The sequence below is a fragment of the Corvus moneduloides genome, chromosome 7 (genome assembly GCF_009650955.1).
Source record: "Corvus moneduloides isolate bCorMon1 chromosome 7, bCorMon1.pri, whole genome shotgun sequence".
Lineage (NCBI taxonomy): Eukaryota > Metazoa > Chordata > Aves > Passeriformes > Corvidae > Corvus > Corvus moneduloides.
Window position 1 is genome coordinate 36,951,594 of NC_045482.1, and position 72,089 is coordinate 37,023,682.

Below are 72,089 nucleotides of genomic sequence, written 5' to 3' on the forward strand. Positions count from 1 at the left end.
GGGATGGAATTAACCCCATACACATTTGGAATATCATCCAAGTTATACGAATAGGGGCTACTAAAAATAGCCTTGGATTTGCAGAATAGGAATGATGAAGCTGCACTGTAACCTGTAGCAGTTTGAACAATGCTCACCAGCATTCCCAAAAGCTGAGAGAAGCAAGCAGTGCAGACTGTCAACAGTCCCAATATCAAACCTGGCTGTGTCAGAAAGCAAATGTGAACTGAGTTGCAAAGTTTTATTATCCCAAATTACAGATTTTAGAGAAAAGGTTTTATTTACATAGATTATTTTTTTAATATGCTGTTATAGGTGGGTTATTCTGTTGCATTTTGAAAAAGGAAACAAAATTCTACTGCAACTTAGCTAAAACGTGAAGTTGTCCAGACTAAAGAAACACAAAACCTTGCTCCACAAGGTTGGAAGAAGTGATCTGCCAACTGGAAGACAGAAGGAAATATCCCTGGCACTGGCCCACGCTCTCAGGTGAGCGCCAGGGTCTCTGCCAAGGCAGTAATTATCTGCTCATCATTCAATCTCTGAAAGTGCCCGAATTCCCCAAAAGCCACCACATAAACCTATTTTTTGCTGGTAAATAAACATTTCCATTGGGGTAATTGCAGATGGCAGACGCAGAACTTTAAACAAGGATAAATTAAAACACGGAGCTGTGCTGGAGTTTTGCACAACTTAGCAGGAACTTTTCTTTCATACAGCATTTCTCAGCTAAAGTTTCAGTTCTGTTTTGCAGTTCACCTCTATGTTTAAATAATAATTATGGTTGTGACATACAGAGACAAAAGCCAGAAAATTCAAAATTAGCAGAGACATACTCCATCCATTGTTTGAATGTGCTCAGCTGGTTTTGCTTTACTAATACCACCAAGACAGAAATTTTCATTTCCCAAAAACACAAACTTCTGGCAAGGGGTTACAGAGTGAAATAAATCTTATTCTTGGAAGAGACTTTTGTTTGACACCTGAATCATTTCTGCTAGTTTCTCTCCTTTTTCCCCTTCTTCAAATGGAGTCTTAGAACTCAAAGCCAAAATACGGAGTCTTAGAGCTATCACAACAAAAGCTCAGCATCCAATTTCTCCTTCCAAACACACTCTCCTCCTAAAATGTATCAACAAATCCATCTCCTTACTAGCCTGCAAGGAGCTGGGAAGCCTTGTCGCAGCAAGGACATCTCAAACATTTCAATATGCAATTGCTTGCCGAGTGCTGGGGAAGCAAAGGTATGAAAGCACAAACTTTCAGAGCTTGCTATTTCTGTTTGGAAGTTTTAAGACAGATGCTCTTCATTTTCTCTTCTAATAGACTGGCAAATGCTAAATGCATCTGACATCAGCAATAGTACCACACATTCCGATGGCAAATAATGAGTTTATTCTGCTGTGTTCCATTTTTGCCCACCTGTTTCCTCTCACACATTACTCTTTGTTTTTCCTCCTCGTCTGTATATAAGTGAGAAATCTCATTTTTATATGTTTATATACACACATTATACATCTCCTGCTTTCTTGTACGTTGAGCAAATACAAGAATGCTTTATTATTCTCAATGCTGTGAGCTGTTAAGCAAACATTTTCTTCTCCTTCTGATATAAAAAGACTCCAGATCGTTTTCTTTGCAATCCTAGAATAACCACAAGGTTTTTTTCCAATCTCTTCATTAAGTCCCAATCCTATATTTACTGGAATTGACTGGAAATTTGCCATGGAGTTCTGCCTATGCAGGTTTACTCTTTTGGTTTAGGGGACTAATTCCAGTATAATGCAATTGTATCTGTTGGGCTCTATCCCACAGGAATTGGGCCCACAGCTTCACTAATTAGTATCTGCTCTGATAGGACACTGAATCCACCAAGGCTTTGAAGTGGATCTGCTGAAGCCATCACCTACAGTGAGATCCCCAAAGACCAAAAGTCTTTTAAACACAAGAAAGCCAGGCTTTATTTGAATAAAATTAGAAATTTCACTTTCAAATGGAGAAAGCTCAAAGTGACTGGGGGCAGGCAGGGCTGAAGTAGAAAGGTTTCTGCTCCACTGCCTCTCTCTGTCCTTGCTTGTGGGCTTTATTTCATCTGATTCAAGTCATTTGCAGAAAATTTTGCCCAATTCTCTCTCATGCCTACAATGATCCAGGCGGCTTTGGGACCTGGCTGGTGCTTGCTACTCCTGCTGTTCTCAGGAGCCTCCTGGTGTGAGTGGAGACGTTTGTACCCATGTCCCACGCCCTGCCAGTACTGCTCAGCTCCCTCTGCATCCAAGGAGCCCTCAGCGAAAGAATTTATCCCTGTGGCATCCAGGCCGCCTCCACTGATGCCATGAAGATTTTTTGCCTTTTCTTTTATACCCCTGTTATACTTTTTATAACTTCTGTATTCTCAGTGCTTTTTCCCTACATTCTTGAACTTGTTTGTCAAGCTAAGAGACTAAACATTTTAGAAGCTTTGTAGCTAGGGATCAGTGTGCCCCAGAGCCCAAGGTCCTCTCCAGAACACATTCTGTAAATTCTGATAGAACCATCCAGGGGAAGGCTCCTTGGGGAGGGGGGCTCACTTGAGCCTCTCATTGGGAAATCTTTGATAGATCTGCTAATTAGTAACACCTATAATGTGATACCGATCTTTTGGGGCAGACTCAGAGGGGTGCATTTCAATGCATTCGACCTGGACATGTGCATCTAAGGATCCTTAAAATAAATAGCAAGGTAAAATCCCTTTTCCCCTTCTAACCGTGTGTGACTCTTGATTTTAAGACCAGGAAAAGGCATCACCACCACACTGCCTCGCTCACAACTCCATGGGATCTTCAGGCCAAGGAATTTGTCCCCTCTCTAAAAACCATCTCCACTCTCTTGGCTCTTCCTGCCTCCACAGCTCTTAGGAAACAGCAAAGCCTATTGTACTTTTCCTATTCCCTGTGAAAAGTTATGCCTTTTCTCATTCCTTTTCCTCACAGGATTGTCCTCCTCATCCCATGGGAAGGCCAGAAGGAGCTCTTCAGATCTCCTGCCCCTTGTGCTGGTGACAGGTCCATATCTATGGATCCACAGCAATGTTTCTCTTACCCATGGAAATAACCTAATCTCCGCAGTCTGCTAAAAACATTCCTCCCCAAAATATCAAATTATTTCTTCCTGCCCCTTCTCTCTTCCTCGTTTCTCATCCTCCTGGCACCAGGGCCATTTACAAGAGCTGTAGCAACCGATCTTCTATAATTTACTATCAAACCCCCCAATTTCATATCTAATCCACAACTAAATCCAACTTCCACCAACTGTTTGCTACAATTTCAAATCCTTGGGATTTTTCTCCTCCCTTCCTGCCGCACACTCCTCTGATGTTCTTGCAAATGGGCTATTAATTGCCAGACCATCTAGAGGGAAAACAAGAAAGCTGGCTACTCTTTGATTGCTGGGTTGTTGGGATTTGTCTGTGTTAATACTTCTCCTGGCCTACAGGGATGTCTTTTTACCTTTGTTACATTATTAGTTTTAACAACTGTATTATTTATTTTTGCTGCTTTTCAATCTGTCATTGTTAAAAATCCATTAAACTATGGGAGCTGGGTAATTTTTTTCTTTCCTCTTCTTTGTCCCCAAGAATTAACAAATAGTTTAATTAAAACAGATAAACAGAGACATGTTGGTTCCCCTGAGAGGATTACATCCACATCTGATATTTTCAGAAGAATAAGGGTGTGGGGGGGAAATATTTATGAGATTTTAATTGTATGCAAAGTCATAGCCACAATTTTTCCTTTTTGACAGAATGGATTTGTCTTTCCACCTTGAGCACAGGCCCAGTCTCCAACCAGGGAGAGCAGCGAGGTCCCACAATGGAACCAGGATCAAGTTTTTCTAGAGACAGCTTTAGGTTTGTGTGGGTTGGCTTTAGGAAGAGGGAATGCAGTGATACAACAAGAGGGAATGGTTTTAAGCTGGAAAAGAGGAGGTTTAGATGGGATATTGGGGAGAAATCCTTCCCTGTGAGGGTGGTGAGGCCCTGGCACAGGTAGCCCAGTGAAGCCTTGACTTTTGCCTTAGTCCCTAGAGTGTTAAAATTTGAGGAAAACAGAAAACATTCATTTATTTCAGCTGATACTGTGAAAACCTCTGCAGCCAAAGGTGTAAAACTATGTGCTAAATATCCTCTAGTATGTTTTAATTTCCTTTTTTTAATTAAAAAAAATAAATAAACCTGGACATAATCAAATGCACATTTGGAAATAAGAACAAAATTTCCTTGAGTCCATTTTTAAGGCCTTGTATAATAATTTTGGTCATTCTCCAACATTAATACTTATAATAATAATAATTATAGTAATAGAAGGATTGAGGTAAGGCAGAAAAAGCTGAAATCAATGCTGAAAGCAACTCCTTAGATGAAGTCCCTCAAAATTTTCAGCTGCAGATGAAGCAACTTAGAAATAACCTCAGAAGTCTTCATCCATTCTTAGAAATTTATTAAATTAAACTGGATTACAGGAGATACACAGTTTTCTTTGCTGCAAATAGCAAAATCATGATACAGAATGCAGCTGAAAACTCAGGGAATTAAGATGTTCCAAACAGAAAAGCAAGTGTGAAATGAGAAGTCGAATGTTCACATAAAAATTTAAAGCCGTGAAAAACGCATTTTTGTGTTTTCTTTTGATATAATTATTGTATAAAAAGCTACAGGGTCATAATTAAAGCCCTTGATCTTAAAAAGTTATCCTTAATTTTTCACTCTGATAGAAAACATTCCATTATTTTAATAAGAAGAGCATGACGTTATTTCTATGTGGATTTTCTGAGTTCAGGATGTATTTGAAGGAAAGCCTGTGCACTCAGCTACAAAAAAATAGGAAAAAAAAAAACCCAAATAGTCCCAAACACACAAAAAAATGCAAAGTAGAAAAAACCTAAAAAACTACCAAAATACAGCCATAACCCCATCAAATAAACAAATTAAGAAATACCACCACAAAACGTTAAGACTTGAAAATTTTCAGACTATCTTCCATTTCTGCACTTAAAATAACTCCCACCTCTGACAGTCAATAATTTGGTCATGCCTTTTTTTTTTTTTAATTAAAAAAACCAGCAATTAATTTACAAGTGTGAAGCTGCAGAGACCCAAAAATAGAGATGCAAAAACTGAAGCCCAGTTAAGAAAACCCATTCTTTAAAGTTTCAGTACAAGGCACAGTAACAAGGATAGTTTTTGTTAATTCAGTAATCAGGCAAGAGAGAGTGGCAACGTGAACTTTACCGTGTGCTCTAAAAGCCCAAATCCAAACACCCAACGCAAATATTGTCAGGCTGCTTGTCCATTAAAAAAAAAAAATTAATTGGAATGAAATTTTAATACAACTTTGTGCAGAATAAGAACTTCTGCATATTTGGCAGGCAGCCCACTTGTGTATGCAATGCATAAAAACTGTAAGAATGGATTCTATACTGACTACGGGGTGCTTACTTTCCTTCAACGATAATTGTCTTAATGCCTGTTTTAATCAGTATTAACTACTAGCAATAACATGCTTTTAATTATGTTTTAAACGAGTCCTTTATTGGGCTGTTTTGGGAAGCAAATTAGTCAAAAGGAGCTGTTAATCAAAAACGTGTTACTGGCACAAAATAAATGTTCATTTAAGGAGCCATTTGAAATAAACCTGGCTCATTGACTCTGACAACCTACAAGGACACTGAGGCCTCCCGAGGATAACTCCTTCAGCTCTCTCCGAGCTACGCCTTGCTGCTCAGAAGTTATAAGTAGAAGCATTAAGCAGTTTAGGTCATTCATCAGCTAACTTTTACTACTGTACTCAAGAAAATGAGCCTCCTAGGAACTTCACAGCAGATCTATTCCTTCATTAGCTGAGTAATATTGAGAGAGATGTTCCTGTCATTATGAAGGGAGAAATCTATTGCAGGGAATTTTACTGGTGTCCCCTTTGTCTATGAGCTGTCTTTGTGGATTCCAAGGTATTTAGGCTGAAAAAGTGGCATAATTATCTGTGAACATTGCTCGTATGTGTTCATTCCCTTCAGCCGAGTATGTCCGTGCCTGAAAATTCAGCCACACAAAATGATATTTTCCACCGAACACAGAGGTGTCACTTGATGCCAGGTCATAATGTCACCCTCACAGCACAACTTTAAACAGAAATTTTGCTGAATCTCTTCCATTGCCAGGTCTTAAAACTTAATTTTGCTGTGGCCATTGAATTTGAAGCACTTCTGCTTTAAACAAACTGAGGAGAGTGGGAGTTAGGGCAACAGCCAAGAGCCTGGGTTTAAAGTCCACAGATCATGGCTCTTTGGCTGAAGCTTTGACTTGTAAATTTTAAGGCAATCTTGCTTCATGACAAAGAAAAAACTATAATAATTTAAAACCTGATCTGATTTTATTCACTTGGAGTGTCTTAGTCAACTCCTTCAAAGTCAACTTTCATCTCCAACACCTGTATCTTAAACTAAAAACTCACTGAGAGACCATTCCCCCACCCTGCCTATGACACAGAGTGCTGAAACAATATAAAATGAGTTATTATAATTTAAAAAATGTGTTTTCCTCAATCAGCAGCCCCTTTAGGATTGTACTGGAGTGAGCTCTTACTGGGGAGGCAGGTGGTTAATTAAGCATCAGTTCACAGTGTGTCCTTAAGAGGCTGAGCCTGGGGGTAGGAATGAACTTGCGAGAGAAGCGATTGCTGGATTAACACCATCACCAAACAACCCCAAAACCTGGGCAAAGGTGTCAAAAATCATACACACTGAAAGCTCAGGGAGTGCTGCATATCCATGTTTGGCTTTCCAAAGCCTGCTGTCACCCACTAAATCCAGTGTCCAACATTATCACAGGAATAATGACACGATCAGCTTCCAGAGTCCCATCCCCAAAGGTAACTGGGGACAGTAGCAAGGCAGATCCCAGGGGAGTTGTGACACACATTTTAAATGGCCTTCTAATAAGGGTTTACAGCATAAACCACCACCCTTCCTGCCAGCCCAGCCATACCTATAGCACCTTCAACCTGGATAATTCCCTGCTTATCCAAACCAGAAATTCCAGGGACAGCTCTACACCAGCACCTCATCAGCACATCAGCTTGGGAAGCAGCAGGAGGGGGCAAAGGGAGGTAGAGGTGCAAAAACCTGGTGGGCAGCCAATTACTGGGATGGAACTGCCTTCTCCTCCTGTTTGTTTTTTTATTTTGCCAGAGAAAACCCCAACTGGCAAGTCCAAGTATGCCAGAAACCGTGAGCAACACGACAAACCCAAGCTGCAGACAGACCTGGGGGAACTTCCAAAGCAGGAGGAAAAAAAAATTGGCAAATCCTGCACCATAATTGCAATTTTTGACTTGGTGTCCTGGGGTGGGGTGATTATGAAAGGTGAGTTTTTATGTCTGACTGATTGTGATTCCTTCTTCATTAGCAGCATTCCCTGGCATGTTTGAGATCGTCTCATGGTCTGATAAACACATCTTGATTTTATTGACTTATTTTTAATGCTTTCAGTATGTATCTAAGAGAACAAAATCTCCTTTAAACACTTAAATTGAGGGCTTTAATGTGCTTGAAAAAAATGAAATAAAAATTTTACTAAGGACAGCACAGTAAAACACCTTGAGACAATTACTCTTAATGAAATACAAAGATTACCAATAGCTACTGACATCTTCCATTACAAAAGCCATTATAAATCCTCTGTCTCACGGAGAAACTTTCCCCACTTTTTCAAGATTTTAACCAGACCATAATTGCAAACCTGATTTTTATTTTATTGCGTTCAAAGCTGATTGCGCTTTTTGATGGACTTCATTATGCTCCAAAAATAGCATAAATGCTTTCCAAGATGTGGGTTTAAGAAAGTTATTGGGACTGGCAACTTCTTTTTCAAATTATCATTCATGGATCTATTTTCAACACCCTCTTTCTCAGCCCATTAAGTGTATTTCTGCAGCCTTCATCCGCAAGCCACAGTAAAAGGTTCTGTCTGACCCTGCTCCAGAGAAGTGATACTCTCCTGCTTCCAGTTAGCAGCAAAACCACAAACGTGGTTTTGATTTCTTATTTAAGTTTCTGGAAAGGCAGAAATGTGGTCTTTTCAATATACTGTAATTGCTGCTCTTTTATTTATTTTTTTTTTTCTTCATCTTCTTCCTCACACACAATTATTCCAGTCAATACTCCCTGTATTTTGGTGCGTTTGGGCTTTCATGTTTCTTGATGCAGAGTGTCCTTTGGGGATCCAGTTCCTGCATTTTCATTTTTTATATTAAAAATGAACAGGGAGTAAGAAGATAACTCTCTTGGACCTGGTGAGAACCTGCAGAGATTTACGCTCTAAGCATAAATCATCTGTCTGTAACTACGAGATGACACCTAAAAGTTACAAAACCTAAGACAAGCCATCAATTCATTTTCTTGGCCCCACAACAGAAAGCAAAATTCTAACTGGGTTTTGCTTAGAAACCTGGCAGAAGCTGAGATCCAGAGACAGAAGATGATGTCTTTAACAACCAAAAAAAATAATCTGGAAGTCAAAAGAAGATTTGACTGTTTTACTAGTCAGTCCAACACTTAAAAACCCTGAACATGAATACAAAATCAAGGATGTGAAGTGATGAGAGCCAGCCCTGTCCTTCCATCACCTTCTTTCAGCATTAAGTTCACCAAGTAAACCCGGAATTGCTAAAGAAAGATAATGCTCAAATCCAAGCAACCAGGACAGGTGGTACAGAATAAGGATGCAAAAAAGCCATTACAATATATAAGATTTTAATCTCTTATTTATGATTCTTCCATAAAGTTTATTATAAGTCATTATATACATCTCCAAGTATCTCATCACAAAATGACATTTACAATGTAACCATAGCAAAATAATTCTGCACAGAACAATTTGCAAAATATCACATCAAAGGTAATGTGGGAGTACAACATAATTGTAGCAATTTCACCATATTAATACTATACTGCTCATACTTTAGGCCCCCAAGCAAAATAACTTTACAGACAGAATAGGTAGGCAAAAATACTTATCTCTGTTTATATCCTTTTATCTCAGATCTGCATGGAGCAGAGTGTGAAATATATAAAGTACATTCAACATGACTAATAGGTCACACTACTTCTTCCAGTGAAATCCAGGGATTTTTGGCACAGAATTACGTAAGTGGTCCAAATCCTTCTGTACATCTAAAAATCAACCCATCATTAAAAAAAGTCTGAATACAAATACCTCCAAAAGCACCACTGGGGGGAAAAAAAAAAAAATTATTACTGAAATGTCTCTTATTCCTATTCCGTCCTAACAAATCCTTCAGCGCCATGAGAGAGACTGAAAGCAGCCCTGAAAATAATTTATTTAATGACGGGATGAAAAAAGAGAGCGAGGGGAAGATAAAAATAGCTCCGGACCAAATTTGCACGAAGCATAACATGAAAGTTTTCTCGGAGACTGGCGGAGCTGTCGGAGTTGGGCTGTTGCAGGGACATTCATCTAACCAAATATGAGGCCCTATGGGAACTCTGAGGAGATTAAAAAGAAATAATGAAGGCATAATTGTGGGTTAGCTGGGAATAGTTCTTTCTCCTCCTCAGCATATGGAGAAGTGTGTCAGTCAGATGGTGCACACTGGAAGGTATAATACCTAAGGGGTTTGAGCGGCTGGTGCTTCTTTATCTCTTTGTTTTGCTTTCAAATTTCTTTTTTCATCTGTTATTTTAAGAGATACTAGGGCTTGAGGTATTCTCTGTGGGTTTGTCTTGTGTCTATTTTTTTTTTTTTTTTTCCTTCCTCAGGGTGGGAAATTGGAGAACCACATTCGTTTATGCATTGAAAATTACTTCCTGTCCTTGCAGGTGGAGCATACCTGCTCAAACAGATCAGAATTATAAAGCTGAGTATCTAAAACAATTTTAAAAGGAATTTTTAGAAGGATTTTTTAAAACAACAAACCCAACACTGTAGACCAGCACTTTTGATAGCCTTCCTTCATTTGTTTTAACATCTATTAGTTCTATGGGCTCTGCTGCATAAATTACTCCTACTTTATTTAAACTCTTTCAAATCTCTTGTTTTCCAGCTGAAGAAAACAGCTCCATCAGAGAAGCTGGATGGAGAGAATAAACTGATTTTAATGCCATCAAAACCGAACCTCAATATTCATGCAGGCAGTGCCGGCAGCAGTTTGTCTTCAAACGAGCTCAGATTACAATACTGAACTTAGGCACCCAGTTATAGGTGTGTACCAGGTGAAAATTAGAATTATCAGTCTGGCTTTCATAAAATGCAGATTAAATTTTGGCCTACACCTGATATGTTAGGCTCAGCCCAGATAAAAACCTCCTGAACACGAACACCGGTGCCTACATATCACCTTTTTCCACTCCCAGCACAGCGAAACGCCCCTGTCTGTGAAACCCTCAGCTAATGCAAAAGACAGGTTTAGGTCCCAGTGCAAATGCAGAAACATAAAGCAGAGTGACACATCTTAGGGCAAATTGGTTTGGAGCTACTTTGTGTCCCCTTCTGTTCCTCTCCTTTCTCCACAGGGATCGAAGCCGGCTGCTCCTGCTCTTAGGAGACAGGGAACCTCCTACACCTCCTCACGTCAGCCAGCATCTCATCCCACCCCTGCTGCTGGAATCCAGCATCTCCTCAGCCTCAGGGACAATAATCTGCATTTTGGAACCACTTTTTAGCCCTCTCACTGCACAAATTATCAAAAATTACTCGCTCAGTTTCCCTGCGTAGTGCCTTGAGAATGTGGCTGTTATTAAGGAATACAAACGTTAAGAGCAGAGCCGACTCACCAAATTTTCTAGATTTAAAAAGACCAAGCAAACAACCCACCCTTCAACCTGGAATATGTAAGCGTAAGTGATCTCGTGATATTTCAGAAAGAAATTGTAGGATGTGCCTCAAATGAGGCCAAATGCAATGTAAAAACAGGTCACTATCTCCAGGTTGACTTCTCCAGACCCCAGGCACGAAGAGAAATAATTCACCAGCACATCACCACCTTGCTGCCACTCAGATAAAGGTTGAGAGAAAGGAAGATCACTTAGAAAAATCAGACAATGTAAAGAAAAGCTTTAGACTGAGAATATGTGAATTTTGAAGTTCCAAGTATGAGTACACAAGAAAGAGCTTGGAGAAAGCTCAGGGATTGAGCTATGGATTGAGGTGGTGGATGGGACATGGATTAAGAGGGATTCTGGGACTGAGTCATTGGCAGACTCATAACTGGCTCCCTTTGTGGGCACAGCCGTGGAGTGAGGCTACAGAGCACATGAATTTTACCCAGTTGGGAAGGATGGGGATTCATCTTGCCCAGGGCTGGGAGGCTGATGTTTGACCCCATTTTCATGTTGAACAGGCATTTAGCCCAAATCATAACCCGGGCCGTCATTAGCAGAGCTTCCAAAAATATATTTGAGCCCGCTTATGAAAATTAAGCGGAGCAACAAAATCATTAATAATTGCTAGGAAAAAAAAAAGGCAGGAAGTAGTGGAGATTAAAAGAAGATGATGTATTAGACTGGAAAGAGAGAGTCTCCAGAAATTATCCTCATTTTTTTTTAAGTTGAAATGGGTGAAAGTATTTTACAAAAGTTGTTTTTAATGAGACATTTTCTCTACATCATATCAGGACAGAACTGTGAACTTTTTTTAATGGAATTACTTGACAAACTGATCAGTGCCATATCACTGCCTCCAGACACAGTTCTTTTAATGATGTCCAAACTACTTAACTATTAAAATGAAATTGTGAGCCAGCACAGTAGGAAGTAGATTGAGCAAGCTGAAGATCAAAGAAGATACCATCACAGTGGCCTTTGTGTGCTCACTGTAGGTTTGCTCTGACTGAAGGGTAAAGTAGTGGTGAATTGAATTAGATTGGGTTGGTTCTGTACCAGAGCACTAAAGGAAACATAAAAGAAGGGTCAAATAAAATAGCACAAGCCTACCTTACCCTGGGCAAGATTAAAACTGGGTCTGTAATGCCACAAGCCATCTTTTCACTTCGTGTAAACAGTGTTGGTGTGCTGGGAACACAAACCTCTATTTGTGTACGTTATTTACACACACTTTACTCACAGGTAAATGAAATCACAGAATAATTTGGTTGGGAAGGGACCTTAAAGCTCATCCAGTGCCACCCCCTGCCATGGGCAGGGACACCTTCCACTGTCCCAGGTAGCTCCAAGCCCCAATGTCCAGCCTGGCCTTGGACACTTCCAGGGATGGGGTTTAACATCTACCATGAGATTTTTCCTAAAGGAAAATTAGGTAAAGAAAAAGATGCTACAAGATTCCCTCATTTCCAAATGAAATTTGGAAAGAAACACACAAAGCAGACACAGAGCTATAAAGTTTTCCCAGACACTTGAATACTGAAAAGGAACTCTAAAGGATAATGTTCTTCCCTCTGCTCCTCTTCTCTCCTGACCTTCATAGCACAGATTATTTTTGGTACAAAATAAAGATAAATCAATGAATTAAGAAATAAACTCTTTTGGAAACATCAGAGATGCCTTGAGCACTGCCCTTCCTTGAAGAGCTTGACTCACTTGACACTGGCAGTAAGATTAAACAATATGGAATACACAGCATCTCTACACATTCCTAATCTTGGGGAAGTCAAGCACAAAATGGAATCCAATGGGTAACAACACAAGAAACCCTCAAAAGTTCACTAAAAAGACCTGGATTTAAGGATTTTGTATTTGCACCTCCTAAAACAATACCAAACCCACTTATTTCTTGTTCCAGGTTTTTGCTCTTTGACTTACTTTAAACTTGCACTATTAGGACTATTTTCAGCTGCCTTTAGACTCTTGTTTTTAACAACCCCATGCTGAAACAGTGAGCAGACTGCAGGAAAGACCATCAACATTTCAAGACAAAAGTGATTTATTATTTACCTTTGCACTTTATTCCACAGCCACTCCTTCTCCAGGAGCAGTACGGACACGCAAGCACGCAGAGCCCGTGCTGCAATCTTAAAATTTATTTAAATGAAATGTAAATAAATTTTAAATATTAGCAAGAAGCTACAGGTGCTCAGGGAGAAGTTATTTGTGTTTTATGGGATTCATTTTCTGCACAGTATGTGGAGAGAATTAGCTGCAAAAGTTTCTGTTATTACCCAGAGAAGTTGCCTGTTTAATTCTCATTGTGTTGTTCAGAAGATTTACCTCTCTGGGCTGTTTTAATATTTAAAATATCAGAGTTTGAGTTTGAGCAGGAGAACAGGGAAGGGAGGAGGGTTTGGGGCTGATTTGGGTGTTTTCGATGTATCCAGGGGGTGTTCCAGGGATTTTGAGGGTCTGTCCATCCGTGCCAGGATCCCACCTTGCAGATGGTGAGCCTTGGCAGGTCCTTTCAGCCTAAATACATTCTTACTCTGAGTATTTGTGCTAAATTCCATGGAAAATCCTCATTCTGAATTAAATAAGAGTGAAACAATCCTCTGACACCATCCCTCCATCAAAACTCAAACCACTGCCACAAAGAACTTGCCACAAGAGGAGGCAAATTTAAATAAGACATAATAGGTAAAGAGAAATTACTGATACAGGAACTATTAATTTTCCTTAAAAGAAGGAAACAGCAAATTAGTCCCTGCAATAGAACAGCCACAGAACAAAACCTGCCCATGAGTTCTCTCCTTGTGTGACTTTCTCAAATTTTTTTGTCTCGGGTGCTTAATTTTGGCATTTTGCTTCTCTAAAGCTGAGGAGAACAGCTCGTTTTGGAGCCCTGATGAATCACTGGGTTAGATCTCCAATAACAACTGTGATCTGAGATAATACAACTCATGCACCAAGGAATCCTTGGATCTTCAGTGAAGGAACAGAGCCCCAAGGCACACACAATTTCACTAAAGTTTCTGTGTTCTCAGCCACTTCATAATTACACACGGAGAATTTTAATTTGCATTTTTGCAGAAGTTAAAAAAAAAAAAAAAAAAAGAAGCATCACACCACACTTTTTTCTCCCCCACAAACGTTGTAAACTTTGTCACATCATGAATTAAAATTGTTCCATTAACAAGGATTAATTGAACACCAGTTTGCTTGGCCAAGTGGGTTACGTTCTGAGCTTCAGTATCACAAGAAGAAATCAAGGAGCAGATTTGGGTGTGATCCTCCAAAGTAGAAAACTCTGCAACTTTGAACTGAGAGGACTGAAACTTGATTAGCATTGGATTTCACCTGTTAAAAATGCAGCAGTTCCAATTTCAGGAACATTTCCACCCTCCTCTAAAGTTTATTATCTCTCTTTCCCCTAACTCTATAATGTCATATACACTCTACATATCTTCTTTTAAAGTTTAAATCTTACTTTTCCACATAATTCTTGATCCAGAATTCTTTGATTTTGTGGCAATATAAGAAGGAAAAATAATAGAAAATATGCTGGGTTTAGACTAACTTTTCCTTTTTGTGTTCGTGTATCAATGAACAGTGACATTTCTCTGGTTTAAATTAGCTTTGGTGGCCTTGTCACAAAATCCAGATCTTTTCTATAGCACAAGATGGAGAAACAAGGATGAAACAAAATCCAAGATTAAACTGGGAAAAAAGGCAGTTTTCCACTCCCTAACCTGATCCCATCGTGCAGGTGATGGTTTTTTTTTGATGAGATGGGCACTTTTGTAAATTGCAGAATATTAAAAATACGATTACAGCTCAAGACATCGTAGTAGGCATCACAACAACATAAGTAAAACATTAATTATGCTGATAATAAGATTTTAACTACTATTAGAAGCCTGGTAATTCGCCAATGGTAAAAAGTACTCAGGAGGTACCTCAGTCTACATGGGGAAAGTGAACTGAAAAAAACCCCAAACCTTGTTCAATTTTAATTTATGCTCACTGGAGTTGTGGCACGAGGTGTATTTTCACTTTAACCTCCTTCAGCATATGCACCTCAGCAAAGTGTTCTCACTGGACATGAAATATTTCTCCTTCCCAAGTCTTTCATTGTGTTTATTAACACCCCAAACCAAAACCCAAAGATAACATTTGCCAAAACCCTTAATTTCATAAAAGCAGAGCCATGTTTCCACTCCAGACTACACCAGGTTAAAGGAGATCTTAATGCTCCCATTTTCTGATCTTAATTTCAGAAATAAAATCTTTTGCAGGAAAATACACCTTGAATTTCCTTCGCTACAACAGTTTTTAGTTCACAGGTATCTTCCAAGAGTGAAAGGCTTCAGTCTGGAACGACTCAGACAACCTTAAAAACCCTTCTGTATGAAGATGAGGTGAAGAGCAATGTGCAAAACCAAGGGAGAAGCGTTTTCCTTGTGGGCATTCTCAAAAGATCCTCCATTTATATTAAAAAAAAAAAAAAAAAAAAACAAGCCAACAAATCAAAGCACAACTTTTGAAGTAAAACAGCATTCTCGAGAAATAAACCAGATCATAAAAATTAAGAGAGCCCTTCTTTCTTTCTCTCCTTTTTCTGAGTAAAGCCAAATTCCCTACATTTATCCAAAGCCACCCCTTAGCACAAGACTTACCAAGGACACCAGGACCTTGCAGAGGAGCCACCTGCCTGTGGTAGTGGCAGGTCTGGAGAGCAGCAAGGACACCACAGACCCCGGGAAGTGACTTTGCAGAAAGGCTCCCTGAGCCCGGATGTTCAATTAGCAAAAGCACCTAAAGGAACAGCGTTAATGGCTTGCGCTAAATAAAGCCAAGAGTGGCTAAAGGCTCCTTTGCCTTGTGAGACTGCTCAATCTCTCTCTTAAGGAGAAAAACCTGGAAAAACTTTTTCCCACCTGTATGTCAGCTGCAATTTCTGTCTCCAAAATTCCCTGCATGGCTGAAATACCTTAATCATCTTCACCTGATAGCATTTTCCTCCATCCCCAGCAGCTGAGGGAAAGCACAACAACCTGGTTTTTACCCACCTCCCCTTCCTAAACTTCAGGGCAGGAGTTTTGTGCTCTTGCTTCCTGAAAAGTGTTGTGTGGGATGTTGCTCAGCATCTCCTGGAATTTGAGAGTGCAGCTCCCCAAGTCAGGGTTTTAATCCTCCACCCTCTCGGTCTGGCACACAAACCGCACGTGGTCGCATCTTATTGTTTCAAGGATAAAGATTGTTCCAAGCATCTGACACTACATTTAAATTATTCATCCCCAGGTATTATTTATTCATCAGCTTGAGTTATCTTGCTTTGCTGGTGTACCTGGTTTTTATTGCTCACAGGGGAAAAAAGCCAAAAACACAACAACATACCATTTTCTTTGTTTTAATTGAGATTTTGTGACTTTTTCAAGCAGCTGATTGGGTGGCACTGACAACACCCTGTGCTGGGTGTTGCTAAGCTTTGAGTAAGTGTCATTTCTGAGTATTGGAAGGTGCTGCCAAGTCCTGCACTCGATTTTCAGTGACCTGGCCAAGCTCTGAATTTCTGGGGGGCAATAGGGAACTCTGGGAGACTCTTCTGAGGGCCACAGATTACATTTGGTGTTGTATGTGAGAGTTTTGATCTCTGATGGGAGTGATACTTGGGAATGTGAGGGATGTCTCACCCAAACAGCCACCAGAGTACCAGTAATTAAAAACCTTCAGCGTGGAAGTGCAGCATGGAGCAGCCTCACCCCCCCCATCTGTAACTGTATAAAGCAAATACTGAATATCTTTTATCTCTTCAGACCATATTTTCTTCCTCTAGGCACCACCAGCCAGCAAAACCTGGGCTGACAGAGCCATGAAGTTGCGTTTGGGAGAGCACAAAGCTGGGAGAGACAAAACTTCACAAGTTTTGAGTCTCATGCTCTAGAATAGAAGTGTATTTTTGGGCCCACAGCTCTTTTGGTACGGTTTCTTTACTCTGTGATTGCACACGTCTTCTGGTATTTACAATGGTGACTCCCCAGCCATGAATGGAAATATTTCTGACCAGAACTGCCATAAGCTGAAAATGGCAATCACATGTTTGTTTGTGTTTGAAGTGGAAGCACAAAGGACAATCCCAAAATTTCTTCAAAGCACAAAAACATTGACATTTTCATGATGAACATAGAATCATTTAGGTTGGAAAAGTCCTCTAAGACCTTCAAATCCAACCCCCAGCCCTGCCAAGGCCACCACTAATCCATGTTTCCAAGTGCCACATGCACATGGCTTTTAAACCCCTCCTGGAATGGGGACTCCACCACTTCCCTGGTCATCTCTTTTGTGTCTGACAACCCTTTCAGTGAAGAATTTTTTCCTAATATCTGATCTAAACCTCCCTAAAACACTTCTAGGAGTGCAGAGTTAAAATTGAGACTTTCCTATTTATGGAGGTAACACATAAGGTCTGACGCCTTCCTGCAGTGAAACCCCCAATACTCCAAAACATATTTGAGAGGAAAGTTAAACTACAACAGAAATGATCCCACTTCCCAATTTTGCAGACACCACACTAACAAAGCTCCTGCTTGCCACGGTGGTTTTTGCACCATATGACTTCACAGCAACGTTTTCAACATCAAAAAAAAAAGGTCTGCAAGGCTTAACTCACCAGTTCAGACATTTCTCTCGCAGTTAAAAGTTGGCTTGTGATGAAGGCTTCAGTCTGGGAACAATCTTTACCCACTTGAAGGGGGAAAAATCCCAACATCTTATTCCTAGGCACTGTTGTTATGGTGGTATAAATTGCATTTTATCAGTTTCAGCTGTTTTTTTCCCTGGCCTGTACATAAAAATCTGTTTTTAAGCTGAAGTCCTTCAAGGTTTACCAACCAAATTTTGCTATCAGTTACACATGCAGCCCTATTAATGCTAATGAGCTGCTTGAATTCAAGCAAGGGTAGAATTTGATCTTTCCCCCATTATGTTGTAGGCTGTCTAGGTATTTGTCTGCTTTAACTTAAAATCTATTTAGCAATTTCTCCTCTATAATGAGGAAGTCTTGCAAAACCCTTTCACAAAATGCCAAGGGTACAACACCACCAGGTCAGAACTGCATCTCCTCTCTGCCAATGACCACTGCTGGGTGTTTCCTAGAGAGAACCCAAAGCCTTGAAATGAGCTATTACAGAATAGTTTGCCTAGAGAAAAATAGTCTTGACCTGCCTCTCTCCTGGCTTGTGCTCTGAACCATGAGTTTCCCACTCTTTATGGACTTTTTAAACCCAGGTTCCTATAATCAGGTCTGTGAATGACAGTCCAATTTTGCAGCTACAGAGGGGTCTGTGCAGTGTGTGCACAACAGCTTCCATTAATACCCAATTACTCGATGTATTTACAAGCCATTTACTTTGTTAAGATTGCAATTCATTCTGCAGTGGCTCCAAAGCAAAGCTTCCTCTTCGGATCAGCTCACATTACAACCCTGGCCACAGGTTTTTAATAATTTCTAATTTAAGAAAAATTAACACTTAATTACAATGAGTTTGAACTCGAGAAGGACTGCAGCAATTAGACCCTTTCTCTTTTCCCTTTCTGCCTGTCTCTGCCCTTCTCTCACCCACAGGCTGCCAAAAGAACATCAAAACTAAAAAACCCAGTGTTTTGATTTTAAGAGCTGTGGCCAGTTTTAACTTTGTACCCTGACACTTGTAATGATGCAGCATTTGTTTGTCTGACCACTTCTTTCCAGGCCTTTCCTTATGCAGTTCTGTGTACTCAAATGAGAGAGGAAAAAGGTAAATAAAAAGAATTACCTGTGTAAATTTATAATCGGTAGAATTGTATATGAATTTCTGTAATTGTATATAAATGTATTTATTATTTCTGGTATCTGCCAGCCTCAGTGCACAAGCTGGACAGCGTATAAAGAATGCAGAAGGAAAATGCATCATCCCTATCACAGATTCTGGTGGGACGTGAAGTTACCTAACCCCAACTATTCCCAGTAAGCTGTGATTTCTGTGTCCCTGATCTTCTGGATAGCAAGGACGAGCTCTTTCCCGGCAGCAGCTCAATCCAGGGATGTGTGCTCCAACCAGGGTGCCAGGATCCGTGTGTGTGTTACCTGGAGCCCTGGGGGAGCTGGTCTTGGCTGACATTCCCGTGCTGTGGCTCCTGATCTATTAGCACAGCAATCACTCTCCCCACCAGGGGGTGGTGGCAATGAACCACCATTCCTAAAGCACTCAGATATTTCACAGATAGCAAATGAACCAAATTAGGGACAACAACTTCAGAGCATCAGGTTTGAAGAGGGTTCGAGATGCCGGCACTCAGCTCTGGGGTGAGCCATGTGGGTGATGTATCAGAGAATCATGGAATGTCTTGAGCTGGAAGGGACCCACAGGGGTCATAGGCGTCCAACTCCTGGCCCTGCACAGGACAACCCCAAGAATCCCACGCTGTGCCTGAGATCCTTTTCCAAAAGCTTCTTGAGCTCGGCTGAAGAGCTCCTGCTCAGATCCAAGGGAAGACATGACAAGGTTGTGTGATTTCAGCCTGTGGCATAAAGCAGAAGCAGAAAATGCAAAATCTTCTTGAACTACTTAAGGAGTGGTTGACTTTCCAACCTTCATGTTTTCAATGCAAGACTGGGTTTAATAAACTGGAACAGTGGTACACAAGTGGTTCCAGGACAAGCAGGATTTGTGGAGCACAGTCTCCTCCTCTCTCCAGCATGGATTCCTCACTCTGTCACAGCTGAACTGAGGATGCAGCAGCTTTTTCCTCACTAATTCGAGTCTGTCCCATTCACCCAACTGCCCACTTTCATTATGTTTGGAGGGAATTATTGGCGTTATGATCCTTATTCTCAGTGGCTAAAATTGCCCAACAGTTGTGTGCAAACACAGACACATTCTACAGTTACATACTTCTGGTTTCCTTAGGAATGGCTTTGCAAATCCTGGATGCATGGAGATCTTTAAGTCTTCTGCAATAGTGTGAAGAGTGGTGAAAAATAGAGGAAAATTGTACCACAGGCATTAAGTGATGGATGAACACCCCACCATGCTGAAAACAATCAAAAGAAATTAAAGAGATGGGTTAGAAGAACACCGAAGCTGGATGGGCTGGTGGGAATTGAAACGCTCTGGAAATAGGGTGAAAAAAACCAGATAAATGTTTAAACAGCCTTTGAATCCACAGGTAGTGCAGGCCAGGGTAAAAGGGAAAAAAAAGTATTAAAGTCACTCAATTCAAAAAGTGATGTGAAGAACTTCATTTGTGTACGAGATTTCAGCTGGGAAAGACAAAGAGCACAAATACGAAACTGCTGCATAAAACTTGGCTGATTTGGGCACTTCACACAAATATGGAAACAGAATTGATAGCTTAAAATTTTAAAAGAATAAGTAGGGAGAATTTAAAGAAAACACCCCAAAGTGAGCAGGAATTCCACCTCAATGGAGAATCGCAGATTTAATTAATCCTCCAAAAAACAATTAGAAATTATCACCTGAATGAAGCTACTCTGTTTGAACAGTGATTTAGAAGGAACAGGCCAGCCCTGAAATGAGGGACCTGTTGTGTATCAAAAATACTGCAGAGGAAGAAATCTGAGAATACGAGGTTTAAGAAGCTCAAATTCTACCAGAAAAACAGCAAAATAGACCCGCCGTGGGTGCTATACCATGGATGTAAAAAACGGGCTGCCCTGGCTAATCCTACAAAAACTGGGAAAGCATTTTGGATAAAGAGGACAAACCAGCATTTTCCTTTTAAAAGAATTCTTCACCGGCCACTTCCAAATGGGAAAGTGGTGCAAAGGAAAGCTAAGTTGGGTCAGAGAGCTGACACTTCATCCAGCTGCCTGCTCCTGCCATCCAAGCAAGATTCTCTCTTCCTGGAGCAACAGAAAGCAAGTTTTAACACCTCGAGAGTTCAAAAGCTGTGTTAGAGATTGAGCTTTGAGAAGATATGACAATAAAATGAAATCTTCCATAAATGGTAGGTATGGGTGCCAATTCTTTAGAGCTCTCTGGTCAAACCTGCGTAATTTATGCATCTTGAGGATACTAAACCTGAGCTTCTACATGCCAAAAACAAAGAAGGAAACTTGGCTTCAGTCTATGAGCATAAACACTGCCATGTCTTCATTTCTTGGAAATTAACTTTATAAGCACTAACAAAAGGAGTTTGTCAAACAGGCCCCACAGTAACTTTATTTTTCAGTTTACAAATATGCGAGAGGTGAACTCAACCCAAATCTGAGAAAATCCTTGATGAGGGCAAGAGAACTCTCCTGAGCCTCTGGGAAAAGCGAAAGAAAGTTCAGTTAGATTCTGTACATATCTCTGTGTATATATACATGTCATAGATGTAAACACAGACTAAAAGAATTTATTCAATGCCTGGTAAGAGAAGCTTGAGCTTCACTGTATTTTGCTATAAAAGTTTAAAAAAACTTCCTGGTTGCCATTTCCCCAGACCAAACAGGGAAATGCCTCCTGTACATCATTCAGGTGGTGGACAGGGATTTCCTGGTGGTGCTCAGAGGCTGAGAACCTGGATTAGGATTTATGATCGAGTCCAGCCATTCCCCAGCACTGCCCCGTGTCCCCAAGTGCCACATCCACCTGGCTTTGAAATCCCTCCAGAAACGGGGACTCCACCACTGCCCTGAGCAGCTGTGCCAGGGCTGGACATGAGAAAATAGTGGTAAAAGAGTAAAAATCTGTCAGAGGTGAATGTGGACACCCTGGCCAGTATTGATCCCAAGCTCCTGTATCTCTGTGCTGCTGGGAATTGTCTGTCCGTGGAAACGCCCAACTTTAACAGCAGAAGTTATCACACCATCAGATGCTCCTCACATTTATATTCATTTTAGCAAATCCAGGATTGGCCACAGACTCCTTACATATTTTATGATTTACCAGAATCAGCTTTAGTCTAAGAGACCTAATTCTTCCATTACACGCATCACGCATCCTTCTGGCAGCATAATTTACATCTCAAACCGGAATAATTTTGCATACTTCCCATTTTAGCATTCTGACAACTTAAAAATAAAAAAAAAATCAAAACCACACTAATTCTATGGAATAAATTATAACCAACCTTGGAAAAAAGTCCAGGAAGTTATTAATGCTCTTTTTATGCATGTCTGTAGAGTTTTGGTGTCTCTCCCCTCTCAGCTTTATGTGGTGATACATTAACAAAAGTGTCACAGAGCATATGAAATTCGAACCAGCATCGTGAGGTTTACAGGAACATTTAACACATGGCATGGAGTTCAGTGTTTTCCCAAGGGAATCGTGCAACCTTTGTTTACTCTTGGACTTTCTTCCCCAGACCAGCTCCTAATCTTTCTGTACTCAAAGAACGTGGCTTTTACTGTTTGGTTCATTCCCTGGACTGACACACTCAGTGCTGGAATAACCTAAAAAGCTTTAGGAGTTAAAAAAAAAAAAGCACTGTTAAACAGTGAAAACCTGTGCTCCTGATTTTCTGTCCTTCTGACATCCCCAAAAGAGGGTCTTTATTTAAAATGAGCTCTGACCACATAAATACTGCTGGTTCTCTAAACCGTCAGTGAGGTCTTGTTTATTCCTCGTTAATACTGTCTGAGATGAGCACACTGGAAGCACTTAACCAACAACAGCAACAACCTTCTGGTATATTTATGCAGAAACAAACCTCTCAGCTTGTCAATATACACAAGACAGCAAATTTTCAACATTCTTGAAGGTGTTGGGGTTTGAATCATTTTAAAATAAATCCCACTTCTCCCAGGAAAAAAAAATTATCTTTATTATTAAACTTCTTGTGTGTTTTGTTATCATTTTAATAGTAATTATTTATATATAAACCAGGTAGAAATTAAGCAGATATAAAAAACAAAATCATCCTATACTTTTTCTCTAGTAAGATACAGCCAGTGAATATACAGAGGGTGGGCAAAATAAATCAAACTAGAACTGTATTTAATAGCAGAATTCAAATTCATGCTGGTGTGTTACCTGGTCATATCCAGCAGCAGAAAATTCCTGGAAAGATTCCCTGTTATTTAGGCACAGGAATGAGGAGAGACTCAGCTTTTAGTGGGGTCTAGACAGAGCTGAGTGCCCTTCAGTCCTGCCAGAGCCATCCTTTCCAACAAAATAGGGGCTGCTCAGCCTGGAGAAGGGAAGAGGAGGGTCTGGGGAGACCTCAGAGTCTCTTGCAGGGCGTAAAGGGGCTCCAGGAGAGCTGGAGAGGGATTTGAGACAAGGGATGGAGGGACAGGACACAGGGAATGGCTTCCCACTGCCAGAGAGCAGGAATGGATGGGAGATTGGGAAGGAATTCCTGGCTGGGAGGGTGGAGAGGCCCTGGCCCAGGGTGCCCAGAGCAGCTGTGGCTGTCCCTGGATCCCTGGCAGTGTCCAAGGCCAGGCTGGACGGGGCTTGGAGCAGCCTGGGACAGTGGCAGGTGTCCCTGGGCATGGCAGGGGTGGAATGGGATGGATTTTAAGGCCCCTTCCAACCCAAACTATTCCAGGGTTCTATGTTCTCTCTACCCTTGTGCTTGTGTAGAGAAAAGGTCTCCAAAAGAGCAGGAAAGGAACCTCCTGACAGGGTGATTCCCGTATCTCCCACATCCCTGCAATGCCATTTGCATCCAGCTCAAACCCAAGGATGCCCTGCATGAAATAAATTCTGCACCTGGGCTGCCCCTTGTGCTGGGCAGGAGAAGGCAGGAGAGAGCCCTTTCCCACAGGCTCCTCCACCCTCTGGAAGCACAGGCTCTCACAGAGCCTGCATGTGTGAAGGAAAGGGAAAAAAAGCCTTTCTCAATGCTAGGATTTCCTCCTGATGTAAATTTTCCCCACTGTGCCCGAGTGCAAGAGAAAGTATTTGCTGCACATCCTTTGGGTGTGAGGTCATTGAAATCCCCCAAAATCCCCCAGAGAGGCTTTGGGAAAAAACTCTGGGACTTTTGGAAGGTGCAACATAACCTCTCTATCAGTGCTGCGCTGCTTTGTGGGGTGCAGGGGACGAGGAATAAAGTTTTCCACCCCCTAATGCAGAGCCCATAGGAAGATCCCTCTAACTGTGCCCGCACAATGCATCCTGCCTTTTCTAATCCTTTTATTCCCGCTACAGCCAGCTCTGAAATTTCCTCAACGGCTGCAAACTTTTTAGGGTTTTATAATGGTAATCAGTGATTTTAGAGGAAATAAATCTCTCCCGGAGCCCATAGCTCTGGATAAAGCATCCCCAGGAATAAGTCAGGGAGAGCGTCGGCAGTGGAGAGTGCTACATTTCATGTGCTGCCACAGAAATGCTTTCTGGCTGAGGTCTAATATTAATCTATTTTGTCCCTGACATCCAGTAAAACTACAGTGTAGCAAATGCTTTTAAAACATACATATTCAATAGCAGAGGCAATAAAGTATTCGGGACTGTTGGTATGAAGAAGGTTCACACGCACACAAATATCTTTGAAACTCCAGTTAATCAAGGTGTCAAAGTAACTAAAGCAGTTTTACAGATTTTATTGAAAATAAATCACTTTATTATATACTGAAATATATATTATTGTTTCCCCGTAGAGTTTTACTGTCTGCTCGCCTGCATTTCTTTCTTTAAATAGAGTATCTCCTGCCCTCTTTAGTCCGGTTTTTATAACTACATTGAGCAGGGAATTCAGTGGTAAAGCCCATCTTTAGCCTGCCTTTTCCTCCTGCCCTATGCAAATAGCCCATTATTAGCCATTTTCTGGCAGAAGTAGCTGAGAGGAAACCGAGGAGGAAATGATATAATGGCTCCAGAGCCCCACGTTTCCTCCCTGCCCAGCTGGTTGTGGGATGACCTTACGGTTAACTGGGAAGCTGGAGGTGGCACTGAACCTCAAAAGATTTACACCTTTGTCTCCTCATTTCTCAGAGCAGAGCTTCCATGCAGGGATGGGTAAAAACTGCACAGAACTCAGCCTGGGGAAGGTTCAAATGAGTGAAAGGAAATATTTGATGCGATCTAATGGACATCCTAATTGATATTTATAGACTTCCCAGGGAAACTTTTCGCTGGAGGTTTTTTAACTCCCATTATGGAGGAACTGCTTTCTTTCTAAAGATGAGATCTGACTCAGATCAATTGTTGTTAGACAATGCAGTCCTTTAAAATTCAGTGTTACATGAAGCTTCTATTAAGTCATCCATTGGCTAATTATTTTTTCCCAGCCACAGTGCACATTTTCCAACAGCTTATTGCCATAAAATAATCACATTTCTATAAAGTTATCGCATCTACACCAAAAGCTCCTCCATCATTTTTCTTTTCAACATTTCTCCCTAAAGTTAAAAGATGTCTAATACAGTCCATGTATACAAAATAAATGCTTTCAGCATTTTGGACTGCTTTCTAAACTGATAAATTTCACCCTGATAAATGCAAATTCAGCAGCACTTCTTTTAAGATTACATTATTTTTTCACCCCAAAACCGGTTTGAAGTGGAAGCGCGGTATCTAAAATGGATTTAAAATATTAAAAAATTGCATCTGTACTCAGGAATTTTATATATCTACGTATATTTATACATTTCTTATTCTACATCAACAAAATTCAATTTACATTTGCTGCTCAAGAGAGTGCTGAGGACTCACCCAGGTCTCTCCATCTCTCCTGGTTCCTCAGCAGGACAAAAGGGGGACCCAGGTGGTGGAAGAGGGCCAACCTGCAGCATGTGCACGCAGGTGCTGAATTCAGACTCACTGGAGCTTTTATTCACCCCTGGGCACTTCTAGGGTGTATTTTATGTTTTAACACTGATCTTTACAGTTTTTCATCCATGCAGACCCCAGTAACTTTAAATATAAAGCTCAAACTCTGTGGTTTCTGTCGCAAAGGATTTTACCCTCATGTCTTAACCTTTAAGCCGTAGCCATGGCAAAAAAATACCAGTTTTCCAAATAAGTGTTTCATTGGGATTGTTATTCATCATCAGGAAGTTCCCAGGCAATTTCGATCACAGGGGAAAATAAAAAAGTACACGTTCTTAAGTAACCTGTACGTGGTTTCTTTCCAGCTGATCAGCCCTGATAGCACATCAAATTCAAAGGCTGGTGTCCAGCTATTAAAGGAGAATTTAATAGCAACAATGTGAGTGTGCCTTCCACACTTTAAAAACTGCCTGTAATCAAAATCTAATTAGTATTCTATTTTCCTAGTGGGAAAACTGAGAGAAATGCACACAGACAGACATGGTGTTAGATATTAAGCCAAAAGATGTCTCCAGAAACCAGCCATTCATCTCTTGCCTTTTTTTTCCCCTCTTCCTTTATCACCAACATCTTGTCTCTTGAAATATAGACATCACTAAATCAAAAACACTTACCTTTTCACATCATTATAGAATTGCTCAGATTAAATAAGAGCTCTGTACAGCTCCTCAAATCTCAGCTATGTTTTCAAACCACCAGGGAGGGCTAGTTCTTCCTGCTCACACAATTATCAAATTGTTGCTAATCTGAGCGTTCCCTGTATCAATCTCATTATTATTAAGTAGTTGGAATCACCTACGGATCTCATTAGCATCACTTGAAAAAAGGTCACAAGGTGACAGCTGCAATTTACTTTAAAATTATCACTGAAATAACCTTTGTGTTGTTAGACTATTTAGGTTGTTTCTGTGTATTTCTCACGTTAAAAAGCAGAACTTTAACGACCTTACAGCTCTACTCGATTTTGTTTGCTTGTTGTGGGATTTCGTTCTCTGTTTGCTTTGGAAGTAACAGGGACACGATCACCCACCCTTTGTTCTCCTGGTGGAACTCCTGAGGTTACTGGGTGGCTCACACTGTAAAAGAAAGCGAGGTCAAATCACTAAAGATGAAGTCCTTTTGAAAAGTTAATTAGTCACTGAAAATGCATGAGCATTAAGGAAAAAAAAAAGAAAGAAAGAAATGGCAGTTTTAGCAGGACTTTCTCTTACCAACTGCTCAGTTTTCATCATTTCATCTTTTAAAGGTGTCTGTCAGTTTTCCAGCCATAAAAATAGTCTTAAAGAGAAAAAAAGAAACAATTTTTCAATCTGAATAAAAAGCATGAAAAGTGCCTTCCTCATGCTTTCAGAAAAAAAAAAAAAAAAAAAAAAAAGACTGCCAGAACTTGTTTATAAATTACAAGTAAACACAAAAGAGAACAATCCTTGCTGGCCGTCTCCCACTCACTTTTAAATGGATCACTCTGCAAAATATTCTGCTGTTGGGTTGATATTTTTAGAGGGAAACATTTTTGCTCAGTAATGTGGAAATAAAATAACTGCAATCACTTCCTTCCTCTGAGAAAATGACACATAACATTTTATATTTAAAATTCAATTGAGAAAGAGACTGTATTTTTTACCCAAAGCCTTGGAGCTGTGCATTCTATTTTTATTTTTTTTTCTGGTCTGTGCAGACTTCTGCTGCATTTGGGATCTGAACTTAATAGAAGATGCTGCAAAAAGCAGCAGCTACAAGTAGTGGCAGAGACTTATCAAAAAAATATGCAAGGGCAGGACAGAAGAGATGAACAAAACAACACCCATAAGTTCAGAATACGATTGCTCTGGATGACTGTAAACGCCCAGAGATTTTCATTCCTGCCTTTCATTAATTCCTCTTACTCCTGAAATAGTATCAAGTGTGATTTCTTTTTAAAACAGCCTATAAGATCACCCATTTTTTAGGCACAAAGCTGCTGTGCAAATCAGTCATAAAAACACCAAACGATCCCCACCAACGTGTGCAGTTGTTGCCATTTATAATGGTATTTAAGGAGCGTTTTGCACCTCTTCCCTTGTTATTAAGAAGGGGAGGGTGCACATTTTTAAGCAGATATTGCAATCTCTGCTCTCTCACCTGAAGTATTACCTCAGTGTCTACACCCTGTAATGACTCAACACCTTCTTGCCACTAACAAATGCATGAAACAGCTCTGGCCAAAATACAAACCCCACAAATAATTACATGAAACAATGGATTTGTCTGTTTCAGAAGTAAATTCACCCAAAATGTGAAATGTCTCTGTCCAGACACAAACATCTCATTAGCAAACCCTTTGTATCACCCTCTATTTACACTTGCTCACACAACTCCACGTAACAGCTCCTAAATGTAGGTCTTGTAATACAAACAGCCATAAAAACACAACACACACGGGCTATATATGTATGGATATTAATGTTTGCAATAGAAATCATATTCCTCTCTCTTCCAAAGGTGTCCTTTGTAGCTTTCTTGCCTTTTAAATTCAGCTATTCTTGAGCACAGTTTGTCTTTGAAATATGTCAGGATAATGCATTATTGAAGTACTGTACTGAGACTGTACATAAAATCAGTCACGTTCAACAAATTTCCATTTTACTTAGGGGTTTTTCTTTCATAATTATTCCTCACTTCTATCACAGCCCCATCCTCAGGAGCTCTCTGGTTACGCCACTAAAATTTACCACATGCTACAGGTTATGTCTCCAGGGGACCTGCCATCAAGAGAAACTGAAGGTAAAGGAAGAAAGCAAAATAAAATACTTTTTCTGTCATTCCTGTGAATAATAAATGAACCAGGTTGCAAAATTAAGCACCAGACAGATGAGCTGGATTGGAAAAAAACTTTGTTAATTGACCAGATGCATCAGAATGGTTTATTTCTCAATGTACGGACTTTGAAAGCTGTGGGGAACGGCAAAACAAGGATTTAAAACCTGTCTTAAAACTTCTGGCATAAATTGGCAACGCTTGGTTCAAGAAAGGGTTAAATCTAACAAGCAGAAAAAAAGAAATTAACTAAAGTAAGGCCCTTGTGATACAGTGACACTTGCTCTATGCTCTTACAGAGAAAAACACGATGATAAAACACCACAAAGAGGAGTGTTATGAATTTTATTAATGACTAGAAGACAGTGTGCAAAACATCAAAGGTCTGTGGAAAAGATTAATGACCCCGTGTGAGACTGTTTAATTACCTCCAGCTAATTAGATTCTTGACCAAATTTTTAATATCTGCATTCCTTCTAAAGCCTAATTGAGATTCCACATTATTTATCAATCTTTCAAAAAGCCCTTAGTGTGCTGCTTTTTTTTAGGTTTTTTTTTTTTTTTCCCTTTGCACTTTGACTCCATTTATGGTCAATTATTAAATAAATAGCAAAGTAACCGTTCTCTCCAAACTGTGTATGTGGAACACTTTCTGCCTGTTTATTTTGACTGGGAGCCTATCGCTGGCATCTTTTATACATAATGAAGCACTCGGAGAAATAAACTGACCGGCTTCACTGTAAACAGCGGCGATAATATTTTTGTTATCTGGGCTGTGCTCAGGAACTCCTCATGTGGTTTCTGTAAATCAGCCTTTGCTGCTGTCAGTTAATCCTGACTCCCACGTACCTTGGGCCGGGCCCAGACCGGCGCGAGCGTTATCGTGCAAAGAGGAGAAGCCCGTCCTCGCTGCTGGATTATTTTCCCCCCATTCATGGAGGAATACTCCAGCCCTATAAACCACTGGTAAATGACTTGCTTTTCATAAGGAGATTCATGTCAGAAGGCAAGGGACACCTGCAATAATTATTTCTTTTTTAAACCCCTTTGGATCTCCCGTTACCCCCAGTTAGAGCGACCGCTGTCTGCATCACACATGAAGGCTGACCTTGGTTGAAGGTTTTCCTTGGCTTCCTTGACTTTGCTTTAAGGTTTTCCACACAACTTTTACCAATTCATTTTGGAGTGTACGAAATGGGAAAAAGTCAGGCATTTCAAGGTCTGTGATGGAGAACATATTTTTTGCATGACTTTGGATAATAAAACTCTTCCCAGTTACATGGAAGCAGAGAATCTCTGCCCTCTTCCTTGCTTTAGCTATAAACCCAAGTCTTTGATTTGAAACCATTTGCTTTGAAAATCTTTTTGTACATTTTATTATAAATTAGAAAAACAAAGTGTGCACATGCAAAGTTGTATCTTTATATTGCATGTATAAAACAAAACACTTTGGGAGAATTTCTTTGCCATTTCATGTAGAATTTTTTTCAAATTATCCACCAGAGTTCAGCTCATTAAATAATACCACATACATGGAAATATAGGGGATAGATTAGAAGAAATATATATATTCTCTATTACATTTTACATGTTTTGTTATTTGTATAAAACATTGCTGGCTGGCACAACTATTAAAGTATCGAGGATTTTTTCCTCTGATGTAGACATGAGTGTCTGTATGTACAGACAGACACTGAAAAAATTATACCACATTTTAATGTGTGCAACTCTAATAAATGTAGAGGGAACAGGACTCGGAGGGAGGGATCACATTTTTCATTATCACGTTTGCATCAAGCCCCATCCAATGGGACACAAACATCCAGGCATTATCACAAAAACACATCATTTAATAATATAAAAAAGTGTATTTCAAAATGGCAAAGAACGCAAATCAATACAAAAGGATAACGAAGCAGGCGTGGAAGAGACATGCAATACATCAATTTATTGGGAGTGACGAAATATCTCATTACACACTAAATCACTCACAAGAATTCTGCAGGAATAAACTTATTTGGGATGCAGTAGTCAAAGCTACTTGATCTCTCTGATGCAGTAAAAAGCTTAAAGTGCCTAAAATCTGTGTATCCAGGTATTTATTGTGTGCTCCAATTGGTAGAGAACTGCTTCAAACCCATTAAATGCTTTATCCTTATAGATACAGGTATTAATAATATAATTTGTTTTGTATCAATGCACCATAAATTAGGATCATGCTTTTATGTTCGTTACTGGGTAAAGAAAGGATTAGGGGAAAAAAAATGACCCCACAGAGCACCCACTTTTTGCAAAACTGAGGCATTTTTGCAAATTTTTACCCTTATTTCTTTCACCAGGCTAAGCAGGGTCAGTGTGTCTCTCTCCTAGACTGCACCCACCTGTCTGAGGGATTCTCTCTGTGCCTTTTACATCTGATCCACAGCTGCAGCCCCAAATGTGTGACAGGTGACGGATGCTGCTGTGTTTTGGGAGGACCGTAATGGATATTGGTACTGAAGCAACTGATCTGGACAGACAAGGTGGTGATGGGATTAATTCAAATGCAATTCAGGCCCAGTTTAATCAAATGCTGCATGGCTGCTTTAAACCAAGCATTTGATCTGGGTTTAGAACTGTCATCAACCCAGGGAGACCCTCTTTTAGTCTGGGTTGGCTTCCCCTGAGCTGCTCCCCAACCAGGCATCCTCCAGCTCCAGAGATTTCTCTTCTCCCCCCTGCCACAACACAGGCTGCTCCAGGGAAGTTTCACACAAATCACAGCACACTGACAAACTGAGCAATCCTGTATGGAATCATGGAATCACAGAACCATTAGGGTTGGGAAAACCCTCTAAGACCATCAAGTCCAACAGTTAACACAGCACAGCCAAACCCACCACTACCCCTTGTCCCTAAGCTCCACCTCTCCACATTTTTTGACATTCAAATCTCCACTTACTCCATTTCCAACTGTATATGTGCTGCTGGTGGTGCAAAAATCATTTCAAAACAAACAAACAAACAAACAAAAATCCACCCCCACAAAGCAAACGGCAAACTAAAAGCTCAGTCCAACTTGACCCAGTACAGAAAACATCTTTGCTGAGGAAAAAAAACCTGGGGATTTGTGCAGCATCCAAAAAAGGTAGTGAGAGGCTAAGGGGAGGGCATGAGGCAGCAGGAGCATTCACTTACTTTAAAAGAGAATTTATTAGCCCAGTCTTGCCCCTGCGGCCTTTGAGAGAGTCAATAATGAGCTTGTCTCCTTGTGCCTCACCCGGCTCTTCCACCTAGGAAAGGCAGGCGGACACCTCCACTGCTGCTCCATAATCTGCATCCCCATGGGAGGGACACTCACCCCACAGGATGACACCAAGGCCAGAGCAGAATTTCTGCATTTTCTGCTAATATTCATTCTCAGTATTCTTGTCAGAGTTTCTTCATTCCATCTCGTACTGGGTATTTGAAGTAACAGAACAATGGAAGCTGAGTAATTACACTGAAAGAACAGAGTAAGACAAATTTTGTTGTTTGGATTTTTGTTTTGCTGAATTTTAAATAATCTGTTTTGTCCTAACCTGCTGAATTAGTGTTTGCCTTTATGCCAGTATGTTCTTGTAGATCTGGAACTCTTGCATAATTTCACATCTTTCTACACCGAGCCTGCCCAAAACCAAGATCACTTCTAACTTAAAGTGCTCCTAAAAATTTGAAGTGCTCTATTAATTTTAAATTGCTCTACATCATGTCTGCTTAGAATCCCAACTGCTTTCTCACGCAAAAAATATTAAACTATAAAACACACATCTGCAACATAACAGCTACCCAGCTTTTTTTTTTTTATTATTTTAAAGATCAGCTTTCTCTCTTTTTGCTTTATCTTTGAAAGAAAAAAACGCTCTCGGAGAAAAATAATAGAACGACTCATCACATGTTTTATTGCGAGCCTCCGTCTATTGAAAACCTTTTAGGTTTGTCACAGGACTAAATATATTTTATGTCTACCAATTGGTAGCACATAGTCCAGCCCATTAACCCGCTGACCTCAATAAATTATGATTTCCTGGCAGGAGCAGTATCCCTGGAAGATTGACACATCCCCAAACGTGCTCCGAGGGTTAACGATACTCCCCAGGATTTTTACAAGACGGCTCCTGATCCGAGACTTCTGTCTCAGACAGCTCTTTCGAAAATGTTCTCAAAGCCTTTGGTGTTTTTAGAACCCTGACTTTATCCTCAGCAAGGGGAAGAAATGGCATCGTTTCCAGCTGAGCCCATCACGTTATCTGTGGAACAACAAAGCCCTGGTGCTCCACCGGCACAGCTTCCCCGCAGGGCACCTTCGCCAGCCAAGCCTTGGCCCCCGCTGCGAGGTCACAGAGATGTCCCTCTGCTTCCCTTTGCTCACATCAGTTTTCCATGGAGCAATCCTCTCACCTGACCCTTGGGGGTCTGTGCAATCCAGTCCTGGCTCTCTCCCACCACCTCTGTCTTCTCTTTGATGTTTATAAATGGATGTTGTTAAAAGGAACTTGTTGAGTGAAAGACAAAGGAACTCTATTTACTGGGAAGTTAAGGCTGACTCAGTATAAAACTGTACTTAACTCAGGGTAGTGGCAGGCATTGGTGGCCAGGCTAATTTTTAGGACAAATTTTTAAGCTGAAGGCCTCTCATTTCCTGTACTTGCACAGCAACTCCAGCACTAACAAGTGGATTCACTGTCAAAGTCATTTTCTTTGTGCCACTGTATCTGAAGTAGCTTATATTAATCTATCAAAAGGTCACTGCTCCTTTAGTGAGTGACCATAAATATACACAAATACAAAAACCATGCTCTGAGCATGCCACAGATCAAGCTCCTCCAGATCCATATAGATTTGCTACTTTGCCATGAAGATGTAAAACCAGCTGAGTGATGGGATGAAGCAATAACCCTTCCCAGCCATGGTGCTTTATCTTGGGAGTAGCCTGGGACGTGCTGGTTATTTACACACAGTCCATCACAAGAAGCTGCTCCTGGGATATTTTCCAAGATTCCAAGGTTCACACAAACTTTCTTGACTTTAAATTCAATTCAACTGAATTGAATTAAATTTAAATTCACACAAACTGTCTTGACTGGATCTCTATGTGCACTCTTCTCTTCAGAGCATCTCTGCTACTGGAGCAGCTGTTCTCATGCTGGGGACATGAATTTTTGTTGGGAGGGGCAGCTCATCTGTCACCTGAGATTAGAAGGTACATTCCCAGCTAACCAAGGAGCCACCTGCCTGCCTTGACCAAATTCCAGTTTCTTTTCTGGAATAATCCCAACTGCATCCACATGAACCTCTGCAGGAGAGCAGGATCAGTTAGTGACACAAACAAGGCTCCTACCTGGAATGGAATGTAATATCTCATAAAAAGGAGAGGGACTGGAAGAGCTTTAAGGTCCCTTCCAGCCCAAATCATTCTGGGATTCTGTGATGATTCTATGAAATAGGAATTAGACCAGAAACACTGCAACAAATCAACAGCAACAAAACTGGAGGGTAATCTCAGCTCTCCCTCTGGGAATTACATTTGCCCTGACTGAGGAGGAGTCCCACAGCCATCCCTGCTGCCCACAATGGTGGAGCTCCCTCCTGCAGCCCTGAACTGCCTTTCTGCAGGACAATGACTGCTCCTGCCTGGAAGTGTGACTGAAGCATCCTGTGTAACTTTTAGCTGTAACTTACAACCATGTTGAATATTTCTTCTTCCTTACCTCTCAAGGGAGTTATGGGGAAGTTATATTTTGGGAATATTATGGGAAAGCAGTGGGACATACCCGTGAATCCACCTTAGCTGTAAAACCTCCATCACTACTGGAGTTTTTCCACTCTGAAGCTCTGTATCAGGAAACACTGGACTCACATTTCCCCTTTACCTGACTGCAAGATATTTAAAATAAAGCAGCTACAGCTGCCATAAAAACCCATCCATCTCTATCCCATCCCCTGGGTCAGCCTTCTGCCACTTGAATCTTCTCAGAGTCCAAGTTTCCTGGAGAAGCCTTTGGTTCAATAAAATATTTGCTGGATGCAAAACCTGTGGTTATATTGGGTTTTGTTAAGCAGTTTCCTAATAAAGGGCAATGCATGTTGAGCCTTCATAGTAACTCAGATGTGACACAAATAATACAGCAGATAATTACAGTGCCCTTTCGCTCACCTCAAATTTAAACAAAGGTTAAGCTGCCCTTTAGAAAAGTAAATATTTTCTCTAGTCAAATAAGTGTAGACACCTTTAGAAACAAGGATATATTGCCAAACTAAACTGAATGGAAAATGGTTACAATAGAATAATTTCAAAATATAAAGGATGCAGAGCTGCTCAGCAGAAGCAGCAGCCAGACATCCTGGCATCATGGACAGCCCCTTACCTTACAAAATTCCCAGGCTGGTCTCCATATGTTTTCCAAAAACTGTTGCTTGAAATTTCTGTCTGGTCACAGCAGATAGGAGAGAGAAATATTAAAAATAAGAAAGTGCATAATCTCCTCATCCCCTTAAGTCTAGTAAACAATTTATATCAAATTTCATACAACAGAACGAATCCACGGACCTTTAAGTAATTAAGAAACAGACACTGAAGCTTAAAAAATAAACTTTAGGGGAAATCTCCCATAGTGGCCAGGAAATGGCTCGTAGGTTTTATTTAGCTCTCCTAGTCCAAGGTTTAGCTGTGAGGGAGATAAGAGCCAGGTGTGTTTTGCACATCTAATTTGTTTAGTCTGAAGCTCTTTCAAACAGCACTTTTCAACTCCGAGTCTGCACCCGACTTCTAAAATCTTGGTCTGGGATGAATTGGTGTCAGATATAGTCAGGGGCCCTAAATCAGAAGGATCACCTTTGGGGGAAGGAAATTGTCAATTATTTCTGGTGTGCCTGGTTTTGGGGGCTGGAGGGTGGTCAGGCATCCTTCTGTCAGCTGCGTTAAGATGGAATCATAGACCCATTAAGGTTGGAAAAAACCTCCAGGACCATCAAGTCCAACCTTTGTCTGGTCATCATCACTTGCACTAAACCAAAAATCCCCCCTCTACTCGTGTTTTGGACATTTTCAGAGATGGTGACCCCAGCAGATGCTCCAGATGACCACCAAAAAGTCAGCGTTGTCCAATAAATCCTCTCATACCAAAGGCAAAACCACCCTGAAGGTCCCTTCCAAGGATTTAGGCCCAAATCACCTCTCTGCTGAACTGCCCAGTGAGAAGCTGATAAATGCCCAAACATGTCTGATTTTCTACTTTGAGATGAGCAAGCCATGAGTCGCCTCTGGATGGGGGAGGCAGCTGAGTGTGTGTGGGAAGCTGAGAGGAGATTCATCCTCCAGGGATGCATGGGATGAGGCTCCACGGCTGCAGATCAGCAGCCACGCTTCACATTAGCAGAGCTAGGTAGAGGCTCTGTAAAGCTGACAGAGATTTTAAAAACTTTGGTTCTTAATATTTTGACCTTCAACCACCTCTGGCAATAAAGGAATTGCAAGATGTTTGAAAGAATCATTTTATCCCTGAAAAAAAAGGGTTAATTTGTGACAGTAACATTCACAATGCTGCAGGAGAGGGCGAACCAGAAGAAAACATGTAAAATATCCATCATGATCACTTCAGTGTTGACTAGCCTGACTTCCAGGCTCTGCCTGAGTCTCCCAATCCTATTGGGTGTAAGTCACATCCAACTTCAACCGTACGTGCATTTTAACGAGCATTAATCGTGCCCTTCTCTGTTTGATCCACTATAAAAAAATAGTCAATGAATTTACACCCTGTTACTTATTCATGAACAAGTTGTGCCCCTGAATTTTAACATGTTATGCCTTAAACCATCAGCTGTATATCTGCTTTATGTGATGCTCCTACATAAGCTGGCAGTCCATCAATTTCGTGTCCATACATTTCTTTGAAAGCTATATTATAATTAGAATTTAGGTTAATACTATTCTGTAACCATAAAACAGACGTAAAATAATTATAACTCATTTAGTGAAATTAGAAAAAGAGCAATTATTAGACTCCCATTGTGAGGCTTTGCTGTGAGGGACAGACAATCTATCTGCAAGATGTACTTTAAGAACACCATTTTGAAAGAAATAAAGTAGATAAATTACTGTTTTGTTTGGGTTTCAGAAAACTTAGGCCCATAAATACAAGTTCAACTGTTACAGCGGGAAACCCCGTGTCTGTCCCCTCAGGGCCCCTCTCCCAGGGCTCCATGGCAGGGGGAGGAGACCCCAACATCTCACCCGTTTTATTTTAATAAAAAGAAGTGAAAACAACTGGATAAACATAACAAGAACAGTTTTAAAATAATACAAGCCACCCTCCTGAGCCTTTAAATGTCCAAACAGATTCTGTGGAACATCTTAGGGCTCACAGAAAGGAGACAGGACTCTCCGGCCATGCTTTGTGGGAAAACTGAGGCAGGAGAGGGTTTAATTTCTTCCCTCCCCCTTTTCATCCCCCCCTCGGCATCGGAGAGGAGTTGTAGGGAAAGGGAATTGTATAGGGAAGCCATGGGGTGAAAAACGGATTAGGAATAAACTGGGGATGGGGTAAACTTAGGAAAGAGTTCATATTGGGTATAGGGTAAAAAGGGAAAGTATGCTGGGGGTAGGTAAGTTGCTGGGATGAATATTGTTTATAATTTTGTGCATAACGGCTGCCTTTGACAGGAATGCCTCCAGGCCCAGTAACATTCGCTGCTTGTAAACCCTTCTTTCCTTGCACTATATCAAACTGTACAACTTCTCCATCTCCTACACTTCGCAGGTAATTTTTAGGGTTATTCCTTTTAATAGGAATACCGGTATGAATAAATCTTCCCCTGTATCATCTCGCGTTATAAATCCATAGTTGTTTTTTACATTGTACCATTTCGCAGTTCCTGTGACTTTTGTTGCTGTAACTTCTCCTATCACATGCTTGCGTGTTCGTCTTGGCTGCTGGTCCCACGTGGCTGCTGGTCCCACGTGGTGGCTGCCGGTCCCACGTGGTGGCTGCCGGTCCCACGTGGCCGCCGCCTCGCGGACTCCAACGTCTCAGCCGGGCCCTCGCGTTGCGGCTGCTCCGCGCCCTGCGAGCGGCGCTGCTCCGGCGTCTGTCTGGGCTCTGCTCTGTTTAATCGCTGCTGCTGTGGGCAAAGCTGCCCCTGCTCCTTGAGGGGAGCGCTCGCTGCAGGCCCAGCAGGAAAAGAGCCCAGGAAAAGCTGCGCCCTTTGCAGGAGAAGCGCTGGGAGCAGAGGGGAGAGCGGGAAAAGGGAGCGAGAGCAGCTGGGCGGATTTGCATCACAAATACTACCTGCGGCAGATCCCTCCGCGGGCAGGACCACATCACAAATAGTCCCTCCTGGCAGATCACTCCGCGTGCGCATGTGCATCACCGGGCCGCATCACCGCTGATCCCTCCGCGCGCAGGACCGCATCACAAATAGTCCCTCGGGCGGATCACTCCGTGGCCGGCTGCATCACTGCTGATTCCTCCGCGGGCAGGACCACATCACAAATAGTCCCTCCGGTGGATCACTCCGCGGCCGGCTGCATCACTGCTGATTCCTCCGCGGGCAGGACCGCATCACAAATAGTCCCTCCTGGCGGATCACTCCGCGTGCGCATGCGCATCTCCACGTGCGCGTGCGTATCACCGCGGCGCATCACCGCTGAGTCCTCCGCAGGCAGGGCCGCATCACAAATAGTCCCTCCTGGCAGATCACTCCGCGTGTGCATGCGCATCACCGCTGAGTCCTCCGCGGACAGGGCCGCATCACAAATAGTCCCTCCGACAGATCACTCCACGGGCAGGACCGCGGCACCGCGGGTGCCTGCGGCGGATCCCTCTGTTATAAATGGTATTGTGATGTTGGCTTTTCGCATGTTACATCATTGTTATGAATGTGAGGTAAAGAAATACAGCCCAATTAAATTTAATAAAGAAATAGATTTTATTCCGCGGCCGAAAGATCGGTCACACAGAAAGCCACGATGGAGAAAAGCAGCCCCAGCCCGGGGTCGGAGCTGGGTGAACACGCGTAGGTCTGACCTCTATCGCATCGACCTCCCAAGTCAACAAACATAAAGGATATGTGCAAGGGAAGTGAAAGTCCTACTGCAAGAAGAGAGATTATTTAGACGAAGCTTTCCTGACAACGCCTCTCAGGATGTTGGGAAGTTTGACTTGTTAAGATTTGCAAGGCATTAAAATACTGAAAGGATGTGGACAAAGGCCTATAAACTTCCAACTAAACATGAGGATGTGCATGGCTGGAGCAGGAGGGAGCGGGATCAACGATGCTGACGTGAGCCTCAGCACACCGGGAGTGCAGCATTTCACAGAACCCCAGAATGGTCTGGGTTGGAAAAGAACTTAAAGCCCATCTCCTTCCTGCCATGGGCAGGGACACCTTCCTCCAGACCAGGCTTCTCCAAGCCCCATCCAACCTGGCCTTGGACAGTGCCAGGGATTTCTGACAACTTTAATTAGTTTTTTATATATCAGAATCTCTCAGTCTCCAAGCTCCTGCTATGCTGGGATATCCATTTATATGGGAAGAAATCACTTTTTGCTGGGAACACCCCTCCCAGGCTGAAACAGAGCTTAGGGCTCTACTGCGCCAACAATTTGCCCGCTTTCACCTTCTCTGATAGAAGATTAAGACAGCAACATTTCTGATGAATCAGCAACCAAAATGATGCCTTTTCCTGACAGACTCTTGTCCAGCTACTGCTCACACAGAGGAAAAATCCTGAATATTGTTCTTTCCAAGCCTTGAAGGACAGAACCTTCTTCGGACAAGAGGGATTTTTCCCCTCACCTCCAAATGCAGGACTTTTGCATGCCTGAACTGTGACTTAGATCTTTGGTCCTATGGATTTTTCTTTTTAAGCTGAAAGTCTGTTGTGAAGCTATGATATATCAGAGTATCCCATTGCCATTTCATGAAGATATGGGGGGTGGAGTGTTCAACTCATAAGCAAAAGCACCTGCGCTGAGATAGGCAGATGCTGACGCAGCTGTAATTTCATGAGAAGTTTGGACAGGGAGAGATGGACCAGATGAGGACTTTGGCTCCAAATGGGAAAGGAGAAAACCTCAGCTCCTAGAGATGCTCCCAGAGATAGTCCTAACGATGAAGATGAGGAAGACCCTTTGCTCCCAGGGAAGGAGAAGGGCCTCTGTTTTTGTTTCTGAACGGCTCAACCTTAAAATTGTACCCCAAAAAACTTCAAGAGTGGACCCTCGAAAGCAGTTGCGGGGAAGCCAGTTGCTATCTGTGTGTGACCTTGAAGAGCTGCAAGTCGGGGGAAGGGACTCATATGCGAGCAGAGATTCCTCTTCCTAAATGGACTGAACAATATTTGGAAGTGGGCGGCTGTCTCGTTGTGATAATGTTTTCATAGCACGAGCACGAAGAGACTTCTCTTTCTAAATGGACTGAACAAGGTTATTATGGAAGTGGTAAACAGACTGAACATCTTAAGGGTTGTCTTTTTACACTGTCAGTGGGAGAAGGGAGGAAGGTGGGGGGAGGAGGAGAGCTCTGAAGGTGGTATAATTTTTTTTTCCCTTCTTTTAGGTCTGTTAATAAACTTCTTTATATTCTTTCAAGTTTGGTGCCTGCTTTGCGTTTCTCCTAATTCTTATCTCACAGAAGATAAACAGTAATGAGTATTTTGGACCAAACCACTACAGTGCCCCATCTCTGGAACTGTCCAAGGCCAGGTTGGACAGGTTTTGGAACAGCAGCGGCAGGGGAGGGAACTGGATGATCTTTAATTTCCCTCCCAACCAAATAATTCCAGGATTCTGTTACTGATCAACCTATGCCATTTGTAAGGAAGTTTGACTCTGTCCACCTCGAAAGAACTCTATAAAAGCCAAATGTTCCCTCAAGAATTCCCACGAGAGGAAAAGAAGGATCTGAAAAGAAATCCTGCTCATGGTACTCAGAGCCCAACCCAAAAACCAGAGTGAGACCCAATCACAGGGAAATCCATGGGTTCATGAAAACGTGTAAAACACATTGTGGTAGCAGAGCTAAACACAACAGAGCACAGAAAGGCTCCTGCTACCTTCTAACAGTAAAAACCATCATGGATTAAACACCAAACAGCTTTAAGGTGCCTGTTATTTATTCAAAGCAACTCTACACTGATATTTCTCTTTCGTTTTGGGGTCAACGCATTTATGATTCATATTTTCAGTCTTATCTCTACAGTCGAGAGAGACAGAAGGAAGCCTCTACTATCAGGCCGATTTCAAAAGCTGGAGGTAAAAACATCAAATGTCACACAATATGGCAAAAATATATCCAACTCTATGAAATTCTTTTTTTCTTTAACATAATTTCTCTGGAATGCTTTTGAGCTTTCAAAGAATCCTATCAATTCCTCCCTGCTTAATTTATAGCAACGTTAGAAATCAATCAGAATTAAAATGGAGCTATTTTTTATAATATTAAAAAAAAAAGGGGGGAAGCACATACAAAACACTTTTTTTTTCACGCATGCGTTATTCCATGATTTCTGTGTCCAAGTAAAACCTTGTTTATTGGTTTGTGTTGTAACATAATTTCTCGTTAAATGAACCCTTGGAAACAGAAGTGTGGTGAGAGAAATTCGACACTCCCAACATTTGTAAAAGTGGAGAGGGTTGTGCTGGGCTTCCTGCTTAAATAGTGGGAATGTGCTGCTGGAACTGCTGGAATGGGGGAACAACCCCGCTTCATCACTAATTTTACTTTCCAAGTGACTGGAAAATTCTCCAAAGCTTCCTGTTAAACAACACAAAAGACAAGTTCAGAGACCTGGTACCTCTGACAGTTGTGAAAGACAGGAAAAAAAATGAATGACATTCTCCAGAGGATATTTTTCTGTCACTTAAGCAGTTTACATATTTCTCTATTTTTACCGTATTTTTCTTCTTCTGATCACCAGGGATCGTATGTGAGTTTAGGGTCATTAGGGCTCTGTCTAGTGCCAGACAGATTCTGCTACAGTCAGATTTTTATGATGACAGCATGAAATTTTTGGAATGCACTGGTGAGTTGTGGGACTATTGTTAGACTGTCATTAAAAAGAAAAAAAATAAACATAGCTTCGCTTTCTTGTACTACAAGCAAGTCTTTGGCTTTAAATTTTGCAAAATACAGATGATTTCTTAGAAGAGATGAAAAAAGTAGCGAGTAAGTTTAATAATTTGTATTCAAAAATATATTGAACCGATTATTCCATCCAGAGTGAGAGAATATAAATTTTTTTCAGGGTTAAGAGAACAATATTTGGGAAAACACAAAATAAACAAACAAACAAAAAAAGCCAATGAAGAATTTAACATTGTTATTTAATTATTTCTTTCCTTCTGTCTCCTTCCCCTTTCTTTTCAGTGTTTCAATCTGTTCTCCCCCATCCTTGGGGAACACTGCTTGAACCTGCGTTTGTGAGTTATAAGCTCTCTGTACTGTACATAGCAGTTGTTAAGGATCAACTGATTAACCATTTTATAGAAGATTTAGAGGACTCATTCCAATTTTTACAGCTCCATGTGGTTTTTAAATATTGTAATGTTTTCAACCAATATGTTTTCTGTCTCCCAGCTGTAAAACAATACCTATTGGCTTGGGGGGACGGAATTTATTTTTATACAATTTTGGTATAATACAATTTTTTGCGCACTGCTAACAGCATCTTCTGGGAAAGAATAAAAAAAGCCTCAAGATGAAATATTGTTCTCCTCATTCCTTGCTCATTCACTTGGGCTACTCAAATATTATGGCCCAAACATTTGTTATCACCCGGAACAAATTAGGAAGGGATACATGATGGGATTCATGAATTCACCCGTTTTGTTGGCTTAGCAAACCCTTTAAATTCTTTCATATATTTAATATCCTGTGCATTTCTTAATTTAGAAACAAGGGGCTCACATAAAACATGTCAAGCTCAAAAGATTTGCCTGTGTGAGCGCTTAAGACAGTTTTGTTGGATATGTGGGTTTGTATCAAGACTCTATGGACAAGGCATGGTTGAAATTCGTGCCCCTCTGCAGCTTTTAGTAACAGTATTTTCTTTTGGGGTTTTCTCTTTACTCAAAAAATTGCAAAACAAAAGGCGAGAATTGACCTAAACAAAATGGTGAGTAAATTTAACACCAAAGTATTGCCTCAGGGTGATGCACTGGGCACCTTAACCTTTGTTTTCTAATGGCCCTAAAAGAAAAGTCCTTCCTTCAGGAAGTTCAGGTGTGTTTTCCCGTGCATCTGAATTTCTAAGGGTTAGCTTTGAGTCACAAATTTTAGATCTTTACTTCTTCTGTTGATGTCAGGGCAAATATTAAAGCCTTTATCCCATCATAGTCCTACCATGGCTTCAGCTGAACAAAGAATTTACAGAATTGCCTGTTTATCACCACCACCATCACTGATAATGCTGTAATATTGGGATCATATTATCACAATATAGCAGCTAATACAATAACAACATAATGATTGTAATTATAATTTCAGCTAATGTTATTTAGTGTAATATAACAATGCTCTAACAAGTATAATAACAAAAATAATACTTAAGGTCCTGAGCAGGAACCCAAACACGACACTCTGTGGGCTAATGTACAATGTACACTTAACTGTTGATCTCACAATAAAATCTAAATACTATCAAGGAGCACCAATTTACCTCACAGGAGCTAACCAGGCAGGACAAATTTAAATTGGTTTATCCTGCACTCTTTGTGAGTTAAGCTAAATTCATATTTGCCACAGAGCAGGGATGTGGGCACACACTGCAGAGCCATCAGTGCCCAGGTAATGCACACTGGAGCTCTAAATTAGGAGGGTATTTCTACATGGCCTGATAGACCCTTCTCAATTAACACTGGAGCATCCTCATTTCACTAAAAACACAAATAAAATTAAGACATGGTCAGAAACACGATCACTAATTAAGACATGGTCAAACAATCGCTCGGATCTGGGGTTCTGTGAGATCTCATCCCTCTGACTGGATATTGCTTGGAGTTCTGAGCTATCAGCTGAATTCACCTCTTCCTCTGCTCCTGAGAAGAGAATCCCTAAGGAACGTTCCAAAACTGGGACATTCAGTGAACATGCAGGAGAGCCACATTCAGATCCAAACCAGAACCATGGCAGGTCTTCTGCAGTTTTTAGTGTCATTCCCTTTGCCTTACATGCTCCATCTGGCACCCAGAAACTCATCCAGATGAAAACTTTAAAGCTGGTATTAAGCAATAATTTAACTCCTGACTAAAAGCCTTTGCACAAATAATCTCCAATAAAACCCACAAAGTTCTCCCTAGGAAAAGAATGGGAATTTTACGGTTATTGTATTTGTAAGGGAAGAGCTTGGATCTGAAATGTGCTGGCACTTGCACTTCCCTGCCTCTCATCTAGAGATTTTTCTTTCTCCTCTATGTTAAATAATGACATTTTCTTCCTAATATCATATTTCTCCAAGGGGAGCTGGGAGGTTTCCTGCAGGTACCAATCCAGAGGGCACCACAGAGGAAAGAAAGAATATTAAATCACACAGAGCTGCAACTAAAAAGGGCAAGAGCATCTAAATATGATAGTTTATTAATAACTGTGAATCTTATAGGATCTGTGTAAACCCTTTCATGCCAGCATCTCTTCATTCTTCCTATGATACTCTGCAACCTCATATTCCCACAGAACTTCTCCCAGCACTCACCATGTTAAATTTCCCTTTACAGAAACACAGATTGCACAATCAATGCATTCTTGATTTTTTTAGTTGAAACTGTAATGATATTTTTCAGAGAAAAGCACCAAAATCTGCTTTCCTGTGACAATTTTTTTCTTACGGTATTTTCTTTTTGCAGAAAATTTCTTTTGCATGTAATATCCCGAAGGGTTTATGGCACACCAGTTGTGACAGATGTGCTGTTCCTAACATAGTTCCACTGATAGGAATTCCACAATATTTTAATTATTTGACTGCTGCAGGTTTAAAAAAGTTAACACAGGACTCTTGACTGAAAGAACGTGAAAACTTCAACTCCCATTTTAGGCACAGTTTTCCTTGACTTTATCTGGAAGTCCTGGACCAGTCCATATCCTGCCTTACCTTTTAGCTGTTTCACATGGATCCCATCCCTTTTTATTGGACTCTTGATGCCCACTGATGTTTTATGCATAATGATGCTCAAGTTTAATTGAGCTGTGAGCTTCAGTTTAATTATGAGCCTTCATGATACCTTCAGCACTTTTTCTTCTCTGATTACTGTAACTGGTTCCCTCCAACCCCTTTAAAATCCTTAATCTATTAAACCACTTGTAGACAAGTCATTTTTAGGAGAAAGCCTAATTACTCTACTGCAATTATCTTAATGCATCCTCGGTATTTAGGGGAAAAAAATAATAACCTGAGTGAAATGCACTTTGTGGACTATTCCAAACATTCCCATTTAATGATCTGAGTCACACTGCATCTCTCTTGTGCTTAAAATGAATTTATGTGGAGAAAGTGACACTCCAAGTCCTCGTCTCTTTGGTTAAATTTCTGATCATTAAATTTCCCACAGATTTTAGAGATGTGACCCTCAGACTCAGTGGACAATTCTCTTCTTCCAGTGCATGAAATTCTCATTCTTTCAGTTTTAGAGCCAAAGAAAAAAGAGGTAAAAATTAAAAAAAAAAAAAAATTTACATGTGCCTTAAATGTATTTTCAAAAACCCAACCATGAACTATTCAATAGGTCAGCTTTGCCAAAAATCTGAGGGGTTTTACGGAAATTAAAATTATCTGTTTGAAAAAGATAACATTTGTACTCATATTTACAGCTTTTATAGAACCAGATTTTCTCAAAATAATGAGGTTTGATCCAGCCAGTTCTCTCAAGTATAAATTCTTTCTATGCTTTCTATATTTATAATTTTATATATCACATGCACAGCCCCTTTCTACTTATTTATAATTAGTACTCACATAAAATATGTTTCCTCACAGTTTTGAGCAGGATCCTGGGTGGTTTTTGCGTATCATTCACCATGAAATGCTAATTTGTGAGAAGTGTTTATACTTTTTAAGGCAATATTTAGTCAATTTTGAATACTTTATAAAAAAATTAACATTTCACAATAAACTTCTTACCAAAAAAAAAAAAAATAAAGAGAAGAGAGAAAGAAAGGAAAAGAAAGGAAAAGAAAGGAAAAGAAAGGAAAAGAAAGGAAAAGAAAGGAAAAGAAAGGAAAAGAAAGGAAAGGAAAAGAAAAGAAAAGAAAAGAAAAGAAAAGAAAAGAAAAGAAAAGAAAAGAAAAGAAAAGAAAAGAAAAGAAAAGAAAAGAAAAGAAAAGAAAAGAAAAGAAAAGAAAAGAAAAGAAAAGAAGAAAAGTAAAAGAAATAGAAAGCACTATCACCTGAGTCCTTTTGGATCCAAGTCCTATGGACTGTTCCTGACTCTGAGATTCCTGCTTAGCTGAAATATTTTAAAATTCTCCCTGAGAGTTTGAAAATTAGTCTAAAAAGTAGCCAACACATAATATTCAAAAACCCAAAGAAGAGATGTGTGACCTTTGAATTTTTTGGCAATTATAACTCCTTTTAAAATTTTTGTACATTTTATAGCTATGAATTAAACTGTATCTTGACTACAAATATAAATATATTAACTATATAACTAGGAATTGAAACCTAAAATAAAAAAAAATTCACACTAAGAAAACAAAACACAGCCTAAAAAACGTGTGTGAGAGAGGAGAGAGCTGTACATTGTTTCTGTTCAGTCAGAGCTGAGAACCAAATAATATCTAAGCTCTCTATATTTCAATGCCTTTATACTGTTTGTGTTAATAATGCTCTGTGATTTACATTGGCATATGCATTGTGAGTGTGGAAAAATACAAATAAATTCATTTTAGAAATTAGGAGGGCAGGGTTCAGCATTAATGCTGACTTGTCTCTCTCCAGCTCCAATTTCCTCACTTCTCCTTGTACAATCACAGCCTTAATGTCACACAAGTTGCATGCCTGGAATAGGACTTTATTTAGGATATTCCTTCCCTCTTCAGGATTCGCCACTTGTTCCCTAATTTACAGACTTGTTTTCTGCAACAGGGATCTTGATGGGTTTTTTTCCTCATTTCTTCACTTGATGACCATATAATTATCTGCCTGTTTGGTTAAATTCCTGAATGTGGGATCAAATAAATTTCTTGCATATGAATGAGCATATCAAGTACAAGGAACATATCAATTCCAAATCAGTGATTTGTCTTCTTGCATTACAGGCTACTTTCTCCAAAGGCATCACTTTACATTATGCACTTCACCAAGTGCAAGACTGAGCTTGCAGTTCTGGGGGTTGCTGAAATGTCCTGCTCTCCCTCCCCAAACACAGGATCTGCTGAAACAATCCTTATGGAAGACAACTGTGGTTGCCTAAGGAAACGCAGAATACGGAAGTTTACAGCTCATCAGCAAGTCCTGATTATGGTTTGTACTTTATTGTAAAAAAGGGCTGAGAGATTTCCTTCTCTCTTTCTGCTTCTGTTTACTTTTTAATTTTCCCCCTTTTTTCTTTTTTTTCATTTTTCTCAATTTTCTTTTCCTGTTAAGCTTTCTGCAACTTCAACATTGTCACTCACACTACTGGCCAAATGTCTCCAGAGACTATTCACATGTTCATAAGAAACATACTTTAAATCTATAAAACTTTTCTTGACCGGCCATCCCATTTTATATCAGGAGGAGAGAGAGAGAGAAACTCCCATTTACAGAATAAAATGCTCCCCGTTTTTCTCTCTTCCTTCAAAGCAGGCTTTCCATAACACATTTATAGTGCTGGTGTTGTAACATAATTTTTTGGGCAGGAGTTTCCTTGCAGGTCCATAACACAGACCACTAAATCTTGTGGTGGGGCGACGCCGAGCGAGCCCAGAGCGAACAATGCCGGGCTGACAATTCTCAAAAGCAGGAGCACTTTTCTGCCAAAAAACCGCTCGCAGCTGCCTCCTCATTTCCTGGGGAAGTCAAGGTGTTCCCCTGGACCTACTTTCCAGCGCTGTGATTATGCAAGCGTTGTGGTGCTGCTCTGTAATATATGCAGATCAATTCTGCCTCGTTAGCATCACCCCGGCCTCATTCCTGCAGTCTGGTGCCAGCCTCATCTGCGAGGGTCGGCAGCGCTGGGCGGCTGGATGTGCCAGCAGCCACAGCTGCTCTCGCTCTGCTCGTCCCCCTCCAGCAGGGCAGTCCTTCTCCAGGGCTGGTGCTGCTCTCTGGGTGCCCACGCCCGTGCCTTCCCAATGCCAGCCCCACGGGGACAGCGGGACATCGGCCGCTGGCTTTCCCGCTACGCGCTCCTCGCTCCTTCCCAAGCGTTTGCCTCACTGGCATCTCGCTACTCCTGATTAATAAGCTTCCCCCCCACCTGAATTTCCACCTTTACCACTCTGCCCATACTCCAAAATCCACCCTGGAGCTGCCAATGGAATCTGCACTCTGCAGCCATCCTGGTTTTTGGAACTTCGAGCGCCAGCTCAGACACACAAAGAGCTGCAGTCTGAATATTGCAACTTCCAGCACTCAAAAAAACCGGAATATTCAGGCACTGAGATGATATCAGAGCTCCAATTAAACACTTTTATGCTGCCAAAACCTTCTCTTGCCTTTTTGTCTGGTCCAGGTCTTACCTTGCTGTACAGGCTGTTCACATCCATCATTATTCCATCTCCAGAAGAATCAGGCAGGAAAATGTGTCCTCTTCTGTCCCTCTATTTACCACTGTGAGGTCACAAACCTGGGAAAGGTTTGAAAAAGGTGTTTCTGAAATTTTTTGAAGATTTGTTCTAGAGGGAAGTGACTTACTAAACTAAATCCTTCTTAGTTATCTCCTGCAAAGGTTAAACTGTGCCTCAACCAGAAGAAAAATGGAAAGTTCAGTCACTATTAGAGAAATGGTATAAATTGCTGCAAACATTGGTAAATAGAAATACACTCAAATCCAGAGCAGAAACACAACACAATTCTCTCATAATTAATCCCAGGAATAATTCATATGCATCCCCTTCACTTCAGGACTTTAAATCACATTTAACATAATTTTTCTAAGAGGTTATGCTTCAGTTCAGCAGAAGATGGTGCATGATATAGAAATAGCTGAGACCTACACACTTGATGCTACAGAAAATCAGCCTGGAGTTTTGCAACAGTTAATTGTGCTATTACAGATATCGTATCCTCTGCACAGGAAAATATCTTACTCTTCAAAGCTGTATTAAACTTCTCACCACCAGTGTGAGGGATGGTTGGTACACCTGGAATATGATATTCTTATATCTCCAGTAATATTTTGCCAAAAAACATGGGGTTTGACTCAGAACATTAATCTGAATGAGTGATTTCACCTATCGGTAGTTCATAATTTTGGTGGAATGTGAGGCATTTATCTAAAACCTGTAGGGGTAAAAAAGATCAGTAACTGGTTCATTGTAGGTTTAGCTGGCTGGAAATAGAACCAACATTTACCAGAAATTGTTTCCCTACTGGACAGAGCCTGAATCTGGTGACACTGGGTCAAACCATCACTGAGCAGAACAGAATTCAACCTGTGAATATTTCAGCTGAACTTGACCATTATATTTCCTTCCCAGCTGCAAGTGTTTTGCACACCCACAAATTTGGGCATGATTGCAACCACATTTCTCTACCTCCAGCTACAGAGTACCCTCGATGTAATTCATCCTCGCTGAGTCCCAGTGTAGCTCCTCCATGGATGTTTCACATGGCTTGTGTGAAGCACAGATTTTTAAATTTGAAAGGTGCAAATTTTGTATCAGATCAAAAAACAATTAAAAAAATACTTCTCTGCTTCTTTATCAAAACTGTGAAAACTGGTAATTAGGCAAAACCCAAACCATTTGAATATTTTAGGGTCAGTAGTGACTATTACCACACCCTTTCTAACACAAAAAAACCCAAAAAAAGTGTAGCCAAAAGCATTTTATTCAAGACTATATTTTCCTGAGCAATACACACTTCATAATTTCCCAGGAAAATATTTACTTAAAAACTCACAGGGAAAATATATTTCATGGGGAAAAGGCTGCTGAATTTAAGTAGCATGGCAAAATACCATGTTTGGACTGGCATTCTACAGTTATTTTTTCATAACTTTTAATAATGTGTTTCACTTCTGGTTTATTCAATAAACAGCTCAATCACTTGATACTGAAATCACTCTCAAAATTTATTTCCTTCTATCAGCCATATGAACCAGTTTGTTATTTATAGGATGAATGTTACTATTGTAGGGTTTTCCGTGGATGTTGACTGCCCACTACTGACTGATTGCCTGACTTTGGGAAAAACAAGATTATTGTGACTTATTTTAAGAGTGTTTACCAAGAAATTAATTGGCTTTATAGAGAAAAAGGGAGACAACAAATCTAAATTAGTGGATTTCACTTGAGAACTCATTTCAGCCTGTTTGATGGGGTTTGAGGGGAGTTGGTTTGCTTTGGTGTTTTCTAGGAGGGGTCAGAAGTATTTAAAAAAGACTAAATTTAATTATTTCTTTCTGCCCATGTCTATGAGTGCCCTCTGACAAAGGATCCCTGGAGATCAATGTCTGACCTGCAGCCCAGGATCTTTCAACACTCCCAAATTCCCTCGGTCCAAGCCAATGACAGACACTCCTCCTGCTGCCTCACTGCCCAGGAGATGCTGGTCAGGATCTCCTCGGTGTAAATCTTCTGCCTCAGCAGGAAAAATTCCCTTTCAGAGATCCTTCACTGAAGGATGCACTCAGCTGCTATCAGGAGTTTTCCCTGGAATAGCTCACATCATGTAACAGCTCCAAACCCTCATTTCAGCTCCAAACCCTCATTTCATCTCCAGGAGCCAGAGGCAAAAGAAAGGCAGAAGTTTGGTTTGGTTTTTTTTCCAGGGAAAATCAGGACATGTCTCTGACATTGAGATATTTGCCTGACATTCCAGAGAAGTCCATAAACTGTCATGTTTCCACTTGGAGTAAGAGCTCTGTCTTTGCATAACTCCTCTTGGATTGGAGGGGTTATTTCAGATCCCTCATTTTATTTTTAGGACCTGTAAAGTTACATATGTCATAAGCTATAATCACTCTGAGTGTACTTACAGTAAATTCATGCCAAAGGATGGATACAATAAGGGAAACTGATCCCACAGAACCTGGGGAAAGAAGAAAGAAATTACAAGAAAATTAAACAACAACGCTGTAAGAGAGAGAAAAATAAATTACAAAAGCCTTGTAGAATTGTATTATCTTTCCTTCTGGAAATATCTCTGCTTGTGTCTAATCTTCTTCATAATAGTTTTGTATTGGTAGATCTCAATCATTTGTTAACACCCTGGTGCAATCAAATCCTTTTTTCCCCTCTGTTGTTCTGTGCTGAGAAATTCCAGTGCCTAGGAAATTTCTTCCGCTAGCAGCTAAATTTCAACAGTGCTAAATTTAATCTCCTATAAACTGGTTCAGCATGGTCTACTTATTCCTGTATATCTCAAATCTGAACTGGTGATGTTTTCAAATTTTGTGTGTAAAAAAAATATCGATTTTTTTGGTTTCGGAAAGATCATTCATAAAAATATTGCATAGAAGAAGCTTTAAGTGTGATCTTTGATAATCTCCTCTAATTTTCTTCCAGCCTGTCTGTCCTCCTTTTATTGCACTCCAATTTATATTTGCTACAGCTGCTCCTAGAGCTATACCGTAATTCTCCCAATTTTTCTACTAATTTCTAAATGGTACAACCTCAAATTATTCAAGTTGTAAATATTAGATTTGACCTTAGAAGTTTCAGTTCCTGGAAAACACAACTGTTAGACCACAAAGTCCAGATTATAGGTTTTATATACAGTAAATAAACGAAATAGATATAAGCAAATGTACGAATTCTTGCCCAATTAACATCTGAGCTAATGCAATCAGAGTTTTTTGAAGAGGTTACTCAATTCCCAGAGGAAAAGATTGAAATTTCTTTGAGCCAAGCTCCAAAAGGTACAGAACCACAGAGAATTTTGTATTAGAAACACTTCATGTGTCAACTGTACAACTCTTTTGCAGTCTGAGTGATGGAGTTTTTATTCAGGAAATGTAAAAACACTCCTGATCTCCAAAGCTGAGCCACATCTTATTCGCACCCACAGATAGACACTGTTGGAACATGTCATTAAAACTTTTTAAAATCACTACAGCTCATCACTGGACTCTTTACCACCAGTTTACTCTGGAGTTCTAAAAACAGACATAAATCTATCATATAAAAGGATTTTTTTTATTATTATTATTATTTTAATTCTGTTCTACAGCTCACTATTATAGAAGCAGACTGCTACTAATGACGTTGCAACTGCAGAGGGAGAATTCCAGATAAAGATCTGGAATATTTCCCTTTTCACTGAGAAAAGGATGAAGCCTCTTTCCCTCAGTGCCATTGCAGTTGCAGGTGTTTACAACACACTGACTCATAAAATAAACTTCTGGTATTAGAGAGCAGGTGATTTTGTACAAAATGAAAAAATTGACATTTTCTGCTCTGGAAAAAGACAGTTTCTGACACTGATGGAAATCTTCCAATCTTTTCTCATGCAAGCAGGCAAAGCATCCTGGAGAAAAAAAATTATTCCCATTTGGGCAAGTTTGTCTTGTTAGTTCCAACTGCAGAGAGAAGCACGATGCCTAATCTTTGGCTGTGCACGAGCATCATAAACTGCCTGAGGGACTGGCAGGAAGGGACAGAAAAAACAACAGCTACAGCCATTTTCACATCAGAACACAGCTGGAAGGAGAGATAATAATGATACCCTCCTTATGCATAACATTCCTGTGTTTGGAGCACTTGGGAAAGATTTTATTCTTCTCTGGAGAGTGACTGCCCACAAATCAAGCTGCAAATTATGCTGAGGAGGGGTTGTCTGCTCTTCCAAATTGGACATCTCCCTCTTGCAGGTGAACAATGTGGATAAAGAAAAAGGAAACACAGAACAAGAGGAAATCAAGATTTGGGTCCTGACGCTGAGGGCACTGAATGTGAGGGACGTAAAGGGACCTTTCCTCTACTGTTGTGTTATTAATGATTTCTCTCTAATGACCGAGCAGTGAATTGGCTGAATCCTACTCTGGAAACACACCCTCATTGCTCTGACACAGGACACACCCAGTATCCCAAACCCAACAGACCAGTCTTTGTCTGTCTGCCTTGCAGGACATCAAAAGTCTTCATCAATAACATAAAGCTGTTCCATTCCTTATTAAAATTCAATTTTGATTAAAATCACACCCAGTCTGTCAATGCTAGCAGTTAGTTTTTCAAATTGAAACCAAGAAATTTCAAGGTAAAACTATAAAAATATTGTAGTTATCACTCGGGCAGCTCCTGTGGACCTCAGCAGAAAGTGCTGAATCCACACCCAGAGCGCTTCACTTCGGGAAACACTTTGGGATTGTGGAGCCAGGAAAGCCGGAAATGATATTTATCCCAGATGAATCCACTCCAGAGGCCCACCAAGCCCAGGAGCTCCACTCCCACCATATTGCACCATGTTTCCACAGCCCAGAGTAGAAAAAAGGGAGTTCAGACCCACTCAGGGGTGGTGTTACTTCTGGAAACACACGTTTACCCAAAATTTCTCGCAGGTGAAGTGACCTCATTGAACGGCACTGACAGGAAATACTGAGGCCCTCATAAAATTGCACTTCCTGGGCAGGATGGAAACTCCCTTAGTCACTAATTACACACCTTGGATAACTGGTCCCATTTCAAGTCTCCCAGCGGATATTCTTGTGGTACTTTTATTTTTTTTCCAACAACTACACCATTCTTCATTAATCGTGTGGATGCATTTGGCACCAACACCAAGATGACTTTGTCGGCCCAAATAGAAACCATTTATGCCCATACACAGAACCCCCTGGACTTCCTCAGTTCATTATTTAATTGTTGGTTGTGTTTCCTGTCATGCAACTGTTGTTGGTTTTCAGAGCAAAGCTGGGTGCTGCACTTTGCATTGCGTAAACACGAGCCTATCTGCTGGTTCAAAATGCTGGAGATTTATTTTTAAAATAAATTAATTAATTAAAAACCCCACCAAGTTTAACTTCATTTTTTTTAATAAAACCCAGTTTCTTCTGATCTTCATATGATAATAAACTTTCCTAATATTTTCCATTGAAGATTAATACACTTCTCTAGAAAGTTATATCTAATTTATGTGACTTTAAGGGTCATGCTTTAATAACAATGATGAAACACGATTATTACTTCCTAATGCTGAAATTACAGTTTTTACATTGTAAATTTTTCCTGCTATGCGCCCTGTGGCACTAACATTTTTATCACTCCATGTGTTTCTAGTTTTAAAACCTTTACCCCTGCTGTTTGAAAAATATTTCTCATTTTCATCCCCTATGGAGTACAGAAATCCCTAAAGGCAAACCATTAGTGATCTTTCTGCCTTTTCCCAAACACTTATTATGATCACCAGTGTTGCTTCCACTGCCTCATTGGCTTTTGGTAAAGTATGCAAATGAGATGTTCAAAATACACACTTTTTGCAACTGTGCAAGTTCATACTGATTTATAAAATGGGAAGGCTATTAAAGTGACTGAAAATGTCAGCAAGATTTATGCATGGATGACAAATTGTATTGGAAATGCCCATTTTTAACGTGCTGGCCTGGGTTCCTTCTCTTTTTTAAAAAGTATTGGATGTGATACACTTGCTTTAAGGCCATTTGCCCCTCCCATCTCCCCATTTGTTTTAAATAGACTCTGACAGTGGCTTTTTGACCAGGAAAATAAACAAAACTCTTCACATTGATTGGTTTGATCATGGAAAGCAGAAACTGTTTCTCTTCTTGTTGTCTTTATCCGGGAAACAATTTAAGAAAATGCTTTCACCTTTCCTTTGGGATGAAACACTCATGGCCCAGACAGCTCCTTCCAGGAAAAAATACCATATCCAAACACCATAACGGCCATTAAAAAAATCAACATGTGCCATCTACAAATAGAACAGCTGCTAAATTTGCCAAACATGGATAAGGCAGACATGGAATTATAAGAAAACCAGCAAAGAACCCCTATGCTATAATTTCATGATAAAAAAATGTGTTATAAATCAATGAAAACACTACAGCACATTTCACAATAGCAAGGAAATGATGGAGGAATTTCTGAGGGTTCATTTCAATTTCGGCACCGAAAGCAACAGGAACCTTGTCACTGATGCTAAAGAGAAAAGGTTTAGGCCCATAATCACACATCATATTATCAAATATGTACAGTCAGAAATGGAGTAAAGAAAGAAAATCAGCAAACTATTGAGTGTCTAGAAACACTCATACATAATCTCAGAGGTATAATGAGAAATACTGCTCTGATACCAACATATTTATAACTTCTGACAACATGAACAGTATTATGTGAGGGTTTAAACACTTTAAAGCATAGCATGAGCTAACAACACCAACATTAAGGGAGAGAAGCTGTGCTTTTGTGATTATTTTCTTCTGTTCCTGTGCACTTGGTTTGGTGCAAGTCCCACTCCTGTGAAAGCTTAAACCAGGGCTTGGGTTTATTCAGCAATACCAGTGCACAGGTTTTGAGCTGCCCAACCTCGTGCTCCAGGTATTTAAGAGCCTCCTGACAACAGCCACCAGAGTTTCAGCAGCATTTAGGGGCACATAAATGCAAATAGAGCTCTTAATGACCTGTTCCTCACTTGCTTTTGTTTTTAAATCTCTTCAGGAGTGAACATACCCCGAGAGTTCTGTGCTGTGATCATTTGGGTACCCACAGCAACTACAGATGCAGTCTCCCTCTTCCCAAACTCAAAATGCTTCAAAAGTTACTATACAATCCTTTGTATCGAAAAATTCAATACTGAGAACTTAATTCTACTTTTTATATTCAGAGCAGTCAGTACCAGTACCATTATTGCTCTGATTTTCCTAATTAGTTCATTAAGTTGCATAATAATTGGTTTACTGCCACCCACTTTTTATGATGCTGGAACTGTGAAAATAAAATTGATTTAGGGCCTTATTCTGATCTATTATGCTTATTCACTCCCATATCCTGGTGCTTGCTGCAGGTTTTTTTCCCCTTCATCTCTCAAAGTCTGCATATTTTTCCCTGGTTTCACTTAAAATGCAGCCCATATTCCAGTTTTATATAGGTGGGTTTCAGATGTGCATTTGACAAGTATAAACAAATAACCAAAGCATTGCCAATGGAAAACATCTGTCTCTCACCTTAGGAGGTCAAGATAAAACTCAGTGTGTGACATGCAAAGTATGAATTTGAATTTATTTCCATTGTGCTAATGACATATATCAGTGCCTTGACAGAAGTAGCTGGCATGTTATATTAATGGGGCTCTGTCCTAAAAGTGACACTGGAATATCCAGACAAAGCATGAAATGGATGAGAAGAGAGCAAGTCTTTGTTGTTACCTTGAGTAGTGGTGCAGTGTGTGAAAGCCAGTCCTCCTACTACATAACTAAGTAGTTGTAAAAATGTCCATTCAATGCAGATGCCTGGTACAAAGGAGAGAGAGAGAGAGAAATTAGGCTCAGATTTGGGAAAATAAATAACACCAAGATCCAAGATTTGCCCAGCACCAGATTTATAGGGATGACTGGAAGAACACTCTTTTCTTCCTGGTCCATAATAAAGCCAGGGTGTCCTTGTCCTGGGTTAGTCACAGCCAGACCAGAGCAGCCAAATGACACCAAAGGATGCAGGAATTGTGCTCAGATAAAACTTACAATTCGTTGTGGACATCAGTGTTGGAATGGAATGGGAGAGAAGAGGAAAAGCAGGACTCAACAGGTGAAATAAATTGCTCTTCCCTCATTTCTGTTTCTTTCCCAGAAACAGAACAAGGACTGCTTCAGCTCTTCATCCATAGAAACCCAGAATGGGTCGGTTGGAAGGGACCTTATAGCTCTTCTCATTCCACCCCTGGGCAGGGACACCTTCCACTATCCCAGGTTTCTCCAAACCCCATCCAACCTGGCCTTGGACACTTCCAGGGATCCAGGGGCAGCCACAGCTTCTCTGGGAAGCTGTGCCAGGGCCTCTCCACCCTCACACTAAAAAATCCACTGAGTGGAAAATGCACAGCAAAAGAGGAAAAAAAAAAAAGGAAAGAAGAAAAAAAAATTTATGTATTTGCTTATGACTTGAAGTACCTGCAGGTTGGAGACACTTCTGCACACTCCCAACACCAAACTAAAAAAAATCTCCTCCCACTTCCTCCTGTGGAAAAACTATCAAGTTCCACAAGTTGCAGCTCCCTGTGGCCCAATCCATCAGCCCAGCCCCAAGCTGTAGTGGCAGGATGAATAAAGCAGAATTGGAAAACAGCTACCAGAGGTTTTCATGAGTTTTTGCTGTTCTTGGCCTGCTTTTTTATTTTTGGCCGTCAACTTTGCAGCTTTTGGAAACGGAATTATTCAGCCACTATGTGAATCTGATTTTCCCTCCAACAGCAGCAAGGAGCTGACCCCTGTGCATGTGCTTCAAAAGTTAAAAGTTTATAGAGATTGCAAACAGTTTAAATGTTATTGGGGATGCAATATGGTGCATTACACTCCTGTGCCGACCAGATGGCTGCCTTAAACAAACGCCATCCGTTGTGCCACCACCACTTCCAAATGAAGCGACACCGGTTTGGAGGTGGCCAAGCCCTCCAGAAATGCCATTTTCCTCCCAGGTTCCACTACACAGTCACTGCATTAATTGCTCTGGAGCATCAAGTCCCAAAACTTTTCTGCCAATTGACTGCTGCCCATCCACCCTCAAAATTTCTCTCAGGCCACAAAACACGTTTCATCAGGAATTTTGTTAAAAGCACTTGTGAAGACACAGTTGGCTCATTCTGACAGGAACCAGTTCTTAAAGCATCTCGATGAGGGTCACTTCAGACTATATTTTGAGAATATTTAATGACTTTTAATTGAAAGATATTTGGAATATTAGGAAGAAATCCTTCCCTGTGAGGGTGGGCAGGCCCTGGCACAGGGTGCCCAGAGAAGCTGTGGCTGTCCCTGGATCCCTGGCAGTGTCCAAGGCCAGGCTGGACGGGGCTTGGAGAAACCTGGGATAGTGGGAGGTGTCCCTGCCTGTGGAATTGATAAACTTTAAGGTCTCTTCAAACCCAAACCATGCTGGGATTCTACGAACCACCACCAATCCAAGTTTTATGCACTCATGACAAACCTGAAGCACAATTTTTAAGAGAAAGAGATTCATCGGCTGGCACTGTACCACGGAACAGGTTCTGGAACTTCTCTCTATGCTGAAGGATATTCATCTCACTACATAGATACCACTATTTCCCAGAAAAAGGCTATGGAAGCAAGGACCAGTTCTCACCATGCAATATTCCCCTTCCATTACTCCATTTTCCCTATCCTCCCAGAATATGATCTCATTTGATGAACATTTTGTCTCAATGTAAATATTTTCAAACGCTGCAATAAAAAATTCATTATGAAAGTGATTGAGATGTTTCGGGTAGTTTTGCTAAAAAGAGATGATTTGCACATTTTTTTTCAACTGTACACTTGAAGGGAACTGATGTGAAGTCAGTGCTATAATAAAAATGTAAATAAAATTCATTATAGTTCATAGATTTCCTGATATCTTTATTGACTCAATATTGCTGAAATATGTAAAAATAAATATAAAAATTATTTTGAGAATGCATCAGAACACCTTATTTTATCATCATAAAATAATAATGGAAAATCCCTTCAGGAGAAAAAAAAAAAAAAGATTACATTTACAATACATGAATTTTCTTACGTTTTCCACAAGTTACATAAAATTAAATGTATATAATTGATGTTCCCCTGTTTATGAGCAGCACTGCTTTGCTCTTGCTTTTGCATACAAAGTCTCAATACCAAGATATAAAATAGACCCATTGGAGCCAATTTCCCTGCAGGATCACAACATTTTTTATGGTTTCTTGTAACCATCTAAATCTCACCACTTGAATGGTGTTTGTCAATGAATCTTTTAGCTTAATTACAAGATGTCGTACGTGCTCCATGACCTGTGTTTGAGGTCAAGGAACATTTCTATCTCACTGGAGCAAATGGAGCTGTTAGCCCTGAAATGCGGCGTTCCGTGGGCTCCGCGCCGGAGCTGACAGGCGTCAGAGATCGTTTGGAATTCTCGTTACATATTGTAATTTACTCCTGGGGTGTAAGTCAGAGCTGATAAAGTGCGGCTCAGATGTAGGGACTGGGATTTTTTGGAGTATTTCCTCACATCCATGGGATCATAGAAAAATTTGGGAGGACCTTGCCATGACCCACTGCCCAAGCAGGGGCAGCTCTGGGTTTCAGCTCTGTTGCTGAGCACTTGATCCCCTCATGCCCTGCAAACCTCTAGGGATGGAAATGGCATTTCTGTAAAAAGTCCTGCCCTGCTTGATACCCTCAAGGGGGGAAAAGTTCCTCCTTGAGTGTGGCGTGGAACTCCACCTTTCCGAGTTGTGCTGGTTGTCCCTCATCCTCCTGCCCTACACCACGTGCTGAGCAAAGGGAGATGGTCGCAGCCCTCACCCTCCTGGCCACAGCCCTGCTCTGACCTCCCAGGATCATAAAGAAGAGGAATTGAATGGTTAAGCTGGAAGGGACATTAAAACTCATCTCTTCCCATGAGCATGGACACCTTCCACTATCCCACATTGCTCCAAGCCCCGTCCAACCTGGCCTTGGACACTTCCAGGGGTGGACAGCCACAGCTTTTCTGGGAACCCTGGCCAGAGCTTCACCACCCTAATTATAAAAAACTAGGAGCAGCAAGTTCTGCAAACATATTGAGAGTTCCCCCCGTGGCCTCCTCAGGTCACTGATAAGGACGTTATCACAAATAAAGCCTCAGAGAACCCTACAGGTTCTATCACTTCTCACAGATGTTTCTGGGGTTACAACTCAGCCCACCCATGAACTGCTGCCCTCTCTGAACCTGCTCATCCAACCAGGTTTGGGTGGATTGGTTGGTTTGATTTGTTTCCAGCTCCAGTTGAAAACACACCAACTCCTTCCTAGTCCATGTTTGTTAAATACTGACCCTCACGCTAAACCCTGATAGGATAACGGTTTACAAAAGTTTAGGAAATTTCAGTGAGAAATTAAAACTTCAGTTTTCTGTCTTCACAAATAGACTAAGAACCTTCTACTGCCTGGATAAATTGAGGAGTCTGACTAAGAACATTACAAACTCCAGTTTACATGGGTTACATGATATGGGAAAAGCGTGGTCTTGTGAGCACCAACTAAGCACAGGTTTGGAAACTGGGGAATTGAATCCCAGTTCTATTTTTAACATTAATCTGTCTCTGTGTGATCAGCTGAGAAACTAATCTCTGGCCAGGCTCTGAGGACATAATCATGGAATTATTTAGGTTGAAAAAGCCCTCCAGGACCATCGAGTCCAAGCTGGGCCCAAGTCCCACCTTGTCCCCAGCCCAGAGCACTGAGTGCCACATCCAAACATTCCTTGGACAGCTCCAGGGATGGGAACTCCAAACCTCCCTGGGCAGCCCCTTCCAATGCTTAAGTTCTCATTCATTAACACGCACTCTGATGGAGAACAAAGTGACATTTCTAGGTAGCCTAGCCACAGCCACCACCACTATCCCTGGTCACATCACTGCTCTACAGCCTCTGCTTCCCTGGACACCACTAAACCAGTCACCAAACAAAAGTCACCCCTCTGGGATTGGCAGTGAAGAATCAGAATACTTATTTTCAGAAGAATTATTCCAAATAATAGCTCCAAAAGTCAAGAACAACACTCTCCCAATTGCTAAAACCTCAGTACAGCTGTAACATTTAACTCAGCCCTGTAATCAACTCTGGGTACTGAGTCTGATACCAAATCCAGGGATAAACATTTTGCTTTTCTACAGTGCATAAACAGGCATCTTTCTCTGTGCATTCCTCACTGGATCTTCAAGCTTCTGCCAACTTGATTACACAATTCTTAACTAAATATTTGCCAATTGCAGCTGCGATACTAAGTGGTGCTGCTTGAAAATTCCTTTAGCAAAAAGAAGAAAAACATCATTACAGCATTTTTATTTTCAGTGGCTTTTCTTTTAATGAAAAAAAATCCCTTTAAGTGTATTAGATAGCACATTGTAATGAATAAGAACTTTAAAAATATATATCCACCAATAATTTTATATTTATTGCACTTAATTTAACAAATTATTGCACAAACCACAGAGGCAGCAGTTTTACTGTGAAATTATTATACTTAAATGAACTTTTGACAATGTATTAATTACAAGGACATGACCACATTTATTCTGCTGATCCGGTAATTACATGCATTAAAGAAATATTTATTCAGAAACCATGTAGTGTACTTCAAAACAGGCTTTTATTGCCAGGCTACATTTCCTGTATACAAACTGCCTTCTTGCCATTTATGAGCCCTTTTCAAACTTTTACAGAGGGCAGACAGGGGACCAGGAATGCTGAGTAAACTCTGGGCTGAAACTTTCTCTGCACGTTTGAAAGGACCAGGACTTTCCATCAGACACAGACCTCAGGCTGGATGGAGAGGTTGGGGAAAATCTGTACAGAATAATGCCTGGGCATTATTCTGCTGTTTTGGGGGGAAAGAGAAGAACTAGTTCAATAATTTGCATTCCAGTTGGCACAAATTAATTTTTGTTTTCTAGATATGAAACCCATGCAACCCAGCAGAGCTGTCATTGTGATCCTAAAAGTGCACAACATTTTCCTTGCTAGATATGAGGATGTCCCTGACAATAAAGTGTTCTGCCATGATAACATTCCTGAGCACTCAATATGGACAGGGGAAATGCAAAAGCCAAGTTGATCCCCAGATTTTATTTGCAGTTTGTGGTGCACTCTTTGAGTTTCGCTCAACATCAAAACCTGTGAATGACTGAAATAAGAAAATCTAAGACTGAACACCGAAGGTCTAATCTCCAAAAGTGAATCCAATTTTCCTTCTTAGCCAGTGCACATAAGCGCTCAAATTCTCAATTATTTTTTTATTAACTTTTAAAGCCATCCAGTTCTGTTGTATTTGACAGCCAGTGCAAAAATTTGAAATATTCTCACTTGCATCACAATTTTTCCATTAAGAAACAGGGAACATCTTCACAAAAGAAGAATGCTTGTCTAAATAAACCAACACATTTCTGTCCTTTTCTCTCTATGGGTGTTTCATAATGCCAGGAAACTTTTATGAAGTCCTCTAGTAATGAGCTGGTCTTGGCTGTGAGCAACAGCCAAAGGTTAGAGCCACCTGAAAAAAACTCTGCATGCTGAAACAATCTAATCTTGTTCTGCATTTGTTCTTGATTCTTATTATATAAGCCAGGTTTTTTTTTTTTTTAGCATGTCATTGCTTTCATTTTTCATGAAACCTTACAATGCAAGTGAGGAAAGGGTAAAATTTGGAATTTTGAAATTTTTAATTTTCATAACCACTCCAGCCAAAAGAAAATTTGTCATAAAGGAAGGGATGTAACTCATTATAAATAGTGTCTCACTATGAAAATACAAAGTAAAGCACTACGGGAAACAGGCACAGCAACCCAAATATTCTTAAATGTTTAAGTTCATTCATGGTTTAAATCACTAAATTAATACGTAGGAACCTTTCCCACCCACATGAAAAGATTTATTCTTGCAAGCTGGAAGTGTCCATGGAATGACTGGATGTGACAAGGTGGGGTTCGGTCACTGGTTGGACTCAGTGACCTTGGAGGGCTTTTCCAGCCTCAATGATTTGTGATTCTCTGACTAGTTCATGCTACTTTTCCCTAGTTTTTGGATATTTAGAGTGGCTGTCATGTAACTGGAATACCTGGTACCTATGGATGAGGTCAGTCCTCATTCCTCATCACTTTGTAAGAACAACTGCCATGACTGACAAACTGGACACACTTTTTTTGTCTTAGGAGGATCTGGCAAAATCAAACAGGCTCATGTTTGGTTTAAGGCCAACAGCAGCCCCTCGGACAGGAAAACAATGTCACAGTGTGATTTCAGACCTTTCCACTGCTATAACAAACAGCAATTTTGGGTACAGGATAACCACAGCAAGGTGGAAGCTGCTAAAGGTTATGCAAATGCAGGGAATTAGAATTCTATCTCAATGTCATTACATGTGTCTACTTAGATGCACATTTTCTGCTATGTTTAAGTTAAACAAAACACTAAATGACTGTGTAGTATGACATCTCATTAATATGTTTCTATTCACATCTGTGCCTTTAGTATTAAAAAAATAGGCTGTTCTAGTGATAAGAGATTAAGTCCTTTAATTAGAAACGAATGACAAATCACTGTTAACCCCATGTGATGCTTTCTAAAACTTCCATCAAATATTCCCCTTAAAACATTATTAAACACAAGTTCAGCAGATCTACTTCCTAGAAAGTGCTATTTAACAAAACCCAGGCAGGATGTTAATACTGAGGCTGAATTACAGGTTGCCAGAGCATTTCCTGCAAGGGGATTGACAGGGGATCATTTTGTTATGGGGCCACCTCCAGCGTGTTGTGACAACCAGTCATTACACCTCTGAGCACAGCACTCAGCTGTAGGTTTCTACAGGATGCAAATAGCTCCAAATGGGTTCAATTTAGAGACAGCAGATAATGTATCACTCACTTCTTTAAGGTAGAAGCTTTTAATTTTCAAGGAAAAAGAAAGAGTACATTTCAGTCTCTGGGAATAAAGATCCGCTTAACAAAGCCCGCCAGGAAAAAAAAAAAAAAATCAAGAGTAGCAATGACTATTATAAAAATAAAAAGCTTAACTTGCTTTTCCCACTTGTCTCAGAAACCCACAGGCTGTGTTAGCCCAGCATCCCTATTTACTTAGGATGCCACACAACTGCTCATTTCAAATCTGTGCTTTGCAACTGGTGACAAATACTAGGGAGTAAGATTTCCTATTTGCATAGCAACCTTTTCATCTTGAGCAGTCCCAACAGATTTTGCCAAGTACCCACACAGAAGATCAAAATGGAGAGCAATAATTATTGATGACAACTAATTCATGGTACAGGCATGGCAAGAGTTGAAAAAATGAGGTTTACCAAAACAACAAAACAAGGAGAGAGAAAATGTCCAACCTGTTCAAAAATGGCCACTTTTAGGAATCATAAGAAAGAATTTGCTGGTTCAAAGCAGAAACATAGCCCCAGGTGTTGCAAGATTACACTTCTTGTAAGTGCTGTCTATGTTGGAAACAAAGACAAAACTCCAGGTATGTAACAGGCAACAGGTTCACAAAGGTTTAGTGAATCTTATGTCCTTCTGTCATCTTGCTCTTGCCTAGAAGCTACAAACACAAAATTTAAACAGTGCTATAGTTTCTCAAAGTCAGCTTCTTTGGGGTAAGATATCTTATATATAAAATATATGTAATAACAGGACAGGCTATTTTGTTTAATGTTGATTTTTTTTTAAATGAAATATGGATACTTACAGAAAGACTTGCCAGTGGCAAGCCATTTTCCACAACTACCTGTCCATCACAGCCTTTAGCCAGCACTCCATACAACTTTAAGGATTTCTCTTTGTGTTATTTAGTTTTGGTTTGAGGTTTTTTCTCATCCACAACACTGTGATTTAACAAAAATGAAAGTCAACATCTGACCAAGCCAGACAGAAAATATTTATGTACTAAAAAAATGGCCCAAGAGCCAAATACGGGTGTTCTTCTGCAATCTTACTGTAAATACAGTGCAAAAGGGAGGTACTTGCTAATATATCATAATACACAATGTATTTGACAGCTGGAAATTTGGTATCGAGTGTATTTTTCTTTGTCCTCAAAGTAAAGGAAGGAATATGCAAATCAAAAGCCAGAGCAAATTAAAGGTACTTCGTAACTGACATTTTAATTATCTTGTTTGGATATTATTCATTTTATTTATTCTCCTAAATGCAAACAATTCTGGACCACTGTATAAATATTATCTCCACTGGAAGCCGTCAGTACCTCTAATAAAAACGTACACTTGCTCGGCTACCAAATCCAATTAAACTTATTCTAAACATACTGTGTTCATTGTAACAATGTATTTCTGAATAACACACAAAAGACTTTGGAAAGAGGGGACAGTTTAAACCAGGCCAGTGAAAAGACGTAATTAGAGCTGTGTGGGCTTGGCAAAACGGTCTCGACAAACAAGCCCGAGGTTACTTTTGCCAAAGCCCTCCAGGCTCACTGAGGTTTCATTACAGTGAGGAGAGCTTAATTCTGGTAAGTATCAGATATAATAGGATGTAATCAAATATTAAATAACAATAATTTTTTTTAAAAAAGACAAATGGGAAAGAAGCTGCTGAACTCTCCTCAATGAGAGTTGAAATACAAGCTGTGTATTCACTGGCTGTCTTACAAGTGGGTTCAGTCAGTGCAGGTTTGTTTGGGAAGAAGAAAACCTGAAGATGAATTTGTAGGATTAACACAAGCAATTTATTTTCTGGAAACTCTTTGTCTGTGCTTTAACTTTGCCCACAAACCCTACATGGAGCTTTGTACCTCCTGATCACCAGACACACACTCAGGACTTGCTCGCGGGGCAGTTGTAGTTACTCAGGGTGATTTCATTTCCAAGGAGGGGTGAACTGCTCTAAAAAGGAGCACATAAACAACTCTTCCAGCTTTGATTACCGTTGGACAAGATACCAGAGAATGTTTTTGAAGGGTTTCAAAAGGTTTAGATCTTTAAAGGGAAGCATGAAACTTTTGGTGCCCCAACACAGCGCAAGAGGACCTTCCTGTCCTCCACCAAGCAGGAACACTCCCACCTGTGTGCAAGCAACGTCCCCAACACTGAGCAACATCGTTAGAAGCTGGATTGTCCTTGCCAAAGCTGCCTTCCAGCAATTATCCTTTAAAAACGTCCCAGTCGGAATCCTGCACATCTGGTAAAAGTTCACACCTGGCCAAGCCAGGAGCCTTTATCTTGTTTGGTCCATGTAGCTAAATCAATCTCCCCAAAATAAAGCACAAGGTGCCATAACTGTTCTCCACTGTCCCCAGCTGTGGGTACACATCTGTCCTGATCCTTGTCTTGCTCCCAGCTGGTATCCACAGCAAAATGGTCCCTGTTTGGGAGCAGCCTCTGCACAACCCCGCTGCCCTTAGCTCTGCATCAGACCTTGCCCTGCTGGGATGGAAAAGGATCAGCCATGGCAGCACCCTCTTCCTCTTGGAAAAAGGAGTTTTCCAGCATCTGACAGGGCATAAAAGCAGCTCTAAGAGCTGTTACTTCCCCCTCTGCCTCATCATTATTACCAGGAGCTCTGAAATACTGCACCAGGCCAGTAATCCCTGAACACACCCACAGGTAAAGCCCCATGTCACACACCCATCCCTTGCAGACAAATTCTCCATTAAACAAAAACGAAGTTCATTTCTCAGGGAACTGACTTTTCCCACATCAACTGTTAGCCAGAAACAACCAAAATTCTCCAGCTCAGTCTGCTAAAATTAGGCTTGAAACCCAGTATTCTGAACATGAGAGAGTAGCTGGAAAGGCAGAATGTTCTCTCACACCTGCTCATTTCGGTGGGTGCTGTGTGAAGCCATCAAGCGTGCATGGGAAACATCACAGCCCTTCCATTTGGATGCCTAAATATAGACCTGGGAACCTAAACTTGGCTCAGCTTTGGCTTAAGCTTCATTTGGAAATGAAAGAGCTAAACCAGTTGTTAAACCACAACCTCGGTAAGCTGGGAAAGAAAAAAGGCGGGAAAAAGGAAAAAAAATTAGAATCCTGTGTGATGATATTGCAGGAATCAGGAAATCAGGAATCAGTGTGTTCATAGCAATTTCCTTGATTCACTTCCACATTTCCTCACTGGAGGAGGGATCAAGCAGTCAGCTGTGTGAAGGTGTGACCAGTGCCAGCCCACAGCCCTGACAGCCCACTGACACACTGGAGGGAAAACCAGAGGGGCAAAACGACCCTGGGACTTCCATCCTCCCAAAAACCATCAGCAAAAACAGATCTGGGACCATGCAAGCACCAAGTTTTGCCCAAAATGTGATTCTTACACACATTCCTGTGGGGCAGAGGAATTGCTTCCAACCCTTCAGAGCCCACAGGATATTTTGTCATTAGGGACATGTCAGAAAGGCACTGTGTGATCACAGTAATCACTGTGGACAGCCATAATAATAATAAGAAGAATAATATTTAGATATTTTCATCTTCAAAGCACCTGCTAGCAGATCTCCCCAGCTGCTGGTTGGAGAAGACAATAATTATAACCCTGATGATGCTCAGGGGTGGCAGAGATTCCTGGGGGGATTAATGATGCCATTCCAGTCCACATGGCTGCCATTTTACACAGAGGGAAACCGAGGTTCCATGGAAACATGTGGTTCTTCCCATCATACCAAGAAAAAATAAAGGAGCACCAACTTTTTGGTGCTCTCGGATCTCCCTCATCCTCCATCCCAGTAGGAAACGTTGCACTTGGGAAAGTGTCATAATTAGGGTCCCCACCCGAGGAAAATTCAAGAATGTATTTTTGGATTCTTTGTTTGTTTTTTAATTTGAATTAGGATTTGCAATATCCCAGTATTTTTCTTCCCATGCAGTCTCCCCTAGGAGCAGGTGGAAAACCGAGGAGCACAAAATGCCCCTCACCACCTCTTTACCTCTCATCTATGAGCACCTTCTGCTCAGGGTAGGAAAGTTGCAAATTAGTCATGAGCTGCCTTCAAATATATTTTAAATTTTATTATAACAGCTCCATACAACCCTAGCCTTCCCTTTAAAGTTAATTAATAGTTTAGGGTTTACATACTCCTTTATTTGCCTATCTAAAAACCATTTTTAGGGAAACCAGTGCCATTGAAAACCTGGACAATACTTCCACCTGCAAGGAGGGCAAGGACGTCTCCCAAGCATTCTATGCTAATGTAAGGTTGATAAATTGCTGTGAGAGCATGCATTTGTGTACAGAAAGGTTAATTTTAGTTCTAAATATTAGTATTCTTTTTGGACCTGAATCTTAAACCTCTTGAATTCAGATGAAATGTCTCCCTGGAAGCCGAGTCTCCAACAGGTAGATTGCTCCCAACCATCACCTTCCCTAGCCCTGATGTGGCTCCACCACTACCCCTCAGAGCTCAGTTCCCATCCTGGCATGTAAAATAACCTGATTTTTTTAAAATGATCATTTAATGAATATTGATAAATAAAATTTCTTAAATAACTCAGATTCTGAAGAGGCTTTGTTTTTGCAGAAGGTTGTAGTCCAAAGCCACAGCCCGAAAAGAACCTGAAATCCCAGGGGGGAAACTCTATTTAACCCCCAGTTCAACTTCTAATGAAAGGAAACATAGAAATGTAGCTATAATTCAAGATATCGTATGGAAGTCTGTTCAAAGTTTTTTCAAAAATATAAATTACAAGAGATTATTGATTTTTAAAAAGCTTACTTCAACAATCAGCTTTCTATCTCATTCTATTTCACTCTCTCTCGTTTATTCATTTCCTTATGTAAAAGAATTTAACCAAAGGAAACTAGCATTTTAATTCAATTTCTCCTATAAAATATATAATTTTATTTTGTCATAATGGCTGCTTTTATTTCCAGAGTCAGATTTTATTTAAATTTCAGTCCATTAGGAACAAAACTTGCCATTTTCTGATAAACAAAATCAGCAGGGAAGCCTCTTCAAACTAGGAATGTATTTTCTATCAACCTTTGTTCTAGCTGGTCTAAATGACAGGTATATTCCACTTTTCCTGCGTTTAGTTTTAAAGATTCTATGGGGAGAACGGTGAATAAAGAGAGTGACATTTTTAACAACAAAACTAGCAATCAGAAAAGCAGCCCGATGACAGGCATGTGGAAGAAATGGGGAGAAAAAAATAAAAAAATAAAAAAATATCTAATCCATCGCTTCGGACCACCAAAGAGGACTAATATGAGTCATTAACAGAAAACCGTTAATTTTCCTCCCTGTGACTGTTGTTTGTAGAAGTGCTCAAACCTTTGAGGTTCAGTCATTTAACTGTTTCTTGGGAGGCTGGAAAAGAGACACCAAGGAATTCTTTAAAAGGGAAAGAAGGCAAAAAAACCCTAAAATAAATGTAGAGGTAGTGTTTGTTAAAAAACTACAGATTATTGCTTAAAGCCAAAAAGCCGATGGGGAGATGACAGCATTCCCAAGCGAGAACAACATCCTGCCGTGTCATGTTTGTTTTAGTCACACCACCATGGCCAAAGTCAGCATTCTCCCAAAGTGTAGCAATTAAGATCCCTGGCCCAATCCAGCTACTGGTTTTCCCTCAGCATTCCCTTCCAGTTTGGTGTTTGGCTTGGAAGGAGGTGGCAATCTCTAGGGCAGAGCAAGAAGCCGCCATAAGCACACGTAAACCCAACCTCTCCAAGCTGGGCAGAGTTTTGAAGCCAACATTAAAATGTTTATTGGCTCCATGGCATTCCTCAATCAAGCCTGAGGTCACACAGCTGCTTTTGGGGACTTTTAAAAATTGTTTTCCCCACAACATGGCACAGAGTGACCCTCTGACTACTGGTGAACAGTGAATGCCACGGATGGAAGAGTGGCACCAGTGCTTTAATGCCCAGATTGGATTTGGAAGATGCTTCCAAGACCTTTGCTGAAGAGCAAAGGTACAGTCCCATGAAGGGAATGGCTGGATGCTGTGCCCTGGGGTCCAGCAATCCCACTGCACAGTGACAAAACAGTTGGGAGAGGTGGCTCAACTGACACCGGATGGTTCCACAGTGAGGACTGAGCAAAGGAACGCACAAGGCTGTTTCCAGCAGAAATTCCCACTCTTGTTTAATGACTGCAGTTCTAAAGTCTTTAATCCAGTGTTGGGGAAGAAAATTAATTGGGCCCATTTTGAGCAGAACTAGGAAGTTGGATGCTGTGGGCAGGACCTTCTCCGTGGCAAACCAGAGCCTTAGAATCATTTAGGTTGGAAAAGACCTCTAAGATGATTGAGTTTAACCATGATGTGGAAGTGGTGAACTGCTGCAGGAGCCAAGGGAAGCAGCAATTAACAGGTATTTTGGTGATACCTAAAATGCTTCCAGACCCCCAAGCAACGCTCTTCCTGGGAAACATTAACAATCAGAATTATAGATTGAGCCTATGGCGCTAAGCCAGTTTCCTTCAGGTTTTGGGAAGTGGTTGAACCTCTCTGAAGGGCATCACTCCATGTTTTCACTGTGGGAAGGGAGACAGGCAGCTGGATATATCTACATCACACTCAGCTGGATATATCTACATCACACTCAGCTGGATATATCTACACCACGCCACCTGGAGCACCCCCGAAATCCCAGGTCTGAGTGTGTGGGGGCTCCTTTGGTAGCTCCTGGAACATTTTCTAAAATCGCTTCTCTAGCACTGACCTTTCTGGTTGAAAAAGTCCAGATTCCTCTGAGCTTTGCTTTGTTTGTTACTAACTCTGACATGAGGATTCACAGGGTATTCCAAAAGCGGAGTAAAATGAAGGAGTTATTGCAGCCCTAAGAGACTTAAAGGATTATTTCCTTGTAAAATACAAATGACAGTTTTCCTGTAGTGTTTCTCCTCCATAATGCACATGTTAATCTGTAATTTCCTTTGCCAGATGCAGTGTAATCCTCCTCCTGCAGACACCACAGCACAACTGCTGTTGAGAAAACAGCAGCAAGAGGAGTTTGTCCATCCTAAGATGGTGAAAAGCAACTTCACCAACCAAATTTTTGGGTTCTCCTTGCACGCAGGCACCCAGCCTGATACAGAAAGATGCAGCTCTGCATTCAGAGTTCACTTCTCTTTAAAAAAACAGCAAATTTTATACCTGATTTCAACCAAACTCCTTCTTTAAGTGTGATGGGAGGCACCCAAAAGGCTGTTTTTCAACAAGCCCTAAATCAATGTATAAAATCTTCCACAAACAAGTCACAACCCGCTCATTTACCAGTTGGTTTTTTGCCACTTTTTAAGGATTCCTAATGCAAAGAGGAATTTTAAAATCTTATGCAGGGTCAGTAAATTAGTTTAGAAACAACATCTTAACAGTCTTTAAGTAGAAAAGCAAATCCAACGTGTTTAGGAACAAATCTACCATGCCCCATTAATAAGTAAATAAAGGATCTGGATGGATTTGTAGAAAGGACAGAGAAAAGGCTACAAAAACACACAAAACTCCATTTTCAATGTATTGCAGGTTGTTTCATTAAGTTTCTGTAGATGACTGGGTATTATTTCCTCAAAAATCATTGTTCCTCAGCCACTGTGATACACTGAGTTCCTCTCCCAGCGATGACAGAAGGAATAATTATCTTCCTCATTAGTTCTACCTACAGCATGAGTGCCAATTAATCTGGTGACGATACTGAGAGTGGAACCAGTTTGGGGGATTACAGAGCATGAGCCCCTCGAGCTATTTCAAAGCTGGCCTGGGGTTCCCCACATCATTGCTGTGCAGGTCTTTCAGCAGTATTCACCCTTTTCAAAGGTTCTGAGAAGGACTTAAACTTCGCCTGCTTTTCCTAAACATTTCCAGAGAGATGCAACATTGACATTTCAAATTCTGCTATCTCCTGCTCCAGCTTCTTTCCCTCCCTCTACAACTTTGCACACGATTTGATCAGCAAACACTGAGGCATGACACAGCCAAGTACTGCAAAGTATTTTAAAGCCATCCAGGTGTTTGTATCCGCTCAGGTAAGGAGTTAATGATACAGCGACACAAATTAGGCCACAAGTGCCAAGTTCAGTAGTACCTGTCCCATCTCTCTGACCACAGCACCCCAAAAACTGCAGAAAGAAATGCTGGAAGTATTTTGATTTATTCAGTCTTTGAAAATGGTTCCTGCTGGTTCCTCCCCAAAGCCTCAGAATCCCCCCAGGTGAGGGAGAGACCAGAGAGACACCGAGGTTTTTAGGTTTAATTAATTAAGGAATGTGAAGTAGTTGCAAGAGCAGCAATGTGGCAGCAAACCCACACTCAGCATCTCCCTCTGCCCCAAATGTGGGACTGGCAGGACCCCATGCAGACCCTCAGATCTGGGGACAAAGTCAGGGAGATCCATACAGGAATTTGTTGGATTTCATACATCCAACGGCTGAAGGTGATACAAATAATGTAGTTTTGTGGTTGTAGTCAGTTTATAGTTATCCAAGAGATCCTGGAGACCTCAATATTCCCACTCTATCTTCACAAAATATGCTCAAGCAATACCCACTGCAAAATCCTCATCTCAAGTAATTAAAGTAATGCAAAGACACTGCATCATCTAAAGCACGAAATTCCAGAGTTCTCCAAGATTAATGTTCCATTCCTGTAACTTGGTTGTTCTTGGCTTAAGTATTCAACATAATGCTGCTCATTACAGGGAGCAGTGACATCTCTATCCAAGGGGGAAATACGGTTCAAGTCAGCTTTGGTGTTTAAATATTAGTAGTAAATTCAAATTCAATTTCACATGATCAGTGTATGTGACACTAACTACATCAAGGTAGACTTGGGGATTTCTCAGCTCTGTATTGAAGAGAATTACATGACTGAAAACTAATTAGGGAAGCACATAAAGTGAATTTATTTAGTATTCTCTTGTAT

At 40.7% G+C, this 72,089-nt stretch overlaps 1 long non-coding RNA gene across 1 annotated transcript; it reads right to left on the reverse strand.

The window, feature by feature from the left end:
• Nucleotides 1-30,361: 30,361 nt before the first annotated feature.
• On the reverse strand, nt 30,362-55,986 carry LOC116446905. The gene is made up of 5 exons (XR_004241431.1): nt 55,913-55,986; nt 50,573-50,625; nt 48,111-48,217; nt 34,826-36,183; nt 30,362-31,920 (listed from the first exon to the last, which is right to left on the reverse strand). It is a non-coding gene; the product is annotated as an uncharacterized LOC116446905 (long non-coding RNA).
• Between the last annotated feature and the right edge of the window lie 16,103 nt (nt 55,987-72,089).